Source organism: Caretta caretta, chromosome 23 (assembly GCF_965140235.1).
Source record: "Caretta caretta isolate rCarCar2 chromosome 23, rCarCar1.hap1, whole genome shotgun sequence".
NCBI lineage: Eukaryota > Metazoa > Chordata > Testudines > Cheloniidae > Caretta > Caretta caretta.
The window spans coordinates 15,366,624-15,429,479 of NC_134228.1; the positions used below are offsets into that span (position 1 = coordinate 15,366,624).

General features: G+C 62.4%; 10 protein-coding genes across 26 annotated transcripts in view; 9 read left to right on the plus strand and 1 right to left on the minus strand.

The window, feature by feature from the left end:
• The first annotated feature begins 3,405 nt into the window (after window positions 1–3,405).
• Window positions 3,406–8,176, plus strand: LOC125628227 (protein FAM3A). 4 transcript variants are annotated; one of them, XM_048833116.2, is made up of 11 exons: window positions 3,406–3,500; window positions 3,798–3,864; window positions 4,095–4,205; window positions 4,620–4,643; window positions 4,824–4,907; window positions 5,397–5,520; window positions 5,718–5,776; window positions 5,952–6,002; window positions 6,332–6,416; window positions 6,804–6,930; window positions 7,367–8,176. In XM_048833116.2, exons 2-11 carry the CDS (start codon window positions 3,852–3,854, stop codon window positions 7,463–7,465), a joined length of 777 nt encoding a protein of 258 aa, XP_048689073.1. In that variant the 5' UTR covers window positions 3,406–3,500; window positions 3,798–3,851; the 3' UTR covers window positions 7,466–8,176. The 4 variants fall into 4 exon arrangements, with proteins under 4 accessions (XP_048689073.1, XP_048689074.1, XP_048689075.1 ...); XM_048833117.2 differs by lacking the exon at window positions 4,824–4,907; XM_048833118.2 differs by lacking the exon at window positions 4,095–4,205.
• A 418-nt stretch (window positions 8,177–8,594) lies between these two features.
• Window positions 8,595–14,447, plus strand: LOC125628347 (P3 protein). 4 transcript variants are annotated; one of them, XM_048833325.2, is made up of 2 exons: window positions 8,595–10,161; window positions 12,705–14,447. In XM_048833325.2, exons 1-2 carry the CDS (start codon window positions 9,747–9,749, stop codon window positions 14,117–14,119), a joined length of 1,830 nt encoding a protein of 609 aa, XP_048689282.2. In that variant the 5' UTR covers window positions 8,595–9,746; the 3' UTR covers window positions 14,120–14,447. The 4 variants fall into 4 exon arrangements, with proteins under 4 accessions (XP_048689282.2, XP_048689281.1, XP_048689278.1 ...); XM_048833324.2 differs by having other exon boundaries at window positions 10,146–10,186; XM_048833321.2 differs by lacking the exon at window positions 8,595–10,161 and adding an exon at window positions 11,637–11,744.
• A 1,995-nt stretch (window positions 14,448–16,442) lies between these two features.
• Window positions 16,443–25,324, plus strand: LOC125628048 (ubiquitin-like protein 4A). 2 transcript variants are annotated; one of them, XR_012665826.1, is made up of 5 exons: window positions 16,538–16,600; window positions 17,423–17,528; window positions 18,449–18,654; window positions 19,785–20,073; window positions 25,180–25,324. XR_012665826.1 is itself a non-coding variant. In XM_075122448.1 (4 exons), the coding sequence occupies exons 1-4, from the start codon at window positions 16,553–16,555 to the stop codon at window positions 19,893–19,895; spliced, it is 471 nt and encodes a 156-aa protein (XP_074978549.1). In that variant the 5' UTR covers window positions 16,443–16,552; the 3' UTR covers window positions 19,896–20,083. The 2 variants fall into 2 exon arrangements, 1 of the variants encoding a protein (XP_074978549.1); XM_075122448.1 differs by lacking the exon at window positions 25,180–25,324 and having other exon boundaries at window positions 16,443–16,600; window positions 19,785–20,083.
• On the plus strand, window positions 21,082–22,657 carry LOC142069858 (EKC/KEOPS complex subunit LAGE3-like). The gene is made up of 3 exons (XM_075122449.1): window positions 21,082–21,189; window positions 21,732–21,860; window positions 22,167–22,657. The coding sequence occupies exons 1-3, from the start codon at window positions 21,143–21,145 to the stop codon at window positions 22,279–22,281; spliced, it is 291 nt and encodes a 96-aa protein (XP_074978550.1). The 5' UTR covers window positions 21,082–21,142; the 3' UTR covers window positions 22,282–22,657.
• A 1,157-nt stretch (window positions 25,325–26,481) lies between the features above and the next one.
• LOC142069844 (plexin-A3-like) lies at window positions 26,482–29,107 on the plus strand. The gene is made up of 2 exons (XM_075122394.1): window positions 26,482–26,698; window positions 28,169–29,107. The coding sequence occupies exons 1-2, from the start codon at window positions 26,570–26,572 to the stop codon at window positions 28,262–28,264; spliced, it is 225 nt and encodes a 74-aa protein (XP_074978495.1). The 5' UTR covers window positions 26,482–26,569; the 3' UTR covers window positions 28,265–29,107.
• Window positions 29,108–34,488: 5,381 nt separating this feature from the next.
• On the plus strand, window positions 34,489–39,259 carry LOC142069859 (protein FAM3A-like). Of its 4 annotated transcripts, XM_075122455.1 has the most exons (11): window positions 34,489–34,583; window positions 34,881–34,947; window positions 35,178–35,288; window positions 35,703–35,726; window positions 35,907–35,990; window positions 36,480–36,603; window positions 36,801–36,859; window positions 37,035–37,085; window positions 37,415–37,499; window positions 37,887–38,013; window positions 38,450–39,259. In XM_075122455.1, the coding sequence occupies exons 2-11, from the start codon at window positions 34,935–34,937 to the stop codon at window positions 38,546–38,548; spliced, it is 777 nt and encodes a 258-aa protein (XP_074978556.1). In that variant the 5' UTR covers window positions 34,489–34,583; window positions 34,881–34,934; the 3' UTR covers window positions 38,549–39,259. The 4 variants fall into 4 exon arrangements, with proteins under 4 accessions (XP_074978556.1, XP_074978557.1, XP_074978558.1 ...); XM_075122456.1 differs by lacking the exon at window positions 35,907–35,990; XM_075122457.1 differs by lacking the exon at window positions 35,178–35,288.
• Window positions 39,260–39,677: 418 nt separating this feature from the next.
• On the plus strand, window positions 39,678–45,530 carry LOC142068337 (P3 protein-like). 4 transcript variants are annotated; one of them, XM_075122470.1, is made up of 2 exons: window positions 39,678–41,244; window positions 43,788–45,530. In XM_075122470.1, the coding sequence occupies exons 1-2, from the start codon at window positions 40,830–40,832 to the stop codon at window positions 45,200–45,202; spliced, it is 1,830 nt and encodes a 609-aa protein (XP_074978571.1). In that variant the 5' UTR covers window positions 39,678–40,829; the 3' UTR covers window positions 45,203–45,530. The 4 variants fall into 4 exon arrangements, with proteins under 4 accessions (XP_074978571.1, XP_074978574.1, XP_074978572.1 ...); XM_075122473.1 differs by having other exon boundaries at window positions 41,229–41,269; XM_075122471.1 differs by lacking the exon at window positions 39,678–41,244 and adding an exon at window positions 42,720–42,827.
• Window positions 45,531–47,523: 1,993 nt separating this feature from the next.
• LOC142069879 (ubiquitin-like protein 4A) lies at window positions 47,524–51,166 on the plus strand. The gene is given in 5 exon segments (XM_075122541.1): window positions 47,524–47,607; window positions 47,609–47,683; window positions 48,506–48,611; window positions 49,532–49,737; window positions 50,868–51,166. Coding segments are annotated over 5 exon segments (567 nt in total). The 5' UTR covers window positions 47,524–47,538; the 3' UTR covers window positions 50,979–51,166.
• Window positions 51,167–52,166: 1,000 nt separating this feature from the next.
• On the plus strand, window positions 52,167–53,740 carry LOC125628049 (EKC/KEOPS complex subunit LAGE3). The gene is made up of 3 exons (XM_048832775.2): window positions 52,167–52,272; window positions 52,815–52,943; window positions 53,250–53,740. The coding sequence occupies exons 1-3, from the start codon at window positions 52,226–52,228 to the stop codon at window positions 53,362–53,364; spliced, it is 291 nt and encodes a 96-aa protein (XP_048688732.1). The 5' UTR covers window positions 52,167–52,225; the 3' UTR covers window positions 53,365–53,740.
• Window positions 53,741–58,488: 4,748 nt separating this feature from the next.
• LOC125628046 (dynamin-1-like protein) overlaps window positions 58,489–62,856 on the minus strand; it is a 15,011-nt gene continuing 10,643 nt past the window's right edge. For 3 of the 4 annotated variants that reach the window (XM_048832771.2, XM_048832769.2, XM_048832770.2), the window contains 7 exons: window positions 62,364–62,519; window positions 61,234–61,323; window positions 60,033–60,131; window positions 59,762–59,905; window positions 59,176–59,285; window positions 58,898–59,057; window positions 58,489–58,824 (listed from right to left, as the gene is read on the minus strand). In XM_048832771.2, the coding sequence (XP_048688728.2) occupies window positions 58,768–58,824; window positions 58,898–59,057; window positions 59,176–59,285; window positions 59,762–59,905; window positions 60,033–60,131; window positions 61,234–61,323; window positions 62,364–62,519 (816 nt within the window). In that variant the 3' untranslated portion in view covers window positions 58,489–58,767. Of the gene's footprint in view, window positions 58,825–58,897; window positions 59,058–59,175; window positions 59,481–59,761; window positions 59,906–60,032; window positions 60,132–61,233; window positions 61,324–62,363; window positions 62,520–62,856 lie in introns of those variants that run through there. The other variant, XM_048832772.2, reaches the window with a different exon arrangement.

The following is a 62,856-nucleotide window of genomic DNA, read 5'->3' on the forward strand; positions in this document are numbered from 1 at the left end:
AGGGCTGAGCTGGTAGCTGGGTGGTGCCAAACAACCCCTCCCCCCAGGATAACAGGAATTGGGGGGTTGGGGGAGGTGTCCTCAGCTCAGTGCCAGGATCCTATAAGGAGGAGAGGGACCTACCCCAAAATGGGGGGGGGCATGTGGGGGGGGGTCTGGGCAGGGATTATGGGTTCAAGCTGTGGCTGGCTCAGGGGGCTGGGAATGGGGCACTGGAGCCTTTCTCCCTTAGGGCGCCGGCTTGGCTCTGGCCCCTGGCTACGCTCCTGGTTCCCAGCTCAGCCTGGCATGGTGCCAGCCCTATTCATTAGCCCCTTCACCCAGCCAGACCCCAGCCCCATTAATAACAGTTCCAGCATCGTTAATGTCACCCTGCCTGAGCCATGCCAAGGCCCCAGCTAATAACACAACCTTGGGGCCTGGCGAGAAGCTACTCCTGGGTTCTCTCCCTGGCTCTGGGGGGAAGTAGGTTGCAGTGTATGGGGGGGGGGGGGCTGGGTTCATACATCAGCCCCAAGTGCCTCAGTTTGCCCGGTGAGGGAGGGCTGCAGCCACACCCCTCTCCGCACTCTCATTAAGGCAGGCCCAGCACTGTGATATCACAAAGATGCAGCAGAAATGCTGAGTACTGTTGTGGGTCCTTTTCCAACAATTCTCGGGGGGGTCCCTGCCTCTCCCAGGGCCGGAGGGGTGGTGCGTGTGTGTGTGTGCCAGGAGACATGGGCAGGGTGGTGGGGGGGATGGGGGCAGGGGAGGTTGAGCAGAGGGGTGCGTGGCTGGTGGGGCTGTTGGATTGGGGTCTCGGGGGGAGGCACGTCCATGCCCACCCCCAGGATGTACCGCTCGCCTGCAATGCAAACCTCAGACACGTTCCAGACCCATCCCTTGCTCCTCTCCCCCCCACCCCGCCCCATAAATCTCCCCTGACATGGATGGGGGAGGGGCGATAGTTGTGGCAAGCGCAAACCTGGTTCCTAAAGATTAATTATGATCCACGGGGCTTTTAGCACATTAATCGCTTGATGCACAGTGACTTGCGGCTGGCTAAGCCAATGGGGAGGGGTGGGGAGAAGCTGGGAGCCAGGACTCCTGGGTTCTCTCCCCAGCTCTGGGAGGGGAGCTGGGTCTGGTGGGTTAGAGTGCGGGGGGCGAGGGCTGGGAGCCAGGACTCCTGGGTTCTCTCCCAACTCTGAGAGGGGAGCAGGGTCTGGTGGGTTAGAGCGGGGGCTGGGAGCCAGGACTCCTGGGTTCTCTCCCCAGCTCTGGGAGGGGAACTGGGTCTGGTGGGTTAGAGTGCGGGGGGGCGAGGGCTGGGAGCCAGGACTCCTGGGTTCTCTCCCAACTCTGAGAGGGGAGCGGGGTCTGGTGGGTTAGAGCGGGGGGCTGGGAGACAGGACTCCTGGGTTCTCTCCCCAGCTCTGGGAGGGGAGCTGGGTCTGGTGGGTTAGAGTGCGGGGGGGCGAGGGCTGGGAGCCAGGACTCCTGGGTTCTCTCCCAACTCTGAGAGGGGAGCGGGGTCTGGTGGGTTAGAGCGGGGGGGGGGGGGCTGGGAGCCAGGACTCCTGGGTTCTCTCCCCAGCTCTGGGAGGGGAGCTGGGTCTGGTGGGTTAGAGTGCGGGGGGGCGAGGGCTGGGAGCCAGGACTCCTGGGTTCTCTCCCAACTCTGAGAGGGGAGCGGGGTCTGGTGGGTTAGAGCGGGGGGGGGGGGGCTGGGAGCCAGGACTCCTGGGTTCTCTCCCCAGCTCTGGGAGGGGAGCGGGGGGTGGGCTGTTTATACCAGGACCCAGCAGGCTCCCACCTGGGTTCCCGCACCAGGGGCTGGAAAACCAGCAGAAATGTCAGCGCCCCAGGGCCTCGCCCCAGCGTCTCCGGGCTGATACGACAGCGCCCTCTGCCGGGCACAAAGCGGCTCGGCGGTGGTTGAAGAGGAGCTCAGAGCTGCCAGCGTCTCCCAGCCCCACGTCCATAGAAGAAATACTTTTGCACCCCCAGAGCGGGGCGAGAACCCAGGAGTCCTGGTATGGAGATGGAGGGAGAAGGTTGCAATTTATTTTCCCTTGGAGGGGACAGGCTAAAGTGCCACCTGGAAAGGGGGTGGTGGTTGCTGCTGGTGGCCCATGGGGGAGGGAAGTAGTTTGTTCACCGAGAGCCGGTGGGACTCCCTGCCACTGGACAGCACTGAAGGCTCGGGCTTGACTGGGTCCCATGTGGGTCGGGGCATATCCATAGCCCTTAGAGGAATAGGAGGTGGTAAAAAAGAGCGCACCAACACATCTGGGGCGTGCAGGGTGTGTGCGTGTGTCTGTTAACCCTCAAACTCCAGCACTCAGATGTGGCCAGCTCTGGCAGGGTCTGATTATACGGGGACCCCTCGCCCAGCACTGGCTCGCGGCTCCTCTTAGGTGGGGCGGGGGCTGGTTATACAGTGATCCCTTGCCCAGCGCTGAGCCACGCCCCCCCCCATGGCAGGGCACAGGAGCTGGTTATATGGAGACTCTTTTCCCGGTGCTGAGATGCAGCCACTTCTGGGGTGAGGCATGTGAACAGCTTGCTCCCCACATTTCCAAGGTTCATACATTTTCTGCTGGGGCATCACAGCATTAAGGCAGCCGGGACACGGCTAGATGGGCCCATGGGGCTGTTCCTGGGAATAGGACCCCGGTGTCCTGGGCCCCTCCACGAGGGAGAGATTCCCCCCACTTTTCTCCATCCTCCCACAGGAAGAGCCCCCACTTGCCCTAGAAGACCCCCACTTTGTCACCACTTGTCCGGCCGGCTATAATTACGGACTAATTAACAGACCCCTCCCCCCCCATTTCAGCCTCTCTGTGTGCCCCCACTGGGAACTCCAATCTGCCCCACCTGCCCCAGACCCCGCCCCTCGCAATGAGGGGCAAGCTGGGCTCTGGGGACGAGGCCGGGGAGGGTCCCAGTGGGGCGGGGGGCGAGGGCGGAGCCAGGAGCGGGGGGCGGAGCCGGAGGGTGGATATAGTCGGGGGGCGGAGCCGGAGGCAGGTCCCAGCGGGGCGGGGGCGGAGCCACGGGCGGGGGCGGAGCCGGGGGTCCATAAAGACGGGAGATGGAGCCAGGGGCGGAGCTGGAGGCTGGATATAGGCGGGGGGCGGAGCCGGAGACGAGACCCAGCGGGGCGGGGGCGGAGCTGGAGGCTGGATATAGGCGGGGGGCGGAGCCGGAGGCGAGACCCAGCGGGGGCAGAGCCGGAGGGTGGATATAGGCGGGGGGCGGAGCCAGGGGCGGACCTGGAGGCTGGATATAGGCGGGGGGCGGAGCTGGAGCCGGAGGCGGGTCCTAGCGGGGCGGGGGGCGGAGCCAGAGGCTGGATATAGGCGGGAGGCGGAGCCAGAGGCTGGATATAGGCGGGGGGCGGAGCCGGGGGCGGGTCCTAGCGGGCGGGGCCGGTGGGATCTGGAGGCGGGTTCTGGGGCTCGCTCGGTTCCTCCCTGTTCCGGGCCGGGGTCCGCCGGAGCCGCAGCCGCCAAGTGAGCAGCGCTCGGGGGTCAGGAGGATTGGGGGGCTGGCGGAGGGGGCTGAGGCGGGGTGTGTGATAGTATCGGGGGGGGCGATGGGGGGCACACAGGGTGTATCGGGTTTATGGGGGACTCTGGGGCTGCGGTACCCTGGGGGAGATGGGGGGCTGTTGGGGGAAGCGGGGTGTGAGGGTATTGGGGGGATGGGGTACACTCGGGGGATGGGGGGGCTGTGGGGCAGGTGAGAGGGGAGGGTCACAGGATTTGGGCCGGTTCTGGACTCTGACGGACCCGTCACTTCCCTTCCAGCTCCCGTTCCTCTGGGCTTAGACTCCCCCTCCCAGGGGCCCCTTGGATGGTGCCATGAGATTGGCAGGTGAGAGGCTCGGGGGGGGGGGGCTGGTGTGGGTGCGGGGGACGTACCAGCTGGGGGGGGCTGGGTTGGATGGGGGGGTCGTACCAGCTGGGGGGGTGGTGTGGGTGCAGGGGTCGTACCAGCTGGGTGTGGGCAGTGGGGTGGAGGGTTGGATGCCGGGGCTAGGTTTGCACTGAGGGGGGCCCCTAACCCTATGCCCTGGCTCTGATCCCCTCCTTCCCTCCCCCCAGGCCCCCTGCGCGTGGTGGTGATCGTCCTCACCGCTGGGCTCACCTGGATCCTCGTCAGCCTTCTGCTGGGCACCCAGAGTGGCTTCTCTCGCCTCCAGCAGCTCCTCAGCAGTAAGAGCTGGGCCCCGCACCCCCAGCCATGATAGCCAGGCACCTTGTGGCAGGCAATTCCACAGGGCAACATCATCCATGGCTATAGCGGCAGGAGCAGGGTTGCCCCCTGGAGGGATCTGCCCCTGGGATGGGGCGGGCAGGGGCTGTAGTGTCCCCCCTTCCCCAGCAAGGACGCTCGATTGTCTTGTGGCCGGGAGTTTCACAGGGGATGACCCTGCCCAGTGCTGTGATACAAGGCCCTGAATCCTGACAGGGTTGGGGGGAGGATCTTCCCCTGGGGCAGACTCCTGACCCCCAAGCAGCAGGGGAAAGGATGTTGGGACCAAGTTCTGGACCCGCCACGGGGGGGGGCAGGGTGGGGCGGGAACACTGCGCTGTGGGTCACTGCAGCTGTTCTTTCTCTCCTCACAGGCCCTGACAACCCCTCCACAGCAGGTGAGTGACTGGTGGAGGGGCTGCTACACCAGAGCAGGGGCTTGTCCTGCTCCCCCCTGGATTTGTGCCATGTGGGGGACAGGGGGTCCTGGCTGGAGGCCCAGTCTGGGGAGAGGAGGGGGGCAGGGCTCCAGGGTGCTCTCCCCTCCCCTCACCAGCCCCCTCTCTTCTTGCCCCCAGTGTCAGGCTGGGGCAGCTCGGCTGTGCCCCTTCGGGCCAGCGCCGCCCCCTCAGGCAGGGCGGGAGCCAGAAGCAGACACAACAGTGAGTCTCTGGCCTGTGCGGTCGGGGGCAGCGGTAGCAGAGGGCTGGGTCCCAGGCTGGGAGCAGGGACCCTGCGGTGGGGGGAGGGGGGGCAGCGGGGGGCTGGGTCGCAGGCCGGAAGCAGGGACCCCATGGGGGCCTGTGGTAGCAGGGGGCTGGGTCCCAGATACAGGGGCGGGGACCCCAGTGCATCACCCCAGGTGTCCCTACTGGCTGGGGTGGAGGGTGTCGCAGTCCCATAGGGTGAGGTTGGAGTACCACCTCATTTCACAGGTGACTCCCTTGGTCCCCTATCCCCCAGCTCAGCTCACGTTCCTGCACCAGCATCCCCCTCCCAGGAGCCCCTTCCCCCCCCACACCCCCCATGGCAGGGACATGGCACCCTTGACTGGTGTGGGAGCTGTCGAGCCCAGGAGACCATGGGGGGGGGGGGTGTTTGACATTAGGGTGTCTTGGCGACCTACCCACATCTCACCACCCCCTGCCCAGAGCCGCGACCCAGGAGGTACAAGTGCGGCCTCCCACAGCCCTGCCCCGAGCTGCATCTCGCCTTCCGCCTGGTCAGCGGCGCCGCCAACGTCATCGGGCCCAAGATCTGCCTGGAGGATAAAATGTGAGTCGTGGGGTTCGGGGCTCAGCATTGGGAGGTGAGAGAAGGCAGCATACTAATTAGGGGCAGAACTGTGGGGAGAACCCAGGAGTCCGGGCTCCCAGCCCCTCTCCAACCCACCAGACTGCATGTCCCTCCCAGAGCCAGGGAGAGAACCCAGGCTCCGCTGTGGGGCTGTTCTCACCTCACTTTCATTCCAGGCTAATGAGCAGTGTGAAGAACAATGTAGGGCGGGGCCTGAACATCGCCCTAGTGAATGGTGAGTGGTGGGGCAGGAGGGGGGAACATTGTTGTGGCCTGGGTGTGGAGCTGAGGAAGAGGGGACTGCGGAGGGGGCACGGGGGCTGGGAAAGAGGGGCTGGCCTGGGGAACGGGGGGGGGGAGGGGAGGGGGCTGCAGCAGGGTGAGCTCTGACTCTCTCTCTCTGGTTCCAGGGGTCAATGGGGAGCTCATTGATGCCAGGTTCTTCGACATGTGGGCTGGAGGTGAGGGGGGCCAGCACCTGAGGATGTTGTGGGGGGACTTGGGGCGGAGGGAGAGGATCTGAGGGGGCTCCAGACCCTGGCGCAGGGGATGGTGAGTCTGTGTGAGAGGCAGGAATGTGTGGGTGGGTGGGGGGGAGAGGCTCGGGATCCCTGTGTAGCAGGAGGGCTGAGGATGTTGTGGGGAGGGGGGGGAAGTCCATGGGGGCTCCAGCTGGGAGACCCTGGCACGGGAGGTCTGTGTGACAGGCAGGAACATGGGGGGAGGCTCAGGGGAACCCTGTGGGTCGGGGGGCCCAGGCCTGCGCTCACCCCTGCATCTTTCACCCCAGATGTCAACGAGCTGCTGAAGTTCATTCGACCGCTGCACGAGGGGACCCTGGTGTTCGTGGCCTCATATGACGACCCAGCCACAAAGTGGGTGTGGGACGCAGGCCCAGTGGGGCCTTTCCCCTCTGGGGGGGCGCCAGCTCCCATCTGTCCCCAGGGCGGGGACTGGCTGGCTTGTGGGGGTGGGAATGGGGCCTGGGGCCTCACCCCTCTAAGGGTGCTGGCTACCATCCAGACTCCGGGCCAGTGGTGGGGGCCCTGGCTGGCTCAGAGGGAAGGATATGGGACCTGTCCCCTCTAGGGGTCACCAGCTTCCATCTGGCCCCAGGGCAGGGACTCGCTGGCTCAGGGGAATGGGGCCTGGGGTCTTTCCCATCTGGCGGGTGCCAGCTCCCATCCAGCCCCAAGGTGGGGGCCCTGGCTGGCTCCGTGCGGGGCCCAGATCCTCCCGCTGAGCCAGGGCTCTGCCCCCAGGATGAACGAAGAGACACGGAGGATTTTCAGCGAGCTCGGCAGCAGCGTGGCCAAGGAGCTCGGCTTCCGTGACAGCTGGGTCTTTGTGGGGGCCAAAGGGGTGCAGGACAAAAGCCCCTTCGAGCAGGTGAGCCCCTCCACCCTCCCGTTTCCCCCTCGCCAGGGGCCCAGCCCCACTCCTCTCCCTGTCCCCAGCTGATTGCCTTCCCAAGGGCAGACCTGAGGTCAGCCAGCGGGTGTCCTGTCATGCCCGCAGAGACTCCCATGAGTGGAGGCCTGGGGGGGTGGGGAATGGGTCACAGCTTCAGATGGGGGAAGAGTCTGGGGGACCCTGGGACTGAGGGAGATGGAGAAGCTGAGGGGGCTGGGGGTGGGGTGGGTCACAGCTTCGGTGGGAGAGGTTGGGGGATCCTGGGACTTAGGGGAGTAGAGAAGCTGGGGGTGTGTTGGTCACAGTTTGTGGGGGGCAGGAAGAGGCTGGGGGCCCCTGGGACTGAGGGGGGGGGGGTAGAGAAGCCAGGCGGCCCCTTCTCTGCCTTAACGTGGGTTGTCCCTTCCCCCAGCACACCAAGAACAGCAAGAGCACCAACAAGTATGAGGGCTGGCCGGAGGCACTGGAGATAGAGGGCTGCATCCCGCAAAAAAAGGCTGATGGCCAGTGATCCCCCCACCCCCACCCCTGGAACCCGAGGCGTGGGGACACTGCACCATGACAGGGAGGGGGGCTTGCTCCTTGAGTCTGTGGGCAGGTCTGGCAGGGAGCCCCCTTTCTCCAGCTCCCCCAAGGATGGGCCAGGCTGTTTCTGGTGGGGTGCCTGCCGCACTGATTTTCTCACTGGGCGGCTGGGGATTGCAGGCCCCGTCCCTTCTAAGTGCCTTATTCCCCCAGGCAGGCGTTAAGCCCAGGTGCATTCCTTGCCTTACTGATGGTTGTGGGGGGGCTCGTTCCCTGCTCTCTACCCTGAAATTATCACCACTCCTTGGAGAGCGATGCCCTCAATTCTAGCCTGGCAGGGATGGGGGTCTGCTTGGGCCAGTCCCCTCCCTGGTGTGGTGATTCAGTGGTGTCCCCCTCTGCTGAGAGGGGAAACTGCAGGGGGTTTTCTAGCTCGAGGGCAGAGGGGTCTGTAACCTCCCATGGCCTGGGCCCTCCATGGGGTCTGAATAAATGCAGTGCAGAGAGAGCAGAGGCTGTTGTCCATCCTTGGGGGCTGGTGTGATGGGGGGCAGAGGTGGAGGGGGTTGTGGCCTTTCTTCTGCTAGACTGAAGAGCCTCTCGCCTAATGTTTGTGCCCCATGAGGTCCTGAGAGAGGGAGATCGTCAACCTTTAAATTCTGTGTGAAACTGAATAAACTGGGGTCTGGGCAACCTACTGGCAGAGGAAATTCAATGTTGATAAATACAAAGTAATGCACATTGGGAAACATAATCCCAACTGTCTATATAAAATAATGGGGGCTAAATTAGCTGTTACTACTCAAGAAAGAAATCTTGGAGTCACTGTGGCTAGTTCTCTGAACACATCAACTCAATGTGCAGCAGCAGTCAAAAAAGCAAACAGACTGTTGGGAATCATTAGGAAAGGGATAGATAATAAGACAGAAAATATCATGTTGCCTCTATATTAAAACCATTGGATGCCTACATCTTGAATAAAGAAAAGGAGTACTTGTGGCACCTTAGAGACTAACCAATTTATTTGAGCATAAGCTTTTGTGAGCTACAGCTCACTTCATCACTTCATTCATGAAGTGAGCTGTAGTTCACGAAAGCTTATGCTCAAATAAATTGGTTAGTCTCTAAGGTGCCACAAGTACTCCTTTTCTTTTTGCGAATACAGACTAACACGGCTGTTACTCTGAAACCTGTGTGTATATAATGTCTGCTGCAGTTTCCACGGTATGCATCCGATGAAGTGAGCTGTAGCTCACGAAAGCTCATGCTCAAACAAATTGGTTAGTCTCTAAGGTGCCACAAGTACTCCTTTTCTTTTTGCGAATACAGACTAACACGGCTGTTACTCTGAAACCATACATCTTGAATATTGTGGGCAGATGTGGTCACTCCATCTCAAAAAAGATATATAGGAAAGGTTCAGCAAAGGGCAAAAAAATGATTCGGGGCATGGAACAGCTATCGTATGAGGAGATGTTTCAGAGTAACAGCCTGCCATATGAGGAGAGATTCATAAGACTGGGACTTTTCAGCTTGGAAAAGAGACGACTAAGGGGGGATATGATAGAGGTCTATAAAATCATGATTGGTGTGGAGAAAGTAAATAAGGAAGTGTTATTTACTCCTTCTCATAACACAAGAACTAGGGGTCGCCAAATGAAATGAATAGGCAGCAGGTTTAAAACAAACAAAAGGGAGTATTTCTTCACACAAGGCACAGTCAGCCTGTGGAACTCTTTGCCAGAGGATGTTGTGAAGGCCAAGACTATAACAGCGTTCAATAAAGAACTAGATAAATTCATGGAGAATATGTCCATCAATGGCTATTAGCCAGGATGGCAGCGATGTGTCTCTAGCCTCTGTTTGCCAGAAGCTGGGAGTGGGTGACGGGATGGATCATTTGGGGATTACCTGTTCTGTTCATTCCCTCTGGGGCACCTGGCTTTGGCCACTGTTGGGAGATGGGGGGAGATGGACCTTTGGGCTGACCCAGTATGGCCATTCTTATGTTCTGGTGTCTCTTGCTGGAAGGCAGGTTTTGTAGCCCTTGATCATTCTTGGGGATCTTCCCTGAGCCCTCTGCCTTTGATCACCATCCTCCCCTGCGCCCCAGCTGGCAATCACATGAGCAAGAGTCTTCTCAGAGCATGGAGGGCTTCGTCCTTGTGGGGGCTCCAGGGGGTGGGACCAACGTGTTGAGATGAGTCTAAAACTCTGGCCTGTGAGGTGGCTCCCACTCCACCCCATCCCACTCCACCCACAGTGGGATGTTCTGCCAGTCATTCTCCCCTGCCATGGGTCTGTCTGGGCCTGTGGACTTGCATGGTTGGTCAGCGCTGAGGCTCTGGGACTGGCTTTTTCTGTGTCCGACCAGGGTTGAGCCCCGTGGCTGCCTGATCCTGGCGAGGGCTCCGAGGCAGGAGTCAGACAAATCATGGGCAGCAATCAGGATAAGACCTGGGGCCAGGGCGAGGGAGGCCGCCGCCTGGGAGGCTCTAGGCCAAGCTCCAGGAGTGAAGGGTGGCAACAAAGCCCCCCTGGCTGCTCCTGGGCAGCGACTGGGCCTGGCAGAAAGACAAGCCGCAGGTGCCTGCGGATTGGTGACACGTTCCCCAGCCCCAGGGAGAGGAAAAGAGAAAGAACGAGCAGCAGGGGCGGCGCCAGGCCCTGGGCAGAGGCCGGGTAGGGGAGGCCCCGCCGGGCCCGGGTATGGCCGGGGCCGGGCCCTGGGGGGAGGCCGGGTGGGGGAGGGCCTGCCGGGCCCGGGTTTGGCCGGGGCCGGGCCCTGGGCGGAGGCCGGGTGGGGGAGGGCCCGCCGGGCCCGGGTTTGGCCGGGGCCGGGCCCTGGGGGGAGGCCGGGTGGGGGAGGGCCCGCCAGGCCATGGCCGAGCTGGGGCCGGGCCCTGGGGGGAGGCCCCCGCCCGGCCCGGGTTTGGCCGGGGCCGGGCCCTGGGGGGAGGCCGGGTGGGGGAGGCCCCCGCCGGGCCCGGGTTTGGCCGGGGCCGGGCCCTGGAGGGAGGCCGGGTAGGGGAGGCCCCGCCGGGCCATGGCCGAGCTGGGGCCGGGCCCTGGGGGGAGGCCGGGTGGGGGAGGCCCCGCCGGGCCCGGGTTTGGCCGGGGCCGGGCCCTGGGGGGAGGCCGGGTGGGGGAGGCCCCGCCGGGCCATGGCCGAGCTGGGGCCGGGCGGGGGAGGCCCCCGCCGGGCCCGGGTTTGGCCGGGGCCGGGCCCTGGGGGGAGGCCGGGTGGGGGAGGCCCCGCCGGGCCATGGCCGAGCTGGGGCCGGGCGGGGGAGGCCCCCGCCGGGCCCGGGTTTGGCCGGGGCCGGGCCCTGGGGGGAGGCCGGGTGGGGGAGGCCCCGCCGGGCCATGGCCGAGCTGGGGCCGGGCCCGGGCCCTGGGGGGAGGCCGGGTAGGGGAGGCCCCGCCGGGCCATGCCCGAGCTGGGGCCGGGCCCGGGTTTGGCCGGGGCCGGGCCCTGGGGGGAGGCCGGGTGGGGGAGGCCTCGCCGGGCCATGGCCGGGGCCGGGGCCGGGCCCTGGGGGGAGGCCGGGTGGGGGAGGCCCCGCCGGGCCCGGGTTTGGCCGGGCCCGGGCCCTGGGGGGAGGCCGGGTGGGGGAGGCCCCGCCGGGCCATGGCCGAGCTCGGGTTTGGCCGGGGCCGGGGCCGGGCCCTGGGGGGAGGCCGGGTGGGGGAGGCCCCGCCGGGCCCGGGTTTGGCCGGGGCCGGGCCCTGGGGGGAGTTTGGGGCCCTGGGGTTTGCTAGGCCGCGCCCGCCCCGCCCCTGTGACTGACACACGCTTTTGGGGGGGGCCCTAATCCCACCAATCACAGGATGGGGAAAGGCCAGGCCCCACCACTCAGCAGCCAGGGTACTTACGTCACACCAATCAGAGCCTGGCGGGTGGGGGATGCAGGGGGACAGCTACTCAGAGCACAGGGATCGTAGTTCCACCAATTAGAAGACAGGGCTGCAGAGGCTCACCAATCAGCGGTCCGAATGTCCCTAGCTCCACCAATCAGAATAAAAGAGGTCGCAGACTTCTAACCAATCAGAGGACACCGACTCCTCAGTCCCGCCCTGTCTTTTCAACGTACTTCCGGTCCCCAGGCCCATCCCCCTGCGGTCCGCAGCCGCTTCCGTGGTGGGTGGGACCATTGTGAGATCGTGTCCCGCGGGGCGGGGCCAGGACTGTGACGCAACAGAGGGGCGGTGCCGAAGGGATCCGGACGCTGCCGAGTCAAGTGGGACCCGCGGGGCGGTGCCAGGTGCGGGGGGGCAGCAGGAGGGGGATGGGAGAGGGGCCGGGGGGATGGGGGGCAACAGGGGGCCGGGGGGATGGGAGGGGGGCCGGGGGGATGGGGAGCAGCAGGGAGCCGGGGGGATGGGAGAGGGGATGGGGGGCAGCAGGAGGGGGGATGGGAGAGGGGCCGGGGGGCAGCAGGGACTGGGGGCAGCAGGGGCAGATGGAGAGGGGATGGGGCAGCGGGGGGGGATGGGGATAAGGAGATAGGGGCGTACAAGGGTTACAAGGGCTAGCACCTGGAACGAGGAGTTTTTGGGGGACAAGAGTCGGGGGGGTTGTGTCCCCTCGCTGGCAGGGCTAGGGGTGGTCGCAGTGGTGGGGCTGTAGGGCCAGGGGTCCAGCTAGGATTTGGGGTGGGGGTGTTGCAGGGGGTAGCAGGAGGGGTTGGGGGGCAGCGGGCAGGGGCTTGCCTGGAACTTGGGTGGAGGTGGGGGAAAGCCTGGGGCTGGGTCCTGAAGGAGTTTGACTTTCTCCCCTGACCCTGTGACCCCTCTGATCCTACAGGATGGGGCAGCATTTGGGGCTGCCCTGCCCCCTGTGTGCCTTGTTGATGGAGGGTGCAAGGTGTGGGCGATATTGAGGACACGTGTGTAAAGGGGGACTACCTATGGGAAGAGGGATGCATATGGGGTGTCTTGGGGGGGTGACTGTGATCAGCTTCCCTACCTGCCTCTTACTAACTTTGTAGCACAGCTGAAGAGAGAGGGAATGGCCGGCCCTGCCCCACAACCCCTGCCCCATAACCCCCACCCCATGCACTCCCCCCACAGCCCGACTCTGGGCTGCCCCTTCCCCCAGTCCAGATCGGCCAGTTCCCTGCTCCAGGGTGGGCGGCCAGGAGCCAGCAGCCTCAGCCAAGACCCCACCCCCACCCCCATCTATCCCCCCTCAGGCTCCTCCTCTCCCCATTCCCTCCCCCCAGGTTGGCAGGGACACCTGGCGACGGAGCAAAGAAGCCTCGGACGCGTCCTGGCTGAAGGACGTCCCCATGTGCCAGAGTCGCTGGAGACCAGGCGCCCGTGGGCTGTGAGACCCCCTGGTATGGCACAGGCCCTGCTGGTCCTGCTGCTGCTGGGCTGCTGGGCCCCGCCAGCCAGGGGGCAGCCGGCCAGCACATACCTGAGCATGGGCGACGGCAGCACCCTGGAGTTCGACTTCCCCGAGAGGAGCCGGGGCATCATGGTGGTGTCCAGCCGCTACCCGGGCGCCAACGGGACGGCAGGCGGTACCCGGCTCAGCGCAGCCTCACTGGCGCCTGCTGTGCTGACGGTGGAAAACATCAGCACCCTGTGCTGTGGGGCGAGGGGCTTCCTGGTGGCCATCCGCTCGGGCCTGGCTGGCCTGGCACCGCTCCGGCTGCGCCTGCTGGACCGGCAGCAGCTGGTAGAGGAGCGAGGCGAGTTCCGGGTGCGAGTGCTGCCAGGCGAGGAGCCGGAGCACCCGGGGTTGGGCCACTTCTCGGAGAACCCGCTGCTCTACGCTCTTCTGCCCCTCATCTTCGTCAACAAGTGCGCCTTTGGCTGCAAGGTGGAGCTGGAGGCACTGCGGGATCTTGCGCGCCAGCCCCACCCCGTCCTCCTGGGCATCCTGGGCCAGTTTGTGGCCATGCCCCTCTACGGCTACCTCATGTCGCTGGCCTTCGCCCTGCCCAAGGCGCTGGCGCTAGGGCTGGTCGTCACCTGCTCCTCGCCAGGTGGGGGCGGCGGGTACCTCTACAGCCTCCTGCTGGGCGGGGACGTCACCCTGGCCATCTCCATGACGCTGCTGTCCACGGTGGCAGCCGCCGGGCTGATGCCGCTCTCCTCAGCGCTCTACGGGCGGCTGCTGAGTGCCCACCAGAGTCTGCACGTGCCCTTCGCCAAGATCCTGGCCACGCTGCTCTTCATCGCGGTGCCCATCTCGGCCGGCCTGCTGGTGAAGTGCAAGCTGCCTAGGGTTGCCCGCCTGCTGCTGCTGCTCATCAAGCCCTTCAGCTTCGCCCTCATCCTAGGCGGGCTCTTCATGGCCTACCACATGGGGGCGTTCATCCTGGCTGACGTGCGACCCCCTGTGGTGCTGGCTGGACTGAGCGTGCCCCTCTTCGGCCTCCTGCTGGGCTACCTCCTGGCCACCTGCCTGCGACTGCCGGGCCCACACCGCCGGACGGTCAGCATTGAGGTGGGGGTGCAGAACAGTCTGCTGGCCCTGGCGGTCTTGCAGCTCTCCTTCCGCCGCCGACAGGCCGACTACGCCTCCCAGGCCCCCTTCGTGGTGGCACTGAGCAGCACGGCTGAGATGCTGGTGCTGGTGCTGGGCCATCTCCTCTACAAGAAGCTGCGGCCGCCAGCCAGCCCCTGAGCACCCCCCTGCCCCGAGAGGGACTGGGCCCCCTGCTGGAGGCAGCTGCAAAGGGGGCTGTGCTTCCCCAGCCGCTGAGTGCCTCCTGCTGGGGGCAGAGATGGGAGGATTCAGGGACCTCTGTACAAGGAACTCTGGGCCCAGGGCCCTTCCCCGCGGGGGCAGTTAGAAACCAAAGTCTTTCACATGGGGCCCTAAATACCCAGCATTATTTTTATATGATGTATTTTCTATGCTGCTGGCGGTGGCCCCCCAGGATGTGGGGCCTAGGCTGTTTACAGGAGGAGGGAGCACCCAGGTGAGGGTTTGAATAAAGGAGAGAGAGCAACACCGTTTGTGGATGGAGCTGTTACTGGGGGTGTGGGAGATAGCAAAGGAGGGGGCTGTAGGCAGCTGGGCTCCCTTTGCTCAGCCAGGACAGGCACAACCCTGATGTCACCCTGAGAGCAAACATGGGTGCTGGCCCTACTGCAGGCTGCTCTGTGCCTGACCCCTGGCATGGAGAGTGGGGAAGCTAGGAACCCATGCCAGGCTGTCTGCCCTGCCCCTCTCTGCTGTGCAACTTCCAAGCTTAATGCCTCTCCCAACCACACCCTCATGGCAACAGCGAAGAAACGGGAAACTCGGCCTCCTCACCACTTCCTTATTCCCGCTGTGATGCGGCGAGCTCAGGGCCGGGCTAGCAGGGGGCTGCGGGTCGGGGGTGAGGGGCACCGGCGGGGCAGGGGGCTGCGGGTCGGGAGTGAGGGGCACCGGTGGGCTGGGGAGGCAGGGGGGTGTGGGCCGGGAGTGAGGGGCACCCGTGGGCTGGGGGGCAGGGGCCGTGGGTCAGGAGTGAGGGGCACCGGTGGGCTGGGGGGGCAGGGGCTGCGGCTCGGGAGGGGAACCGGCAGGGCTGGGGGGCGCAGGGGCCTGCGGGTCACGAGTGAGGGGCACCGGCAGGCTGGGGGGGGCAGGGGGCTGCGGGTCGGGAGTGGGGGGCACCGGCAGGGCTGGGGGGGGCAGGGGGCTGCGGGTCGGGAGTGAGGGGCACCGGCAGGGCTGGGGGGGGGCAGGGGGCTGCGGGTCGGGAGTGGGGGGCACCGGCAGGGCTGGGGGGGGGCCGTGGGTCGGGAGTGAGGGGCACCGGCAGGGCTGGGGGGGGCAGGGGGCTGCGGGTTGGGTGTGGGGGGCACCGGCAGGGCTGGGGGGGGAGGGGGCTGCGGGTCGGGAGTGGGGGGCACCGGCAGGGCTGGGGGTGGGGGGCAGGGGCTGCGGGTCGGGAGTGGGGGGCACCGGCAGGGCTGGGGGGCAGGGGCCGTGGGTCGGGAGTGGGGGGCACCGGCAGGGCTGGGGGGCGGGGGCCGTGGGTCGGGAGTGGGGGGCACCGGCAGGGCTGGGGGGGGAGGGGGCTGCGGGTCGGGAGTGGGGGGCACCGGCAGGGCTGGGGGTGGGGGGCAGGGGCCGTGGGTCGGGAGTGGGGGGCACCGGCAGGGCTGGGGGGCAGGGGCCGTGGGTCGGGAGTGGGGGGCACCGGCAGGGCTGGGGGGCAGGGGCCGTGGGTCGGGAGTGGGGGGCACCGGCAGGGCTGGGGGGGGAGGGGGCTGCGGGTCGGGAGTGGGGGGCACCGGCAGGGCTGGGGGTGGGGGGCACCGGCAGGGCTGGGGGGCAGGGGCCGTGGGTCGGGAGTGGGGGGCACCGGCAGGGCTGGGGGGCGGGGGCCGTGGGTCGGGAGTGGGGGGCACCGGCAGGGCTGGGGGGGGAGGGGGCTGCGGGTCGGGAGTGGGGGGCACCGGCAGGGCTGGGGGTGGGGGGCAGGGGCCGTGGGTCGGGAGTGGGGGGCACCGGCAGGGCTGGGGGTGGGGGGCAGGGGCCGTGGGTCGGGAGTTCCTGTGGGGGGCACTGGGAGGTCCGGTGCCTTTGTCTGCCCCCCGCGCCCCCCCACTGCGCTGCTCTCGCGCCAAGGTCAATGGAGCCCGAGAGCTGCTCTTGCCCTCCTTGCGTCTCTATGGTACTGGAGGCTGTCCAGACTGGCCTTTGGTCCCCCGGGCCTGTGCAGAACAGAGTGTGCCGCTCTGTCCGTTCCGTTGGATCTTTATGGTATAATCCTGCCACTCTAGTCCTGACGCCCTCTGGTTATCTATGGTATGGAACCAGCCGCTCTGGCCCTGACTCCCACCGCATCTCTATGATATGACATCGCCCAGTCTCCCCGCCCCCTTTAGTCTCTATGGTTACGGTCACTCTGGACACCACTCCGCTCAGACTCTATGGCATAACGCCGGCCGCTCTATCTGCGGACTCGCGGTACTCTATGGCCCCCTTCCGTCTAGTCTAGCGGACCTTCTTACAACTCTATGCTTCCCGGAGGCGGCCGCTCTATCCCGGTGTCCTCCCGGATGTCTATGGGGCCGTTAAAGGGGCCGCTCCGGGCTGCGCGGCCGCGATCCCGCGATGCTGCTCACGGTGAAGGCGCTGCAGGGCCGGGGCTGCAGCCTGCAGGTGCCCGGGGGGGACCGGAGGGGCTGGCTCGGGGGAGGGGCTGTGCCCGGGGGGGGGGTGGAGGGGCTGACGGGGGGAGGGGCTGTGCCCGGGGGGGGTCGGAGTGGCTGGCTGGGGGGCGGGCTGTGCCCGGGAGGGGGGCTGTGCCTGGGGGGGACCGGAGGGGCTGGCTCGGGGGAGGGGCTGTGCCCGGGGGGGGGTGGAGGGGCTGGCTGGCTGTGCCTCGGGGGGACCGGAGGGGCTGGCTCGGGGGAGGGGCTGTGCCCGGGGGGGGTCGGAGTGGCTGGCTGGGGGGCGGGCTGTGCCCAGGAGGGGGGCTGTGCCTGGGGGGGACCGGAGGGGCTGGCTCGGGGGACGGGCTGTGCCCGGGGGGGGGTGGAGGGGCTGGCTGGCTGGCTGGCTGGCTGGGGGGGGGGCCTGTGCCCGGGGGGGGTCGGAGTGGCTGGCTGGGGGGCGGGCTGTGCCCGGCAGGGGGGCTGTGCCTGGGGGGGACCGGAGGGGCTGGCTCGGGGGAGGAGCTGGCTGGGGGGTGTTTATGGGGGGGCCCTCTGCCTGCATCTCTACCCTAGGGGGGGAAGCAGGTGGGAGAGGTGTGGGAGGGGCTGTCGAGTGATGTTGGGTGGGGAGATAGGGAAGATCCAGGGAGGGGTGGGGGGGCACCAGTGGGGGGTGTGAGGCAGGTGCCGGGAGCCCCGGGGGTGTGAGGTGGGGAGGGTTTGTGGGGGAGGTTCCTGGGGGATGGATGGGGGGGCACCGGTGGGGTTTGTCAGTCCTGGGGGGGGGTGTAGCTCCCCACTGCAGCCCCCCCCCCATTTTCCCCAGGTCTCCCCGGACGAGCGCGTCAGCACCCTGAAGCGTCTGGTCTCGGAGAAGTTGAACGTCCCAGTCTCTCAGCAGCGGCTGCTTTTCAAGGGCAAGGCCCTGGCAGGTGGGTGCCTGTTCCCGGGGCACAGGAGTCTGCAGACAGGCAGCCCCCAGAGGGGCACGACTGCTCCTCATACGCCTCGTTACCCTGAAACGTCATGACAACGCATATCATTACTAACACCAGCCATTTCATCGCCCACCCGCTTCATCTAATCTCATTCAGTGCGGATGCCTCTGGGGTGGGGCAGGGGGTGTTTATATGGGGACCCCTCACCTGGGGCTAAGATGCAGGGAGTTGGTTACAGAGAGACCCCTCGCCCAGTACTGAGACAGGACCCCTCTGGCGTGGGGTAGGGGGTGTTTATATGGGGACTCCTCACCTGGTGCCAAGATTGGTTAGTCTCTAAGGTGCCACAAGTACTCCTTTTCTTTTTGCGAATACAGACTAACACGGCTGTTCCTCTGAAAAGTATCAGAGTGGTAGCCGTGTTAGTCTGTATCCACAAAAACAACGAGGAGACCAGTGGCACCTTAAAGACCAACAGATTTATTTAGGCATAAGCTTCAATGGGTAAAAAACCCCACTTTTTTACCCATGAAAGCTTATGCTCAAATAAATCTGTTAGTCTTTAGGGTGCCACCGGACTCCTCGTTGTGTTTGAAGATGCAGGGAGTTGATTACATGGAGACTCCCGTACTGAGACGTGGCCCCTCTGGGGTAGGGCAGGGGGTGTTTATACAGGGACCCCTTGCCCAGTGCTGAGACATGCCTGCCCTCCTCCCGTGGCAGGGCGCAGGGACTGTTTATTCAGGGACCCTTCACCAGTGCTGAGATGGGGTAGGGTAAGAGTTGTAATGGTCCAGAACTTCCATTTTTCAGTGGTGTGTGTGGGGATGCCTTTATCTTGGGGTCTCGCGGTCCCAGGGGTCCCTGTGAGCTGGGGAGGGCAGGAGCTCATGGCCCCTCTGCCACTCCCACAGATGAGCACCGGCTCTCGGACTATTCCATCGGCCCCGAGTCCAAGCTGAATCTGGTGATCAAGCCGCTGGAGAAGGCTTCCCCCGAGGAGCCGGGGCTCAGGGGACCCCCGCCACCATTCCCGACCATCTGGCACCCGCTGGGCCAGGTCCTGACTCGGCATTTCAGCACAGCTGATGCGGAGAAGGTGCTGGAGCAGCTGCAGAAGGTAATGCCCTGGTGCGGAGGGAGCTGCAGGCTGTGTTATGCAGACAAAACTACACAGGATCGTTTTAGGGGACAAGACAAGATGTCACGTTTATTATAACACAATTTGATTTATGACCAATAACTAATATCTAATACCTATGTGTACACACACACACACACACTGGCGGCTCACCGGTCAGGAAAGCCGGGCACAAGGAAGGGCTGGGTCTCTGTTGGGCGTGCACTGATGCCCTTCCATGTTGGCAACAGAATGTTACCCTCCAAAATCTTCCATCTCACTCATCCTTTTCGTAGGCTTTAGTCTGAATCCAGAGTCTATAGGTCTTGCTGTGTTACGCTGCCTCTGGGTTCAGTGTGATTGATCACCCGTCAACTGCAGACATGACTTTCAGACTAGGACCTGGCTTTGATGTTTCTTCAATTGTACTTCTGTTCTTTTGAGGGTGGACTCCTCTTACTTTATCAGGGCTGTTGTCTGCATCTTCAGCCTTTAGGTGTTTACACTTTATTTCATCAGGATGGGCTGGGGCTGGAGGTTGATTCCATCATCCATCCATACTTCATTCATACATCTAAACTAATCTAATAAGATTACATCAGGGTTTTGCAAAATGAAGTTTGCAGCAGGCTTTTACAAAATGGAGTGAGCATTTTAAAATGGAGTTTGAGTTACAATATGGACAAGTATAATGAATGGCAAACAGTGAACAGAAGTTACAATGTTGAAATAGTGCAAGTTTCAGTGATTTAAGCAGCAATTGGATTGAAAGTGAAACTGAATTAGCCAGTTATTGGCGTAACCGGTTTTATGAATGAATGTTGTTTCATTCATAAAACTTTGCTTATGAAGTTATATTAATAAAGTGAACAATTAAAAGCAATTTCATTGATCAGTTGTACAGCTGGGGGGATTCCTGGTTGGGTCATTGCATCCTTGAAACCCGCCTGGCATGAGGATACTGGTTATCCCGGGACCCATCACTGAGATGTGCCCCCTATGGCCTGGGGCAGGGGCTGGTTATCCGGGGACCCAGCAATGAGGGTGGGGCAGAGGGCTACAGGGATTCCAACGCCCCCCCTTCCCTTACACCCTGGGGGTCGCCTTGCTAAGCCACCCTCTCCCTCCAGGATTATGAGCGGAGCCTTCGCCTGCTGAGCCTGGATGACATTGAGCGGCTGGCCACGCGGCTGCTGCACCCAGAGGTGGCTGATGCGGTGGAGATGGGATTCCTGGACTAGCATCCAGACAGCCGTGGGCCTGGGGGAAAGACTTCGGCCTGGCCCTCCCTGCACCTGGAACAAGGCGCCTGCAGGCAGGGCCCAGTAGGGGGCTTGGGGTCCCTCTGCCCCCTCCTCACGCCTCTGAACTGCTGCTAAGGAGCCTGTCTGTGTCTCCCATTCCCCATTAAAGGTGATGGTAGGTGTGAGACCTGCCCAGTTCTGCCTGATGTGTTAACTGGGGTGGGGCAGGGGGCTGGTTATACAGAGACCCGCCTCTAGGGTGGGACAGGGGGCTGGTTATCTGGGGACACCTTGCTTGGGGCTATCTCTGGGGTGGGGGTAGGGGGCCGGTTATCCAGGCATCCCTCGTCTGGTGATGAGACATGGCCCCTCTGGGGCTGGGCAGGGACCGGTTACTCAGGGACCTCTTGCCCAGCATTGGGACATGGCTTCTCTGGTGTGGGGTATGGGGCTGGTTATGCAGGGGCCCCTTGCCTACTGACACTCCTATCTCCGTCCCCATGGGGCAGCTGTGTCCTCCAGGTCTTTGCCCACCATAGCACCCCCCGCTGAGTGTGAGAAGGAAGAAGCTGATTTTCAGCAGGGCTGATGGTGGAGGGTGAATTTGCCCTGCAGACCTTGGGGGCTGGGCTGGGGGGGGGGGGGAACATGGAGAATAGGGCTGGCATTTGGGAGGGGACTCTGACTGGGGAAGGGGGTGCTGCTGAAGGCCCCTGTGAGGGGGTTGTGACTTCCTCGGGGGAGGGGTCTGGATCCCCCATTGGGGGGTCACCTGTGTCTCAGTTGACCGGAGGTCCTGATTTTATAGGGACAGTCCCAAAATTCGGGGCTTTTTCTTACACACACCCCCTGTCCCGATTTTCCACATTTGCTGTGTGGTCACCCTGCCTGTGTCCCAGAGGAGGTTCCGGTGCAGGGGCCCTCGCACAGAAGGGAAGGTCTCTGCCCCCTGCCAGGCGTGGGAGGCTGGGGGGCTCCTAGGAAGGGGGGCTCTGGGGTACTTCCCTGCAGCGGTGGGGTGAGGGCAGTGGATGCCTGGGGCCCCTCATGGGAGGGAGGTGATGCTGGGGGGGCTCTTGGGCATGGGGGAGGGGGTGCAAGGGGGTCTCAGCTGGGGGTCGCTCCTCCTGCTGGGGAGGGCGGGGGATCCCTGCAGACGGGCCTCAGGGACGGCAAGTTCTGGGGGCGGGGCCTGGCCGCAAACTCCGCCCCCTCGCGGTACGTGGGGCGGAGCCGTGGCCGGGATGGAAGAAGCTGGAGCAGATCGGGCTAGGCTGGGCTGCCTGGGCTTGTATCCGGGGAGCTGTGGGCCTCAGAAGGGACTGGGGGGTGCAGAAGGGGCTCTGGGGGGAATCTGGGGGGTGCAGAAGGGGCTCTGGGGGCTGTGGGAGTATTTGGGGGCTCAGAAGGGACTGTGGGGAGGTCTGGGGGCTGTGAGGGGATCTGGGAGGCTCAGAAGGGGCTGTGGGGGGTCTGGGGGGTGCAGACGGGCTGTGGGGGGGTCTGGGAGGCTCAGAAGGGGCTGTGGGGGGTCTGGGGGGTGCAGACGGGCTGTGGGGGGATCTGGGAGGCTCAGAAGGGGCTGTGGGGGGTCTGGGGGTGCAGAAGGCGCTCTGGGGGCTGTGAGGGGGTCCGAGGGGTGCAGAAGGGGCTGTGGGCGGATCTGGGGGGCTCAGAAGGGACTGTGGGGAGATCTAGGGGGTGCAGAAGGGGCTGTGGTGGAAAAAGGGGTCCATGGGGGTCTCCCCCATGCCCCATGGGACTGTCCATGTCTCTCTCCTGCCCCACCCAAGTTTTTTCCACTCCCTTTTTCCTTAACTTCGCTCCCCCCAGCACCTTGAGTGTCCCATTTCCATCCCCCTTGGAGGCCCAAATTGCTCATGGCTCCCTGGCCCCTGACCCTGAGCCCCGCAAGGGGGGGATCAGCAAAGAACTGACGGTGACCGAGAACTTCCTGCACGTGTGAGTGATCCCCCCCATGGAGACCAACCCCCACCACGGGCTGCAGGTCGGGAGTGAGGGGCACCGGCAGGGCTGGGGGGAGCCCAGGGCCGGGCTAGCAGGGGCTGTGGGTCCAGAGTGAGGGGCACCGGCAGAGCTGTGGGGAGCCCAGGGCCAGGCTAGCAGGGGCTGCGGGTCGGGAGTGAGGGGCACCGGCAGGGCTGGGGGGAGCCCAGGGCTGGGCTAGCAGGGGCTACGGGTCATGAGGGGCACTGGCTAAGCCGGGCTTAGGGGTGGCTCCCACCTCACCCCATCTCCTCCTACCAGGTGCTGGAAAGCAGATGAGGCCCGGGTCCTGCGTGTTTCCATCAGCTCCTTCCTGGACCATCTCTCCCTGGTGATACAGACCATGGAGATGTTTGGGCCCCCGGTACCCCGATAGCACCTGCCTTCTGGCACTCTGGGGAGCCAGGGGAGGGGCAAGAGTCTGGGAAGATGTCCTCTCAGCCCCCACTGCCTTGAAGATGCTGGAGCTGGTGCTGCTGGGGGTGCAGGCCAGGCATCAGCTGGACTGTCCTGGTTGGGGGGGAGCAGAGTTGGGGGGTGACAGAGACAGTCCCTGCATTTGGCCAGCACCTTGGACTGGTTTCAGCTCTGAGGCTAGAAGATCCTGTGGGGAGGGGGATTTGGGGGTACACTGATGGGGGGGTGTTGCTGTGGCGGGGCTGTGGGGCTCTGTGCAGGGGGCTCTGTGCAGGGGGCTCTGTATAGACCCCACCCATGTCATGCTGGACTCTGCAATAAATGCTGCAGTGGAACCCGCTGTGTCTGTCTGAATATGAGTGGGAAAAAGACCCTCCCCTCCCTGTGCTGGGATCCATCCCCGGGCTGGATCTAGACTGTTCTCAGTGATAGCAGATGACAGGACAAGGACAAGGAGTAACGGTCTCAAGTTGCAGTGGGGGAGGTTTAGGTTGGATATTAGGAAAAACTTTTTCACTAGGAGGGTGGTGAAACACTGGAATGCGTTACCTAGGGAGGTGGTGGAATCCCCTTCCTTAGAAGTTTTTAAGGTCAGGCTTGACAAAGTCCTGGCTGGGATGATTTAGTTGGGATTGGTCCTGCTCTGGGCGGGGGTTGGACTAGATGGCCTCCAGAGGTCCCTTCCAATGTTATTCTATGATCAGCCCCTTGGCGCTAGCCCCCACTGGAACCCCTCCCAGCACAGCTCCCTGGGATCCTCCCCCAGCCCCCCCTGCCAGGAACCTCTGCAGGATACCCCTCAGGGATTGACTTTCTCCTGGGATCCCCCATATACAGCCTCCCTCCCAGGAACTCTCCCCTCCGTTTGATTAATGAGCCCTGCTGCCCCTTACGCAGCCCTCCCAGGGATCCTCCTCCCCCCCAACATTGGAGGTGGGACGCTCCCAAAGACCCACAAACAGTGTCTCCCAGAATCCACCTCTACAGCCTACACTCCCCCCCACCCCCAGTGCCCCATTCTGGCAGGTGAAGGGTTAACAGCAGCCCAGCAGCCCAATTAGCCCATTCTGGAGAGGGGTGGAAGGCAGCTAATTAAGAATTAGCAGCAGCTGGGGAGGTGCAGGCTTGGTGGTTTGGTTCCTATACAGGAAGAGGACTAGAGTGCACTGGCTGGAAGGCAGAGACAGAGGGTTGTGGTGGGGGTGGGGGCTGGACCCCCCCCCGGGGGGGAGGTGTTCTTATGCTGCTGGAAAGCCCCCTTCCATCAGTGCGGTCTCTGTCCATACTGTGGGGTCACTCCGGTGTGGTCTGTCCCATAGACATACCCCTGCAGCCAGGGCTGTAGGGTGGCCCCCTGAGGGAGGGACAAGGAATTGGGGTGACCTAGAAACTCCCTGAGACTAAGTACTAGGAGCCCAGAGAAGGGCGGGGTCTCTGTAACGACAGCCCAAGGGAAATGGGAAAGCCCTGAGGGGCAGGAGATAGTCTGGGGAAACCCAGGGGCCCTGGGCTAGTGACCGTCTTGTTAGGTAGCTGGAAGGAAACATGCAGCCAGTGTGGGGAACCTCGGCAGAAGGCCTAGAAACAGGGGGAGGTAAATAATGCAGGGGCAGGTCCCTGCTGCAGAGTGAGTGGGATCGCAGGGTAACCTGGCCCAAGTGAGGACGGGGCGGTTTTCGTGCCGCTGAATGTCGACGGATCCAGCCAAGAGCCTTGGCTATGCTCACAGGCGCGGGGGTTGGAGGGTGAGGGGGTTTGTGGGAAGCAGACATGGGGGTGGATAAGCAGGTGCATGTGAGCCTGCAATAAATGTCTGACCCAGAGGGGAGCAACCCACTGGGGGCTGTGGTGGGGGCTCTGTCCCTGCCCACTGGCCAGCCAAGCCACTTTTCCCAGACGGCTCCCAGCTGGGGCCTCCCCAACATACGGGCCCCAAGTACAACATTTAGCCTGATTATACCCCCCCAAATTATCCCTAGCTGAGGTGAGCTGGTACCTCACTCGGGCCAGGCCTACACTACAGCGCTAGATCGGGAGAACTATGTCACTCAGGGGTGTGAAAAATGAGTGACCCCTGAGCGACGTTGTTACACCAACCTCACCCTCTCCTGCCCGTGTAGACCCTATAGACAATAGCGTAGGACCAAGAACCAGTCCCTGAAGGATCCCACTAGAAACACACCCACTTGAAGGTGAGTCCATTTGTCACACTGTGCACCCTGTCAGTGTGCAAACCGAACCAGGGAAGGAATGAGCCATCCAGCAGCCCAAATTCAGTGATGAAACCTGGTCATGTCCATCTGAGGCATACGGTGCATACGCTAAGGAATTTGCCCTGTAAAGCCATTGGAACCAATCAGTCTGGTTTTAGGGTAATTTTTTTTAATCATTCTATTTTTTTTAATCCAAATGTTGTGTGGTACCAAGTCAAAGACCTTACCGAAGTCTAAGTACATGACAGCAACATGATTACTTTAACAATCAACCTTGTAATCTCATTTTAAAAAATCAAGCTAGTGTGACTGGACCTACATTCCAGAAGCCCACGTTGACTGGCATTAATTATATTATCCTCCTTTAGTTCTTTATATAATCATGTCCCACGTCCGTTACTCCATTATTTTGCCAGGGGTTGATGTCAGGCTGACAGACCTATCATTACCGAGGTTACCATTTACCTTTTTAAAATATTGGAACATTAGCTTTCTTTCACAGTGCTGCAACTTCTTCAGACAACTCTTTCAAAACTCTTGGATGCAATTTATCCATACCACCTGATTTAAAAATGTCTAACTTTAGTAGTTGCTGTGTAACATCCCCATGAGGTACAATTGGAACTGAAAGAGTTTCATCATAGGTTATGACTGCATCAGTGCCGGAGTCCTAAAGAAATAACGCACAATTTCAACAAGAAGACCTTACCCTTGACCCAGTGGAGCCAACGTCTGCTGCAACACGACCAGGAGCTGCTGCTGCTACTGACCTTGACAGGGGTGAGGGCCCTTGGAGTGTCCGGGGGAGCTCACAGTACCAGGGGCTCGTGGTCCCACTTTTACTGGTAACACCCGAACAGTGGGTGGGGTGCTGGGGCCTGAAGAGGGGAGTGGATGGGGAAGCAGTGAGGAGGTATGAAAGAGAACATGAAAGGGCACAGAAGATTGTAGCCTCCTTTGCCACCTGGATCCATCCCAGGTCTGGGGGTGTGGGCAGTGGGATGGGCCTGTGGGGCACAGGGAGCAATGTGAGGCTAGTGATAGGGGTGGTGCAGTGGGGAAGCTGGGAAAAGTCCCTTGTGAACCCCAGTTTGCAGGGATCCAGGGGGAACCAGCTGAACCCCCATTTGCTGCAGCAGGGGGTATGGGGCTGGGTCCCATTCCAGATCCTTGGATCATGGTAACAGGAACATCTCTCTGCGGTTCCTGCCCAGGATTTATGGTTTTTGCTGTTCAACTCCCTCTAGGGGTGGGCGGGTAGTTGTTCTGCTTTGCTCCTTCACCTACACCTGCCCCCTAAGATGGATCCACTGCAAGACACCCGGGTTTATCAGAGACGAGGTGGGTCTCTTGCCGAGGTCATCTACCGTCACACAGAGAGGGACATACACCTGCCTTATGGTGCTGCATCACCATGGTCAGAAGTACCAGAATGGCCTCCTGGCTCATTTTGACATGAGGTGACCCCTGGACTGCATCATCTGCTTTTCTTTTCCCAAATACAGAACCTTCTCTGCATTAGTACTGAGAGTTCTATCATTTCTATCTAGTAATGGAGCAATACCATTGTTAAGATTTTCTTTGTTCCTAATATGAGTTTTAAAAAATCATCTTCATGTTGTCCTTAACTGTGCTGGGCATAGATTTTTTTCCTTATGCCCTTTTGCTTCCCTTATCAATTTTCTACATTTCCTAGGTTCTGGTTTATATTAATCTTTCCTGTTCTTCCACTCATTTTTTTTAAACTCTTTCCTCTCAGATCAGACCCACAACCTCCACCTCTAGCTGAGGGAGGTCCAGTTCATCCAGCCAATGAGGTAATGGGGCTGTGGGGGGAGGGGCGCTGGGATACGGGGGGACCGATGAGGTAATGGGGGTGTGGGAGGAGGAACAGTGGGGGAAAGGGCGCTTGGACGCAGGGGTGGGGGGCAGACATGGTAACAGGGCTGTGGGGGGGGGAAGGAGCAGTGTGGGGGAGGTGACCCTGCCCCCCCTCACCCCCTGCCCCCCAGGTACTACCGGGACATCGCCAGGATGGCTCCCATCAGCGACCAGGACATGGATGCCTACCTGGGGGAGCAGTCGCGGCTCCACGCCGGGGAGTTCAACACACTGGGGGCACTGGGGGAGCTCTACCAGTACGTGGGGCGTTACCGGCAGGAGGTGAGAGCGCCTGCCGCCCCCTGCCCCCCCACAGCCTCCCTGCTCCCCACCCCCCCCATCCCCCTCGGCAACCCCACCCAGCGTTGAGGGAGCTCGACCAGTCCGTGGGGTGCTGCCGGCAGGAGGTGAGAGCCCCTGCCCCCCCACAGCCCCCCCACAGCGCTGGGGGAGCTTGACCAGTCTGTGGGGTGCTACCGGCAGGAGGCGAGAGCCCCCGCTGCCCCCCCACAGCCCTCCCACAGCGCTGGGGGAGCTCGACCGGTCCCTGGGGTGCTACCGGCAGGAGGCGAGAGCCCCCGCTGCCCCCCCACAGCCCCCCCACAGCGCTGGGGGAGCTTGACCAGTCCGTGGGGTGCTACCGGCAGGAGGCGAGAGCCCCCGCTGCCCCCCCACAGCCCCCCCACAGCGCTGGGGGAGCTCGACTGGTCCCTGGGGTGCTACCGGCAGGAGGCGAGAGCCCCTGCCCCCCCGCAGCGCTGGGGGAGCTCGACCAGTCCCTGGGGTGCTGCCGGCAGGAGGCGAGAGCCCCCGCTGCCCCCCCACAGCCCCCCCACAGCGCTGGGGGAGCTCGACCGGTCCCTGGGGTGCTACCGGCAGGAGGCGAGAGCCCCTGCCCCCCCCGCAGCGCTGGGGGAACTCGACCAGTCCCTGGGGTGCTGCCGGCAGGAGGCGAGAGCCCCCGCTGCCCCCCCACAGCCCCCCCACAGCACTGGGGGAGCTCGACCGGTCGCTGGGGTGCTACCGGCAGGAGGCGAGAGCCCCCGCTGCCCCCCCACAGCCCCCCCACAGCGCTGGGGGAGCTTGACCAGTCCGTGGGGTGCTACCGGCAGGAGGCGAGAGCCCCCGCTGCCCCCCCACAGCCCCCCCCACAGCGCTGGGGGAGCTCGACCGGTCCCTGGGGTGCTACCGGCAGGAGGCGAGAGCCCCTGCCCCCCCCGCAGCGCTGGGGGAGCTCGACCAGTCCCTGGGGTGCTGCCGGCAGGAGGCGAGAGCCCCCGCTGCCCCCCCACAGCCCCCCCACAGCGCTGGGGGAGCTCGACCGGTCCCTGGGGTGCTACCGGCAGGAGGCGAGAGCCCCCGCTGCCCCCCCACAGCCCTCCCACAGCGCTGGGGGAGCTCGACCGGTCCCGGGGGAGCTCGACCGGCAGGAGGCGAGAGCCCCTGCCCCCCCGCAGCGCTGGGGGAGCTCGACCAGTCCCTGGGGTGCTGCCGGCAGGAGGCGAGAGCCCCCGCTGCCCCCCCACAGCGCTGGGGGAGCTCGACCAGTCCCTGGGGTGCTGCCGGCAGGAGGCGAGAGCCCCTGCCCCCCCACAGCCCCCCCACAGCGCTGGGGGAGCTCGACCAGTCCCTGGGGTGCTGCCGGCAGGAGGCAAGAGCCCCTGCCCCCCCCACAGCGCTGGGGGAGCTCGACCATTCCCTGGGGTGCTAGCAGCACCCCCGGGCGCCCCTGACCCTGCCCCTCGCCCACAGGTGCTGACGGCGCTGGACCGGGACGGGAGCTGCCGGAAGCAGCAGCTGCGCCAGCGGCTGGAGCAGGTCATTGCCTTGGTCTCCACCAGCAGCTGAGAGGGGCTGGCCCCACGGACAGCCCCCATGGTCAGCCGGTGCGACCTTCGACCTCCTCTGGGGAGACGTGACCTTCGACCCCTGGCTCAGGGGCAGGCTGACTTTTGGGGGCAGTGGTTCTGGGTGGGACGATGCCCAATGCCACCAGGACCGGGCCTCGTAGCAATAACCCAGAGGGGCTGCTGGTGGTGATGGGGGGGGTGCAACGGGGGGCAGTGCTGGGGGGGTGGATCTGGCTGAGCTACAGCGTTGACCCCCCCTTCCATCCCAATACTCGACCCCCCACCCCCAAAACTGTACAGCCCCCAATACTGTATGACCCCCTCCCCCAGCCCCCCAATAATCCCTCCCAGCCCCCCAATGCATCCCCAGGCCAGCAGCTGAAAGGAGCCCCCCCTCACCCCTGTACAGCCCCCCCCCCAATAGCTGTTGGAATTTGCCTCTTGTTTTGGTGACAGTGACAATGGGAATTGGAGATTTAACCCATGTTCCAGGGACCCCCCCAGCCCTTCTCCCCCCCACCACCCCCTTGTCTCAGAGACTCCCTCCCCAGCGCCCCCTTTCCCGGCAGCGTGGTGCCTTAATTACTGAATAATTTATTGAGTCTCGGGGGGTTCGGTGTAAATTTAGTCCCGGGTGTAAGAAATTTCAGTGTAACCCCCCCCCGATATCTGTGTAAATAGTCGTGCTGCCTGTGGGCTCGGGGAGTGGGGGCCTGGCTCCCCCTCGAGATTTGGGGGAGGCAGGACAGACCCTTTCCCCTGCTCCCACGCGGCCGTTTTCTCTGTTCATTTTATAATTAACTTTTCTTTTGCTAATTAAAGTGCTGAAAAAAAAACCAAACCCCCTCTCCCCCCCCCCCCCCCGGAACTGGATCATTGTGTTGGGGGGGCTTATCTACCATACGGGGGGTGCTGCACAGACATCCCCCCTGACGGAGATTGGGGTGTCCCCGTCAGTGACCCCCCCCAACAGAGCAGGGCTAGAGGGGAGAGTTCTAACACCGAACGCCAGCATGAGGGCTGCTGTCCAAATCTGACTGAAGCGTGATGCTCGACCAGCCGGTGGAACTGCCTGCCACTGGACAACAGGAAAAGAACAGAACAGGCCCAGGACCCAGGAGGCGCGGGCTTCCCCGATAATACTGCTGAGGGCAGGAAGAGGGGCAGTTTCTCTCCCAGGAGGAGCTGCTTGCTGGTGCCGTTGCTGGAGCTGGGATGGGTCAGGGCGGAAATTTCACTCTGCCTCAGATGGGGCGGGAGGGATTCGGGGCCCGTGCCCGGCCCCACTCTGGCATCTGCCTTAGGAGGCAGGAGGGGTGGGAGGTGAAAGATGCCGTGGAGGCAGCTGGATGAATAAGTGATGGGCCTTCAGTTCTGGGTGGGGAGGGGGAATTAAAGGAAGATTTAAACGAAGCCAGGCCCCCATTCCCTTCACTCCCAACTGGGCTCCCCCCAGCGCTGCCGGTGCCCCTCGCTCCCGACCCGCAGCCCCTGCTAGCCCGGCCCTGGGCTCCCCCCAGCCCCGCTGGTGCCCCTCACTCCCGACCTGCAGCCCCTGCTAGCCCGGCCCTGGGCTCCCCCCAGCCCCGCTGGTGCCCCTCACTCCCAACCCGCAGCCCCTGCCAGCCCTGCCTTGGGCTCCCCCTGGAGCTTGCACCATCTGTGCCTGTTGATTATTAATTATTCATCTGCTCTCTGGCCAGGCAGCTGATGGGAGGTTAATGGACAGAGGCGGGGGGGAGGGGGAGCTCCCCTGGGACCCCCCCACACACACCTGTCAGCTGTAGTTGGAGCTGCCTAACCAGGCTCCTGCTAAGCAGGGAAAGCCCAGTTTACAGTTTGGCTGGGAGACGGGGCTGGGCAGCACAGCACCCCCTGGTGCCCGGCCCTGCCTGTGAGGGGAGAGCATCCCCTGCCCAGCCCCCAACCCCACTCCCTGCCCCACGGCGCCTCCCCAGCACCCAGCCCTTCCTGCCAAGGGAGAATGTCCCCTGCCCAGCGTCCTACCCCGCTCCCTGCCCCAGGGTGCCCCGCCAGCCCTGCCTGCCAAGGGAGAACTTCCTCTGCCCAGCCCCCTGCCCCACTCCCTGCCTCCCCAGCACCCCCCAGCTCTGGCTGTCAGGTCAGGCAGGAGGATAATCACATCAAAGGGCCTGGTTTCGGCAGCTCCAGCAGGGTTACTGGCAGCTGATGCTGCACCCCAGCAGCAAGGTGGCGTTTTGGGGGTGACACGAGGGGGTATCAGCTGCTGGAGCCAAAACCTTGAGGTTAATTCTACAGAGCAACATGCGTGCCCAGTCCCAGGGGTAAGGGGGGGAGAAACAGAGCAGTGGGGGGCTGCAGGATCAGTTGGGGGGCTGGGAAGAGCTGGGAGGCCAGGGACTGTGGGGCAGGAGCGGAGATGGGGGCAGGGCTGGGATGGGGGCTGTGGCTCAGGCTGCAGGGACGGGGAAGAGCTGGGGGGCAGAGGGTTAGCACTGGCTGCATGTCTGGTGCGGGGACACGGCTGCTCCTGACACAGGCCTTGACTGGCCTCGCCAGCCCGGGCTGTGGGTGCTGCCCCAGCCTGGCCCTTTGCACACCCAGGCCCACTGGGGAGACCCCGTACAGATGGTGGGACCCATATAATGGGGGGGATTGCACCCAGTGGGGGAGTCCCAGCTCTGGTCCCCTGCTTCCTGAAAGCCTCACCAGAGCCCTCCCTCAGCTAATGGCCTCGTAAAGGCATTTTTAACATTCCAATCTCAAAAAAAACCCTGTGGGAACAAGTGGCGGAACCATAAATCTGGTACCAGGGGGGTAGGGTGGGGCCAGGCAGGGCTGAGCTGGTAGCTGGGTGGTGCCAAACAACCCCTCCCCCCAGGATAACAGGAATTGGGGGGTTGGGGGAGGTGTCCTCAGCTCAGTGCCAGGATCCTATAAGGAGGAGAGGGACCTACCCCAAAATGGGGGGGGGCATGTGGGGGGGGGTCTGGGCAGGGATTATGGGTTCAAGCTGTGGCTGGCTCAGGGGGCTGGGAATGGGGCACTGGAGCCTTTCTCCCTTAGGGCGCCGGCTTGGCTCTGGCCCCTGGCTACGCTCCTGGTTCCCAGCTCAGCCTGGCATGGTGCCAGCCCTATTCATTAGCCCCTTCACCCAGCCAGACCCCAGCCCCATTAATAACAGTTCCAGCATCGTTAATGTCACCCTGCCTGAGCCATGCCAAGGCCCCAGCTAATAACACAACCTTGGGGCCTGGCGAGAAGCTACTCCTGGGTTCTCTCCCTGGCTCTGGGGGGAAGTAGGTTGCAGTGTATGGGGGGGGGGGGGGCTGGGTTCATACATCAGCCCCAAGTGCCTCAGTTTGCCCGGTGAGGGAGGGCTGCAGCCACACCCCTCTCCGCACTCTCATTAAGGCAGGCCCAGCACTGTGATATCACAAAGATGCAGCAGAAATGCTGAGTACTGTTGTGGGTCCTTTTCCAACAATTCTCGGGGGGGTCCCTGCCTCTCCCAGGGCCGGAGGGGTGGTGCGTGTGTGTGTGTGCCAGGAGACATGGGCAGGGTGGTGGGGGGGATGGGGGCAGGGGAGGTTGAGCAGAGGGGTGCGTGGCTGGTGGGGCTGTTGGATTGGGGTCTCGGGGGGAGGCACGTCCATGCCCACCCCCAGGATGTACCGCTCGCCTGCAATGCAAACCTCAGACACGTTCCAGACCCATCCCTTGCTCCTCTCCCCCCCACCCCGCCCCATAAATCTCCCCTGACATGGATGGGGGAGGGGCGATAGTTGTGGCAAGCGCAAACCTGGTTCCTAAAGATTAATTATGATCCACGGGGCTTTTAGCACATTAATCGCTTGATGCACAGTGACTTGCGGCTGGCTAAGCCAATGGGGAGGGGTGGGGAGAAGCTGGGAGCCAGGACTCCTGGGTTCTCTCCCCAGCTCTGGGAGGGGAGCTGGGTCTGGTGGGTTAGAGTGCGGGGGGCGAGGGCTGGGAGCCAGGACTCCTGGGTTCTCTCCCAACTCTGAGAGGGGAGCAGGGTCTGGTGGGTTAGAGCGGGGGCTGGGAGCCAGGACTCCTGGGTTCTCTCCCCAGCTCTGGGAGGGGAACTGGGTCTGGTGGGTTAGAGTGCGGGGGGGCGAGGGCTGGGAGCCAGGACTCCTGGGTTCTCTCCCAACTCTGAGAGGGGAGCGGGGTCTGGTGGGTTAGAGCGGGGGGCTGGGAGACAGGACTCCTGGGTTCTCTCCCCAGCTCTGGGAGGGGAGCTGGGTCTGGTGGGTTAGAGTGCGGGGGGGCGAGGGCTGGGAGCCAGGACTCCTGGGTTCTCTCCCAACTCTGAGAGGGGAGCGGGGTCTGGTGGGTTAGAGCGGGGGGGGGGGGGCTGGGAGCCAGGACTCCTGGGTTCTCTCCCCAGCTCTGGGAGGGGAGCTGGGTCTGGTGGGTTAGAGTGCGGGGGGGCGAGGGCTGGGAGCCAGGACTCCTGGGTTCTCTCCCAACTCTGAGAGGGGAGCGGGGTCTGGTGGGTTAGAGCGGGGGGGGGGGGGCTGGGAGCCAGGACTCCTGGGTTCTCTCCCCAGCTCTGGGAGGGGAGCGGGGGGTGGGCTGTTTATACCAGGACCCAGCAGGCTCCCACCTGGGTTCCCGCACCAGGGGCTGGAAAACCAGCAGAAATGTCAGCGCCCCAGGGCCTCGCCCCAGCGTCTCCGGGCTGATACGACAGCGCCCTCTGCCGGGCACAAAGCGGCTCGGCGGTGGTTGAAGAGGAGCTCAGAGCTGCCAGCGTCTCCCAGCCCCACGTCCATAGAAGAAATACTTTTGCACCCCCAGAGCGGGGCGAGAACCCAGGAGTCCTGGTATGGAGATGGAGGGAGAAGGTTGCAATTTATTTTCCCTTGGAGGGGACAGGCTAAAGTGCCACCTGGAAAGGGGGTGGTGGTTGCTGCTGGTGGCCCATGGGGGAGGGAAGTAGTTTGTTCACCGAGAGCCGGTGGGACTCCCTGCCACTGGACAGCACTGAAGGCTCGGGCTTGACTGGGTCCCATGTGGGTCGGGGCATATCCATAGCCCTTAGAGGAATAGGAGGTGGTAAAAAAGAGCGCACCAACACATCTGGGGCGTGCAGGGTGTGTGCGTGTGTCTGTTAACCCTCAAACTCCAGCACTCAGATGTGGCCAGCTCTGGCAGGGTCTGATTATACGGGGACCCCTCGCCCAGCACTGGCTCGCGGCTCCTCTTAGGTGGGGCGGGGGCTGGTTATACAGTGATCCCTTGCCCAGCGCTGAGCCACGCCCCCCCCCATGGCAGGGCACAGGAGCTGGTTATATGGAGACTCTTTTCCCGGTGCTGAGATGCAGCCACTTCTGGGGTGAGGCATGTGAACAGCTTGCTCCCCACATTTCCAAGGTTCATACATTTTCTGCTGGGGCATCACAGCATTAAGGCAGCCGGGACACGGCTAGATGGGCCCATGGGGCTGTTCCTGGGAATAGGACCCCGGTGTCCTGGGCCCCTCCACGAGGGAGAGATTCCCCCCACTTTTCTCCATCCTCCCACAGGAAGAGCCCCCACTTGCCCTAGAAGACCCCCACTTTGTCACCACTTGTCCGGCCGGCTATAATTACGGACTAATTAACAGACCCCTCCCCCCCCATTTCAGCCTCTCTGTGTGCCCCCACTGGGAACTCCAATCTGCCCCACCTGCCCCAGACCCCGCCCCTCGCAATGAGGGGCAAGCTGGGCTCTGGGGACGAGGCCGGGGAGGGTCCCAGTGGGGCGGGGGGCGAGGGCGGAGCCAGGAGCGGGGGGCGGAGCCGGAGGGTGGATATAGTCGGGGGGCGGAGCCGGAGGCAGGTCCCAGCGGGGCGGGGGCGGAGCCACGGGCGGGGGCGGAGCCGGGGGTCCATAAAGACGGGAGATGGAGCCAGGGGCGGAGCTGGAGGCTGGATATAGGCGGGGGGCGGAGCCGGAGACGAGACCCAGCGGGGCGGGGGCGGAGCTGGAGGCTGGATATAGGCGGGGGGCGGAGCCGGAGGCGAGACCCAGCGGGGGCAGAGCCGGAGGGTGGATATAGGCGGGGGGCGGAGCCAGGGGCGGACCTGGAGGCTGGATATAGGCGGGGGGCGGAGCTGGAGCCGGAGGCGGGTCCTAGCGGGGCGGGGGGCGGAGCCAGAGGCTGGATATAGGCGGGAGGCGGAGCCAGAGGCTGGATATAGGCGGGGGGCGGAGCCGGGGGCGGGTCCTAGCGGGCGGGGCCGGTGGGATCTGGAGGCGGGTTCTGGGGCTCGCTCGGTTCCTCCCTGTTCCGGGCCGGGGTCCGCCGGAGCCGCAGCCGCCAAGTGAGCAGCGCTCGGGGGTCAGGAGGATTGGGGGGCTGGCGGAGGGGGCTGAGGCGGGGTGTGTGATAGTATCGGGGGGGGCGATGGGGGGCACACAGGGTGTATCGGGTTTATGGGGGACTCTGGGGCTGCGGTACCCTGGGGGAGATGGGGGGCTGTTGGGGGAAGCGGGGTGTGAGGGTATTGGGGGGATGGGGTACACTCGGGGGATGGGGGGGCTGTGGGGCAGGTGAGAGGGGAGGGTCACAGGATTTGGGCCGGTTCTGGACTCTGACGGACCCGTCACTTCCCTTCCAGCTCCCGTTCCTCTGGGCTTAGACTCCCCCTCCCAGGGGCCCCTTGGATGGTGCCATGAGATTGGCAGGTGAGAGGCTCGGGGGGGGGGGGCTGGTGTGGGTGCGGGGGACGTACCAGCTGGGGGGGGCTGGGTTGGATGGGGGGGTCGTACCAGCTGGGGGGGTGGTGTGGGTGCAGGGGTCGTACCAGCTGGGTGTGGGCAGTGGGGTGGAGGGTTGGATGCCGGGGCTAGGTTTGCACTGAGGGGGGCCCCTAACCCTATGCCCTGGCTCTGATCCCCTCCTTCCCTCCCCCCAGGCCCCCTGCGCGTGGTGGTGATCGTCCTCACCGCTGGGCTCACCTGGATCCTCGTCAGCCTTCTGCTGGGCACCCAGAGTGGCTTCTCTCGCCTCCAGCAGCTCCTCAGCAGTAAGAGCTGGGCCCCGCACCCCCAGCCATGATAGCCAGGCACCTTGTGGCAGGCAATTCCACAGGGCAACATCATCCATGGCTATAGCGGCAGGAGCAGGGTTGCCCCCTGGAGGGATCTGCCCCTGGGATGGGGCGGGCAGGGGCTGTAGTGTCCCCCCTTCCCCAGCAAGGACGCTCGATTGTCTTGTGGCCGGGAGTTTCACAGGGGATGACCCTGCCCAGTGCTGTGATACAAGGCCCTGAATCCTGACAGGGTTGGGGGGAGGATCTTCCCCTGGGGCAGACTCCTGACCCCCAAGCAGCAGGGGAAAGGATGTTGGGACCAAGTTCTGGACCCGCCACGGGGGGGGGCAGGGTGGGGCGGGAACACTGCGCTGTGGGTCACTGCAGCTGTTCTTTCTCTCCTCACAGGCCCTGACAACCCCTCCACAGCAGGTGAGTGACTGGTGGAGGGGCTGCTACACCAGAGCAGGGGCTTGTCCTGCTCCCCCCTGGATTTGTGCCATGTGGGGGACAGGGGGTCCTGGCTGGAGGCCCAGTCTGGGGAGAGGAGGGGGGCAGGGCTCCAGGGTGCTCTCCCCTCCCCTCACCAGCCCCCTCTCTTCTTGCCCCCAGTGTCAGGCTGGGGCAGCTCGGCTGTGCCCCTTCGGGCCAGCGCCGCCCCCTCAGGCAGGGCGGGAGCCAGAAGCAGACACAACAGTGAGTCTCTGGCCTGTGCGGTCGGGGGCAGCGGTAGCAGAGGGCTGGGTCCCAGGCTGGGAGCAGGGACCCTGCGGTGGGGGGAGGGGGGGCAGCGGGGGGCTGGGTCGCAGGCCGGAAGCAGGGACCCCATGGGGGCCTGTGGTAGCAGGGGGCTGGGTCCCAGATACAGGGGCGGGGACCCCAGTGCATCACCCCAGGTGTCCCTACTGGCTGGGGTGGAGGGTGTCGCAGTCCCATAGGGTGAGGTTGGAGTACCACCTCATTTCACAGGTGACTCCCTTGGTCCCCTATCCCCCAGCTCAGCTCACGTTCCTGCACCAGCATCCCCCTCCCAGGAGCCCCTTCCCCCCCCACACCCCCCATGGCAGGGACATGGCACCCTTGACTGGTGTGGGAGCTGTCGAGCCCAGGAGACCATGGGGGGGGGGGGTGTTTGACATTAGGGTGTCTTGGCGACCTACCCACATCTCACCACCCCCTGCCCAGAGCCGCGACCCAGGAGGTACAAGTGCGGCCTCCCACAGCCCTGCCCCGAGCTGCATCTCGCCTTCCGCCTGGTCAGCGGCGCCGCCAACGTCATCGGGCCCAAGATCTGCCTGGAGGATAAAATGTGAGTCGTGGGGTTCGGGGCTCAGCATTGGGAGGTGAGAGAAGGCAGCATACTAATTAGGGGCAGAACTGTGGGGAGAACCCAGGAGTCCGGGCTCCCAGCCCCTCTCCAACCCACCAGACTGCATGTCCCTCCCAGAGCCAGGGAGAGAACCCAGGCTCCGCTGTGGGGCTGTTCTCACCTCACTTTCATTCCAGGCTAATGAGCAGTGTGAAGAACAATGTAGGGCGGGGCCTGAACATCGCCCTAGTGAATGGTGAGTGGTGGGGCAGGAGGGGGGAACATTGTTGTGGCCTGGGTGTGGAGCTGAGGAAGAGGGGACTGCGGAGGGGGCACGGGGGCTGGGAAAGAGGGGCTGGCCTGGGGAACGGGGGGGGGGAGGGGAGGGGGCTGCAGCAGGGTGAGCTCTGACTCTCTCTCTCTGGTTCCAGGGGTCAATGGGGAGCTCATTGATGCCAGGTTCTTCGACATGTGGGCTGGAGGTGAGGGGGGCCAGCACCTGAGGATGTTGTGGGGGGACTTGGGGCGGAGGGAGAGGATCTGAGGGGGCTCCAGACCCTGGCGCAGGGGATGGTGAGTCTGTGTGAGAGGCAGGAATGTGTGGGTGGGTGGGGGGGAGAGGCTCGGGATCCCTGTGTAGCAGGAGGGCTGAGGATGTTGTGGGGAGGGGGGGGAAGTCCATGGGGGCTCCAGCTGGGAGACCCTGGCACGGGAGGTCTGTGTGACAGGCAGGAACATGGGGGGAGGCTCAGGGGAACCCTGTGGGTCGGGGGGCCCAGGCCTGCGCTCACCCCTGCATCTTTCACCCCAGATGTCAACGAGCTGCTGAAGTTCATTCGACCGCTGCACGAGGGGACCCTGGTGTTCGTGGCCTCATATGACGACCCAGCCACAAAGTGGGTGTGGGACGCAGGCCCAGTGGGGCCTTTCCCCTCTGGGGGGGCGCCAGCTCCCATCTGTCCCCAGGGCGGGGACTGGCTGGCTTGTGGGGGTGGGAATGGGGCCTGGGGCCTCACCCCTCTAAGGGTGCTGGCTACCATCCAGACTCCGGGCCAGTGGTGGGGGCCCTGGCTGGCTCAGAGGGAAGGATATGGGACCTGTCCCCTCTAGGGGTCACCAGCTTCCATCTGGCCCCAGGGCAGGGACTCGCTGGCTCAGGGGAATGGGGCCTGGGGTCTTTCCCATCTGGCGGGTGCCAGCTCCCATCCAGCCCCAAGGTGGGGGCCCTGGCTGGCTCCGTGCGGGGCCCAGATCCTCCCGCTGAGCCAGGGCTCTGCCCCCAGGATGAACGAAGAGACACGGAGGATTTTCAGCGAGCTCGGCAGCAGCGTGGCCAAGGAGCTCGGCTTCCGTGACAGCTGGGTCTTTGTGGGGGCCAAAGGGGTGCAGGACAAAAGCCCCTTCGAGCAGGTGAGCCCCTCCACCCTCCCGTTTCCCCCTCGCCAGGGGCCCAGCCCCACTCCTCTCCCTGTCCCCAGCTGATTGCCTTCCCAAGGGCAGACCTGAGGTCAGCCAGCGGGTGTCCTGTCATGCCCGCAGAGACTCCCATGAGTGGAGGCCTGGGGGGGTGGGGAATGGGTCACAGCTTCAGATGGGGGAAGAGTCTGGGGGACCCTGGGACTGAGGGAGATGGAGAAGCTGAGGGGGCTGGGGGTGGGGTGGGTCACAGCTTCGGTGGGAGAGGTTGGGGGATCCTGGGACTTAGGGGAGTAGAGAAGCTGGGGGTGTGTTGGTCACAGTTTGTGGGGGGCAGGAAGAGGCTGGGGGCCCCTGGGACTGAGGGGGGGGGGGTAGAGAAGCCAGGCGGCCCCTTCTCTGCCTTAACGTGGGTTGTCCCTTCCCCCAGCACACCAAGAACAGCAAGAGCACCAACAAGTATGAGGGCTGGCCGGAGGCACTGGAGATAGAGGGCTGCATCCCGCAAAAAAAGGCTGATGGCCAGTGATCCCCCCACCCCCACCCCTGGAACCCGAGGCGTGGGGACACTGCACCATGACAGGGAGGGGGGCTTGCTCCTTGAGTCTGTGGGCAGGTCTGGCAGGGAGCCCCCTTTCTCCAGCTCCCCCAAGGATGGGCCAGGCTGTTTCTGGTGGGGTGCCTGCCGCACTGATTTTCTCACTGGGCGGCTGGGGATTGCAGGCCCCGTCCCTTCTAAGTGCCTTATTCCCCCAGGCAGGCGTTAAGCCCAGGTGCATTCCTTGCCTTACTGATGGTTGTGGGGGGGCTCGTTCCCTGCTCTCTACCCTGAAATTATCACCACTCCTTGGAGAGCGATGCCCTCAATTCTAGCCTGGCAGGGATGGGGGTCTGCTTGGGCCAGTCCCCTCCCTGGTGTGGTGATTCAGTGGTGTCCCCCTCTGCTGAGAGGGGAAACTGCAGGGGGTTTTCTAGCTCGAGGGCAGAGGGGTCTGTAACCTCCCATGGCCTGGGCCCTCCATGGGGTCTGAATAAATGCAGTGCAGAGAGAGCAGAGGCTGTTGTCCATCCTTGGGGGCTGGTGTGATGGGGGGCAGAGGTGGAGGGGGTTGTGGCCTTTCTTCTGCTAGACTGAAGAGCCTCTCGCCTAATGTTTGTGCCCCATGAGGTCCTGAGAGAGGGAGATCGTCAACCTTTAAATTCTGTGTGAAACTGAATAAACTGGGGTCTGGGCAACCTACTGGCAGAGGAAATTCAATGTTGATAAATACAAAGTAATGCACATTGGGAAACATAATCCCAACTGTCTATATAAAATAATGGGGGCTAAATTAGCTGTTACTACTCAAGAAAGAAATCTTGGAGTCACTGTGGCTAGTTCTCTGAACACATCAACTCAATGTGCAGCAGCAGTCAAAAAAGCAAACAGACTGTTGGGAATCATTAGGAAAGGGATAGATAATAAGACAGAAAATATCATGTTGCCTCTATATTAAAACCATTGGATGCCTACATCTTGAATAAAGAAAAGGAGTACTTGTGGCACCTTAGAGACTAACCAATTTATTTGAGCATAAGCTTTTGTGAGCTACAGCTCACTTCATCACTTCATTCATGAAGTGAGCTGTAGTTCACGAAAGCTTATGCTCAAATAAATTGGTTAGTCTCTAAGGTGCCACAAGTACTCCTTTTCTTTTTGCGAATACAGACTAACACGGCTGTTACTCTGAAACCTGTGTGTATATAATGTCTGCTGCAGTTTCCACGGTATGCATCCGATGAAGTGAGCTGTAGCTCACGAAAGCTCATGCTCAAACAAATTGGTTAGTCTCTAAGGTGCCACAAGTACTCCTTTTCTTTTTGCGAATACAGACTAACACGGCTGTTACTCTGAAACCATACATCTTGAATATTGTGGGCAGATGTGGTCACTCCATCTCAAAAAAGATATATAGGAAAGGTTCAGCAAAGGGCAAAAAAATGATTCGGGGCATGGAACAGCTATCGTATGAGGAGATGTTTCAGAGTAACAGCCTGCCATATGAGGAGAGATTCATAAGACTGGGACTTTTCAGCTTGGAAAAGAGACGACTAAGGGGGGATATGATAGAGGTCTATAAAATCATGATTGGTGTGGAGAAAGTAAATAAGGAAGTGTTATTTACTCCTTCTCATAACACAAGAACTAGGGGTCGCCAAATGAAATGAATAGGCAGCAGGTTTAAAACAAACAAAAGGGAGTATTTCTTCACACAAGGCACAGTCAGCCTGTGGAACTCTTTGCCAGAGGATGTTGTGAAGGCCAAGACTATAACAGCGTTCAATAAAGAACTAGATAAATTCATGGAGAATATGTCCATCAATGGCTATTAGCCAGGATGGCAGCGATGTGTCTCTAGCCTCTGTTTGCCAGAAGCTGGGAGTGGGTGACGGGATGGATCATTTGGGGATTACCTGTTCTGTTCATTCCCTCTGGGGCACCTGGCTTTGGCCACTGTTGGGAGATGGGGGGAGATGGACCTTTGGGCTGACCCAGTATGGCCATTCTTATGTTCTGGTGTCTCTTGCTGGAAGGCAGGTTTTGTAGCCCTTGATCATTCTTGGGGATCTTCCCTGAGCCCTCTGCCTTTGATCACCATCCTCCCCTGCGCCCCAGCTGGCAATCACATGAGCAAGAGTCTTCTCAGAGCATGGAGGGCTTCGTCCTTGTGGGGGCTCCAGGGGGTGGGACCAACGTGTTGAGATGAGTCTAAAACTCTGGCCTGTGAGGTGGCTCCCACTCCACCCCATCCCACTCCACCCACAGTGGGATGTTCTGCCAGTCATTCTCCCCTGCCATGGGTCTGTCTGGGCCTGTGGACTTGCATGGTTGGTCAGCGCTGAGGCTCTGGGACTGGCTTTTTCTGTGTCCGACCAGGGTTGAGCCCCGTGGCTGCCTGATCCTGGCGAGGGCTCCGAGGCAGGAGTCAGACAAATCATGGGCAGCAATCAGGATAAGACCTGGGGCCAGGGCGAGGGAGGCCGCCGCCTGGGAGGCTCTAGGCCAAGCTCCAGGAGTGAAGGGTGGCAACAAAGCCCCCCTGGCTGCTCCTGGGCAGCGACTGGGCCTGGCAGAAAGACAAGCCGCAGGTGCCTGCGGATTGGTGACACGTTCCCCAGCCCCAGGGAGAGGAAAAGAGAAAGAACGAGCAGCAGGGGCGGCGCCAGGCCCTGGGCAGAGGCCGGGTAGGGGAGGCCCCGCCGGGCCCGGGTATGGCCGGGGCCGGGCCCTGGGGGGAGGCCGGGTGGGGGAGGGCCTGCCGGGCCCGGGTTTGGCCGGGGCCGGGCCCTGGGCGGAGGCCGGGTGGGGGAGGGCCCGCCGGGCCCGGGTTTGGCCGGGGCCGGGCCCTGGGGGGAGGCCGGGTGGGGGAGGGCCCGCCAGGCCATGGCCGAGCTGGGGCCGGGCCCTGGGGGGAGGCCCCCGCCCGGCCCGGGTTTGGCCGGGGCCGGGCCCTGGGGGGAGGCCGGGTGGGGGAGGCCCCCGCCGGGCCCGGGTTTGGCCGGGGCCGGGCCCTGGAGGGAGGCCGGGTAGGGGAGGCCCCGCCGGGCCATGGCCGAGCTGGGGCCGGGCCCTGGGGGGAGGCCGGGTGGGGGAGGCCCCGCCGGGCCCGGGTTTGGCCGGGGCCGGGCCCTGGGGGGAGGCCGGGTGGGGGAGGCCCCGCCGGGCCATGGCCGAGCTGGGGCCGGGCGGGGGAGGCCCCCGCCGGGCCCGGGTTTGGCCGGGGCCGGGCCCTGGGGGGAGGCCGGGTGGGGGAGGCCCCGCCGGGCCATGGCCGAGCTGGGGCCGGGCGGGGGAGGCCCCCGCCGGGCCCGGGTTTGGCCGGGGCCGGGCCCTGGGGGGAGGCCGGGTGGGGGAGGCCCCGCCGGGCCATGGCCGAGCTGGGGCCGGGCCCGGGCCCTGGGGGGAGGCCGGGTAGGGGAGGCCCCGCCGGGCCATGCCCGAGCTGGGGCCGGGCCCGGGTTTGGCCGGGGCCGGGCCCTGGGGGGAGGCCGGGTGGGGGAGGCCTCGCCGGGCCATGGCCGGGGCCGGGGCCGGGCCCTGGGGGGAGGCCGGGTGGGGGAGGCCCCGCCGGGCCCGGGTTTGGCCGGGCCCGGGCCCTGGGGGGAGGCCGGGTGGGGGAGGCCCCGCCGGGCCATGGCCGAGCTCGGGTTTGGCCGGGGCCGGGGCCGGGCCCTGGGGGGAGGCCGGGTGGGGGAGGCCCCGCCGGGCCCGGGTTTGGCCGGGGCCGGGCCCTGGGGGGAGTTTGGGGCCCTGGGGTTTGCTAGGCCGCGCCCGCCCCGCCCCTGTGACTGACACACGCTTTTGGGGGGGGCCCTAATCCCACCAATCACAGGATGGGGAAAGGCCAGGCCCCACCACTCAGCAGCCAGGGTACTTACGTCACACCAATCAGAGCCTGGCGGGTGGGGGATGCAGGGGGACAGCTACTCAGAGCACAGGGATCGTAGTTCCACCAATTAGAAGACAGGGCTGCAGAGGCTCACCAATCAGCGGTCCGAATGTCCCTAGCTCCACCAATCAGAATAAAAGAGGTCGCAGACTTCTAACCAATCAGAGGACACCGACTCCTCAGTCCCGCCCTGTCTTTTCAACGTACTTCCGGTCCCCAGGCCCATCCCCCTGCGGTCCGCAGCCGCTTCCGTGGTGGGTGGGACCATTGTGAGATCGTGTCCCGCGGGGCGGGGCCAGGACTGTGACGCAACAGAGGGGCGGTGCCGAAGGGATCCGGACGCTGCCGAGTCAAGTGGGACCCGCGGGGCGGTGCCAGGTGCGGGGGGGCAGCAGGAGGGGGATGGGAGAGGGGCCGGGGGGATGGGGGGCAACAGGGGGCCGGGGGGATGGGAGGGGGGCCGGGGGGATGGGGAGCAGCAGGGAGCCGGGGGGATGGGAGAGGGGATGGGGGGCAGCAGGAGGGGGGATGGGAGAGGGGCCGGGGGGCAGCAGGGACTGGGGGCAGCAGGGGCAGATGGAGAGGGGATGGGGCAGCGGGGGGGGATGGGGATAAGGAGATAGGGGCGTACAAGGGTTACAAGGGCTAGCACCTGGAACGAGGAGTTTTTGGGGGACAAGAGTCGGGGGGGTTGTGTCCCCTCGCTGGCAGGGCTAGGGGTGGTCGCAGTGGTGGGGCTGTAGGGCCAGGGGTCCAGCTAGGATTTGGGGTGGGGGTGTTGCAGGGGGTAGCAGGAGGGGTTGGGGGGCAGCGGGCAGGGGCTTGCCTGGAACTTGGGTGGAGGTGGGGGAAAGCCTGGGGCTGGGTCCTGAAGGAGTTTGACTTTCTCCCCTGACCCTGTGACCCCTCTGATCCTACAGGATGGGGCAGCATTTGGGGCTGCCCTGCCCCCTGTGTGCCTTGTTGATGGAGGGTGCAAGGTGTGGGCGATATTGAGGACACGTGTGTAAAGGGGGACTACCTATGGGAAGAGGGATGCATATGGGGTGTCTTGGGGGGGTGACTGTGATCAGCTTCCCTACCTGCCTCTTACTAACTTTGTAGCACAGCTGAAGAGAGAGGGAATGGCCGGCCCTGCCCCACAACCCCTGCCCCATAACCCCCACCCCATGCACTCCCCCCACAGCCCGACTCTGGGCTGCCCCTTCCCCCAGTCCAGATCGGCCAGTTCCCTGCTCCAGGGTGGGCGGCCAGGAGCCAGCAGCCTCAGCCAAGACCCCACCCCCACCCCCATCTATCCCCCCTCAGGCTCCTCCTCTCCCCATTCCCTCCCCCCAGGTTGGCAGGGACACCTGGCGACGGAGCAAAGAAGCCTCGGACGCGTCCTGGCTGAAGGACGTCCCCATGTGCCAGAGTCGCTGGAGACCAGGCGCCCGTGGGCTGTGAGACCCCCTGGTATGGCACAGGCCCTGCTGGTCCTGCTGCTGCTGGGCTGCTGGGCCCCGCCAGCCAGGGGGCAGCCGGCCAGCACATACCTGAGCATGGGCGACGGCAGCACCCTGGAGTTCGACTTCCCCGAGAGGAGCCGGGGCATCATGGTGGTGTCCAGCCGCTACCCGGGCGCCAACGGGACGGCAGGCGGTACCCGGCTCAGCGCAGCCTCACTGGCGCCTGCTGTGCTGACGGTGGAAAACATCAGCACCCTGTGCTGTGGGGCGAGGGGCTTCCTGGTGGCCATCCGCTCGGGCCTGGCTGGCCTGGCACCGCTCCGGCTGCGCCTGCTGGACCGGCAGCAGCTGGTAGAGGAGCGAGGCGAGTTCCGGGTGCGAGTGCTGCCAGGCGAGGAGCCGGAGCACCCGGGGTTGGGCCACTTCTCGGAGAACCCGCTGCTCTACGCTCTTCTGCCCCTCATCTTCGTCAACAAGTGCGCCTTTGGCTGCAAGGTGGAGCTGGAGGCACTGCGGGATCTTGCGCGCCAGCCCCACCCCGTCCTCCTGGGCATCCTGGGCCAGTTTGTGGCCATGCCCCTCTACGGCTACCTCATGTCGCTGGCCTTCGCCCTGCCCAAGGCGCTGGCGCTAGGGCTGGTCGTCACCTGCTCCTCGCCAGGTGGGGGCGGCGGGTACCTCTACAGCCTCCTGCTGGGCGGGGACGTCACCCTGGCCATCTCCATGACGCTGCTGTCCACGGTGGCAGCCGCCGGGCTGATGCCGCTCTCCTCAGCGCTCTACGGGCGGCTGCTGAGTGCCCACCAGAGTCTGCACGTGCCCTTCGCCAAGATCCTGGCCACGCTGCTCTTCATCGCGGTGCCCATCTCGGCCGGCCTGCTGGTGAAGTGCAAGCTGCCTAGGGTTGCCCGCCTGCTGCTGCTGCTCATCAAGCCCTTCAGCTTCGCCCTCATCCTAGGCGGGCTCTTCATGGCCTACCACATGGGGGCGTTCATCCTGGCTGACGTGCGACCCCCTGTGGTGCTGGCTGGACTGAGCGTGCCCCTCTTCGGCCTCCTGCTGGGCTACCTCCTGGCCACCTGCCTGCGACTGCCGGGCCCACACCGCCGGACGGTCAGCATTGAGGTGGGGGTGCAGAACAGTCTGCTGGCCCTGGCGGTCTTGCAGCTCTCCTTCCGCCGCCGACAGGCCGACTACGCCTCCCAGGCCCCCTTCGTGGTGGCACTGAGCAGCACGGCTGAGATGCTGGTGCTGGTGCTGGGCCATCTCCTCTACAAGAAGCTGCGGCCGCCAGCCAGCCCCTGAGCACCCCCCTGCCCCGAGAGGGACTGGGCCCCCTGCTGGAGGCAGCTGCAAAGGGGGCTGTGCTTCCCCAGCCGCTGAGTGCCTCCTGCTGGGGGCAGAGATGGGAGGATTCAGGGACCTCTGTACAAGGAACTCTGGGCCCAGGGCCCTTCCCCGCGGGGGCAGTTAGAAACCAAAGTCTTTCACATGGGGCCCTAAATACCCAGCATTATTTTTATATGATGTATTTTCTATGCTGCTGGCGGTGGCCCCCCAGGATGTGGGGCCTAGGCTGTTTACAGGAGGAGGGAGCACCCAGGTGAGGGTTTGAATAAAGGAGAGAGAGCAACACCGTTTGTGGATGGAGCTGTTACTGGGGGTGTGGGAGATAGCAAAGGAGGGGGCTGTAGGCAGCTGGGCTCCCTTTGCTCAGCCAGGACAGGCACAACCCTGATGTCACCCTGAGAGCAAACATGGGTGCTGGCCCTACTGCAGGCTGCTCTGTGCCTGACCCCTGGCATGGAGAGTGGGGAAGCTAGGAACCCATGCCAGGCTGTCTGCCCTGCCCCTCTCTGCTGTGCAACTTCCAAGCTTAATGCCTCTCCCAACCACACCCTCATGGCAACAGCGAAGAAACGGGAAACTCGGCCTCCTCACCACTTCCTTATTCCCGCTGTGATGCGGCGAGCTCAGGGCCGGGCTAGCAGGGGGCTGCGGGTCGGGGGTGAGGGGCACCGGCGGGGCAGGGGGCTGCGGGTCGGGAGTGAGGGGCACCGGTGGGCTGGGGAGGCAGGGGGGTGTGGGCCGGGAGTGAGGGGCACCCGTGGGCTGGGGGGCAGGGGCCGTGGGTCAGGAGTGAGGGGCACCGGTGGGCTGGGGGGGCAGGGGCTGCGGCTCGGGAGGGGAACCGGCAGGGCTGGGGGGCGCAGGGGCCTGCGGGTCACGAGTGAGGGGCACCGGCAGGCTGGGGGGGGCAGGGGGCTGCGGGTCGGGAGTGGGGGGCACCGGCAGGGCTGGGGGGGGCAGGGGGCTGCGGGTCGGGAGTGAGGGGCACCGGCAGGGCTGGGGGGGGGCAGGGGGCTGCGGGTCGGGAGTGGGGGGCACCGGCAGGGCTGGGGGGGGGCCGTGGGTCGGGAGTGAGGGGCACCGGCAGGGCTGGGGGGGGCAGGGGGCTGCGGGTTGGGTGTGGGGGGCACCGGCAGGGCTGGGGGGGGAGGGGGCTGCGGGTCGGGAGTGGGGGGCACCGGCAGGGCTGGGGGTGGGGGGCAGGGGCTGCGGGTCGGGAGTGGGGGGCACCGGCAGGGCTGGGGGGCAGGGGCCGTGGGTCGGGAGTGGGGGGCACCGGCAGGGCTGGGGGGCGGGGGCCGTGGGTCGGGAGTGGGGGGCACCGGCAGGGCTGGGGGGGGAGGGGGCTGCGGGTCGGGAGTGGGGGGCACCGGCAGGGCTGGGGGTGGGGGGCAGGGGCCGTGGGTCGGGAGTGGGGGGCACCGGCAGGGCTGGGGGGCAGGGGCCGTGGGTCGGGAGTGGGGGGCACCGGCAGGGCTGGGGGGCAGGGGCCGTGGGTCGGGAGTGGGGGGCACCGGCAGGGCTGGGGGGGGAGGGGGCTGCGGGTCGGGAGTGGGGGGCACCGGCAGGGCTGGGGGTGGGGGGCACCGGCAGGGCTGGGGGGCAGGGGCCGTGGGTCGGGAGTGGGGGGCACCGGCAGGGCTGGGGGGCGGGGGCCGTGGGTCGGGAGTGGGGGGCACCGGCAGGGCTGGGGGGGGAGGGGGCTGCGGGTCGGGAGTGGGGGGCACCGGCAGGGCTGGGGGTGGGGGGCAGGGGCCGTGGGTCGGGAGTGGGGGGCACCGGCAGGGCTGGGGGTGGGGGGCAGGGGCCGTGGGTCGGGAGTTCCTGTGGGGGGCACTGGGAGGTCCGGTGCCTTTGTCTGCCCCCCGCGCCCCCCCACTGCGCTGCTCTCGCGCCAAGGTCAATGGAGCCCGAGAGCTGCTCTTGCCCTCCTTGCGTCTCTATGGTACTGGAGGCTGTCCAGACTGGCCTTTGGTCCCCCGGGCCTGTGCAGAACAGAGTGTGCCGCTCTGTCCGTTCCGTTGGATCTTTATGGTATAATCCTGCCACTCTAGTCCTGACGCCCTCTGGTTATCTATGGTATGGAACCAGCCGCTCTGGCCCTGACTCCCACCGCATCTCTATGATATGACATCGCCCAGTCTCCCCGCCCCCTTTAGTCTCTATGGTTACGGTCACTCTGGACACCACTCCGCTCAGACTCTATGGCATAACGCCGGCCGCTCTATCTGCGGACTCGCGGTACTCTATGGCCCCCTTCCGTCTAGTCTAGCGGACCTTCTTACAACTCTATGCTTCCCGGAGGCGGCCGCTCTATCCCGGTGTCCTCCCGGATGTCTATGGGGCCGTTAAAGGGGCCGCTCCGGGCTGCGCGGCCGCGATCCCGCGATGCTGCTCACGGTGAAGGCGCTGCAGGGCCGGGGCTGCAGCCTGCAGGTGCCCGGGGGGGACCGGAGGGGCTGGCTCGGGGGAGGGGCTGTGCCCGGGGGGGGGGTGGAGGGGCTGACGGGGGGAGGGGCTGTGCCCGGGGGGGGTCGGAGTGGCTGGCTGGGGGGCGGGCTGTGCCCGGGAGGGGGGCTGTGCCTGGGGGGGACCGGAGGGGCTGGCTCGGGGGAGGGGCTGTGCCCGGGGGGGGGTGGAGGGGCTGGCTGGCTGTGCCTCGGGGGGACCGGAGGGGCTGGCTCGGGGGAGGGGCTGTGCCCGGGGGGGGTCGGAGTGGCTGGCTGGGGGGCGGGCTGTGCCCAGGAGGGGGGCTGTGCCTGGGGGGGACCGGAGGGGCTGGCTCGGGGGACGGGCTGTGCCCGGGGGGGGGTGGAGGGGCTGGCTGGCTGGCTGGCTGGCTGGGGGGGGGGCCTGTGCCCGGGGGGGGTCGGAGTGGCTGGCTGGGGGGCGGGCTGTGCCCGGCAGGGGGGCTGTGCCTGGGGGGGACCGGAGGGGCTGGCTCGGGGGAGGAGCTGGCTGGGGGGTGTTTATGGGGGGGCCCTCTGCCTGCATCTCTACCCTAGGGGGGGAAGCAGGTGGGAGAGGTGTGGGAGGGGCTGTCGAGTGATGTTGGGTGGGGAGATAGGGAAGATCCAGGGAGGGGTGGGGGGGCACCAGTGGGGGGTGTGAGGCAGGTGCCGGGAGCCCCGGGGGTGTGAGGTGGGGAGGGTTTGTGGGGGAGGTTCCTGGGGGATGGATGGGGGGGCACCGGTGGGGTTTGTCAGTCCTGGGGGGGGGTGTAGCTCCCCACTGCAGCCCCCCCCCCATTTTCCCCAGGTCTCCCCGGACGAGCGCGTCAGCACCCTGAAGCGTCTGGTCTCGGAGAAGTTGAACGTCCCAGTCTCTCAGCAGCGGCTGCTTTTCAAGGGCAAGGCCCTGGCAGGTGGGTGCCTGTTCCCGGGGCACAGGAGTCTGCAGACAGGCAGCCCCCAGAGGGGCACGACTGCTCCTCATACGCCTCGTTACCCTGAAACGTCATGACAACGCATATCATTACTAACACCAGCCATTTCATCGCCCACCCGCTTCATCTAATCTCATTCAGTGCGGATGCCTCTGGGGTGGGGCAGGGGGTGTTTATATGGGGACCCCTCACCTGGGGCTAAGATGCAGGGAGTTGGTTACAGAGAGACCCCTCGCCCAGTACTGAGACAGGACCCCTCTGGCGTGGGGTAGGGGGTGTTTATATGGGGACTCCTCACCTGGTGCCAAGATTGGTTAGTCTCTAAGGTGCCACAAGTACTCCTTTTCTTTTTGCGAATACAGACTAACACGGCTGTTCCTCTGAAAAGTATCAGAGTGGTAGCCGTGTTAGTCTGTATCCACAAAAACAACGAGGAGACCAGTGGCACCTTAAAGACCAACAGATTTATTTAGGCATAAGCTTCAATGGGTAAAAAACCCCACTTTTTTACCCATGAAAGCTTATGCTCAAATAAATCTGTTAGTCTTTAGGGTGCCACCGGACTCCTCGTTGTGTTTGAAGATGCAGGGAGTTGATTACATGGAGACTCCCGTACTGAGACGTGGCCCCTCTGGGGTAGGGCAGGGGGTGTTTATACAGGGACCCCTTGCCCAGTGCTGAGACATGCCTGCCCTCCTCCCGTGGCAGGGCGCAGGGACTGTTTATTCAGGGACCCTTCACCAGTGCTGAGATGGGGTAGGGTAAGAGTTGTAATGGTCCAGAACTTCCATTTTTCAGTGGTGTGTGTGGGGATGCCTTTATCTTGGGGTCTCGCGGTCCCAGGGGTCCCTGTGAGCTGGGGAGGGCAGGAGCTCATGGCCCCTCTGCCACTCCCACAGATGAGCACCGGCTCTCGGACTATTCCATCGGCCCCGAGTCCAAGCTGAATCTGGTGATCAAGCCGCTGGAGAAGGCTTCCCCCGAGGAGCCGGGGCTCAGGGGACCCCCGCCACCATTCCCGACCATCTGGCACCCGCTGGGCCAGGTCCTGACTCGGCATTTCAGCACAGCTGATGCGGAGAAGGTGCTGGAGCAGCTGCAGAAGGTAATGCCCTGGTGCGGAGGGAGCTGCAGGCTGTGTTATGCAGACAAAACTACACAGGATCGTTTTAGGGGACAAGACAAGATGTCACGTTTATTATAACACAATTTGATTTATGACCAATAACTAATATCTAATACCTATGTGTACACACACACACACACACTGGCGGCTCACCGGTCAGGAAAGCCGGGCACAAGGAAGGGCTGGGTCTCTGTTGGGCGTGCACTGATGCCCTTCCATGTTGGCAACAGAATGTTACCCTCCAAAATCTTCCATCTCACTCATCCTTTTCGTAGGCTTTAGTCTGAATCCAGAGTCTATAGGTCTTGCTGTGTTACGCTGCCTCTGGGTTCAGTGTGATTGATCACCCGTCAACTGCAGACATGACTTTCAGACTAGGACCTGGCTTTGATGTTTCTTCAATTGTACTTCTGTTCTTTTGAGGGTGGACTCCTCTTACTTTATCAGGGCTGTTGTCTGCATCTTCAGCCTTTAGGTGTTTACACTTTATTTCATCAGGATGGGCTGGGGCTGGAGGTTGATTCCATCATCCATCCATACTTCATTCATACATCTAAACTAATCTAATAAGATTACATCAGGGTTTTGCAAAATGAAGTTTGCAGCAGGCTTTTACAAAATGGAGTGAGCATTTTAAAATGGAGTTTGAGTTACAATATGGACAAGTATAATGAATGGCAAACAGTGAACAGAAGTTACAATGTTGAAATAGTGCAAGTTTCAGTGATTTAAGCAGCAATTGGATTGAAAGTGAAACTGAATTAGCCAGTTATTGGCGTAACCGGTTTTATGAATGAATGTTGTTTCATTCATAAAACTTTGCTTATGAAGTTATATTAATAAAGTGAACAATTAAAAGCAATTTCATTGATCAGTTGTACAGCTGGGGGGATTCCTGGTTGGGTCATTGCATCCTTGAAACCCGCCTGGCATGAGGATACTGGTTATCCCGGGACCCATCACTGAGATGTGCCCCCTATGGCCTGGGGCAGGGGCTGGTTATCCGGGGACCCAGCAATGAGGGTGGGGCAGAGGGCTACAGGGATTCCAACGCCCCCCCTTCCCTTACACCCTGGGGGTCGCCTTGCTAAGCCACCCTCTCCCTCCAGGATTATGAGCGGAGCCTTCGCCTGCTGAGCCTGGATGACATTGAGCGGCTGGCCACGCGGCTGCTGCACCCAGAGGTGGCTGATGCGGTGGAGATGGGATTCCTGGACTAGCATCCAGACAGCCGTGGGCCTGGGGGAAAGACTTCGGCCTGGCCCTCCCTGCACCTGGAACAAGGCGCCTGCAGGCAGGGCCCAGTAGGGGGCTTGGGGTCCCTCTGCCCCCTCCTCACGCCTCTGAACTGCTGCTAAGGAGCCTGTCTGTGTCTCCCATTCCCCATTAAAGGTGATGGTAGGTGTGAGACCTGCCCAGTTCTGCCTGATGTGTTAACTGGGGTGGGGCAGGGGGCTGGTTATACAGAGACCCGCCTCTAGGGTGGGACAGGGGGCTGGTTATCTGGGGACACCTTGCTTGGGGCTATCTCTGGGGTGGGGGTAGGGGGCCGGTTATCCAGGCATCCCTCGTCTGGTGATGAGACATGGCCCCTCTGGGGCTGGGCAGGGACCGGTTACTCAGGGACCTCTTGCCCAGCATTGGGACATGGCTTCTCTGGTGTGGGGTATGGGGCTGGTTATGCAGGGGCCCCTTGCCTACTGACACTCCTATCTCCGTCCCCATGGGGCAGCTGTGTCCTCCAGGTCTTTGCCCACCATAGCACCCCCCGCTGAGTGTGAGAAGGAAGAAGCTGATTTTCAGCAGGGCTGATGGTGGAGGGTGAATTTGCCCTGCAGACCTTGGGGGCTGGGCTGGGGGGGGGGGGGAACATGGAGAATAGGGCTGGCATTTGGGAGGGGACTCTGACTGGGGAAGGGGGTGCTGCTGAAGGCCCCTGTGAGGGGGTTGTGACTTCCTCGGGGGAGGGGTCTGGATCCCCCATTGGGGGGTCACCTGTGTCTCAGTTGACCGGAGGTCCTGATTTTATAGGGACAGTCCCAAAATTCGGGGCTTTTTCTTACACACACCCCCTGTCCCGATTTTCCACATTTGCTGTGTGGTCACCCTGCCTGTGTCCCAGAGGAGGTTCCGGTGCAGGGGCCCTCGCACAGAAGGGAAGGTCTCTGCCCCCTGCCAGGCGTGGGAGGCTGGGGGGCTCCTAGGAAGGGGGGCTCTGGGGTACTTCCCTGCAGCGGTGGGGTGAGGGCAGTGGATGCCTGGGGCCCCTCATGGGAGGGAGGTGATGCTGGGGGGGCTCTTGGGCATGGGGGAGGGGGTGCAAGGGGGTCTCAGCTGGGGGTCGCTCCTCCTGCTGGGGAGGGCGGGGGATCCCTGCAGACGGGCCTCAGGGACGGCAAGTTCTGGGGGCGGGGCCTGGCCGCAAACTCCGCCCCCTCGCGGTACGTGGGGCGGAGCCGTGGCCGGGATGGAAGAAGCTGGAGCAGATCGGGCTAGGCTGGGCTGCCTGGGCTTGTATCCGGGGAGCTGTGGGCCTCAGAAGGGACTGGGGGGTGCAGAAGGGGCTCTGGGGGGAATCTGGGGGGTGCAGAAGGGGCTCTGGGGGCTGTGGGAGTATTTGGGGGCTCAGAAGGGACTGTGGGGAGGTCTGGGGGCTGTGAGGGGATCTGGGAGGCTCAGAAGGGGCTGTGGGGGGTCTGGGGGGTGCAGACGGGCTGTGGGGGGGTCTGGGAGGCTCAGAAGGGGCTGTGGGGGGTCTGGGGGGTGCAGACGGGCTGTGGGGGGATCTGGGAGGCTCAGAAGGGGCTGTGGGGGGTCTGGGGGTGCAGAAGGCGCTCTGGGGGCTGTGAGGGGGTCCGAGGGGTGCAGAAGGGGCTGTGGGCGGATCTGGGGGGCTCAGAAGGGACTGTGGGGAGATCTAGGGGGTGCAGAAGGGGCTGTGGTGGAAAAAGGGGTCCATGGGGGTCTCCCCCATGCCCCATGGGACTGTCCATGTCTCTCTCCTGCCCCACCCAAGTTTTTTCCACTCCCTTTTTCCTTAACTTCGCTCCCCCCAGCACCTTGAGTGTCCCATTTCCATCCCCCTTGGAGGCCCAAATTGCTCATGGCTCCCTGGCCCCTGACCCTGAGCCCCGCAAGGGGGGGATCAGCAAAGAACTGACGGTGACCGAGAACTTCCTGCACGTGTGAGTGATCCCCCCCATGGAGACCAACCCCCACCACGGGCTGCAGGTCGGGAGTGAGGGGCACCGGCAGGGCTGGGGGGAGCCCAGGGCCGGGCTAGCAGGGGCTGTGGGTCCAGAGTGAGGGGCACCGGCAGAGCTGTGGGGAGCCCAGGGCCAGGCTAGCAGGGGCTGCGGGTCGGGAGTGAGGGGCACCGGCAGGGCTGGGGGGAGCCCAGGGCTGGGCTAGCAGGGGCTACGGGTCATGAGGGGCACTGGCTAAGCCGGGCTTAGGGGTGGCTCCCACCTCACCCCATCTCCTCCTACCAGGTGCTGGAAAGCAGATGAGGCCCGGGTCCTGCGTGTTTCCATCAGCTCCTTCCTGGACCATCTCTCCCTGGTGATACAGACCATGGAGATGTTTGGGCCCCCGGTACCCCGATAGCACCTGCCTTCTGGCACTCTGGGGAGCCAGGGGAGGGGCAAGAGTCTGGGAAGATGTCCTCTCAGCCCCCACTGCCTTGAAGATGCTGGAGCTGGTGCTGCTGGGGGTGCAGGCCAGGCATCAGCTGGACTGTCCTGGTTGGGGGGGAGCAGAGTTGGGGGGTGACAGAGACAGTCCCTGCATTTGGCCAGCACCTTGGACTGGTTTCAGCTCTGAGGCTAGAAGATCCTGTGGGGAGGGGGATTTGGGGGTACACTGATGGGGGGGTGTTGCTGTGGCGGGGCTGTGGGGCTCTGTGCAGGGGGCTCTGTGCAGGGGGCTCTGTATAGACCCCACCCATGTCATGCTGGACTCTGCAATAAATGCTGCAGTGGAACCCGCTGTGTCTGTCTGAATATGAGTGGGAAAAAGACCCTCCCCTCCCTGTGCTGGGATCCATCCCCGGGCTGGATCTAGACTGTTCTCAGTGATAGCAGATGACAGGACAAGGACAAGGAGTAACGGTCTCAAGTTGCAGTGGGGGAGGTTTAGGTTGGATATTAGGAAAAACTTTTTCACTAGGAGGGTGGTGAAACACTGGAATGCGTTACCTAGGGAGGTGGTGGAATCCCCTTCCTTAGAAGTTTTTAAGGTCAGGCTTGACAAAGTCCTGGCTGGGATGATTTAGTTGGGATTGGTCCTGCTCTGGGCGGGGGTTGGACTAGATGGCCTCCAGAGGTCCCTTCCAATGTTATTCTATGATCAGCCCCTTGGCGCTAGCCCCCACTGGAACCCCTCCCAGCACAGCTCCCTGGGATCCTCCCCCAGCCCCCCCTGCCAGGAACCTCTGCAGGATACCCCTCAGGGATTGACTTTCTCCTGGGATCCCCCATATACAGCCTCCCTCCCAGGAACTCTCCCCTCCGTTTGATTAATGAGCCCTGCTGCCCCTTACGCAGCCCTCCCAGGGATCCTCCTCCCCCCCAACATTGGAGGTGGGACGCTCCCAAAGACCCACAAACAGTGTCTCCCAGAATCCACCTCTACAGCCTACACTCCCCCCCACCCCCAGTGCCCCATTCTGGCAGGTGAAGGGTTAACAGCAGCCCAGCAGCCCAATTAGCCCATTCTGGAGAGGGGTGGAAGGCAGCTAATTAAGAATTAGCAGCAGCTGGGGAGGTGCAGGCTTGGTGGTTTGGTTCCTATACAGGAAGAGGACTAGAGTGCACTGGCTGGAAGGCAGAGACAGAGGGTTGTGGTGGGGGTGGGGGCTGGACCCCCCCCCGGGGGGGAGGTGTTCTTATGCTGCTGGAAAGCCCCCTTCCATCAGTGCGGTCTCTGTCCATACTGTGGGGTCACTCCGGTGTGGTCTGTCCCATAGACATACCCCTGCAGCCAGGGCTGTAGGGTGGCCCCCTGAGGGAGGGACAAGGAATTGGGGTGACCTAGAAACTCCCTGAGACTAAGTACTAGGAGCCCAGAGAAGGGCGGGGTCTCTGTAACGACAGCCCAAGGGAAATGGGAAAGCCCTGAGGGGCAGGAGATAGTCTGGGGAAACCCAGGGGCCCTGGGCTAGTGACCGTCTTGTTAGGTAGCTGGAAGGAAACATGCAGCCAGTGTGGGGAACCTCGGCAGAAGGCCTAGAAACAGGGGGAGGTAAATAATGCAGGGGCAGGTCCCTGCTGCAGAGTGAGTGGGATCGCAGGGTAACCTGGCCCAAGTGAGGACGGGGCGGTTTTCGTGCCGCTGAATGTCGACGGATCCAGCCAAGAGCCTTGGCTATGCTCACAGGCGCGGGGGTTGGAGGGTGAGGGGGTTTGTGGGAAGCAGACATGGGGGTGGATAAGCAGGTGCATGTGAGCCTGCAATAAATGTCTGACCCAGAGGGGAGCAACCCACTGGGGGCTGTGGTGGGGGCTCTGTCCCTGCCCACTGGCCAGCCAAGCCACTTTTCCCAGACGGCTCCCAGCTGGGGCCTCCCCAACATACGGGCCCCAAGTACAACATTTAGCCTGATTATACCCCCCCAAATTATCCCTAGCTGAGGTGAGCTGGTACCTCACTCGGGCCAGGCCTACACTACAGCGCTAGATCGGGAGAACTATGTCACTCAGGGGTGTGAAAAATGAGTGACCCCTGAGCGACGTTGTTACACCAACCTCACCCTCTCCTGCCCGTGTAGACCCTATAGACAATAGCGTAGGACCAAGAACCAGTCCCTGAAGGATCCCACTAGAAACACACCCACTTGAAGGTGAGTCCATTTGTCACACTGTGCACCCTGTCAGTGTGCAAACCGAACCAGGGAAGGAATGAGCCATCCAGCAGCCCAAATTCAGTGATGAAACCTGGTCATGTCCATCTGAGGCATACGGTGCATACGCTAAGGAATTTGCCCTGTAAAGCCATTGGAACCAATCAGTCTGGTTTTAGGGTAATTTTTTTTAATCATTCTATTTTTTTTAATCCAAATGTTGTGTGGTACCAAGTCAAAGACCTTACCGAAGTCTAAGTACATGACAGCAACATGATTACTTTAACAATCAACCTTGTAATCTCATTTTAAAAAATCAAGCTAGTGTGACTGGACCTACATTCCAGAAGCCCACGTTGACTGGCATTAATTATATTATCCTCCTTTAGTTCTTTATATAATCATGTCCCACGTCCGTTACTCCATTATTTTGCCAGGGGTTGATGTCAGGCTGACAGACCTATCATTACCGAGGTTACCATTTACCTTTTTAAAATATTGGAACATTAGCTTTCTTTCACAGTGCTGCAACTTCTTCAGACAACTCTTTCAAAACTCTTGGATGCAATTTATCCATACCACCTGATTTAAAAATGTCTAACTTTAGTAGTTGCTGTGTAACATCCCCATGAGGTACAATTGGAACTGAAAGAGTTTCATCATAGGTTATGACTGCATCAGTGCCGGAGTCCTAAAGAAATAACGCACAATTTCAACAAGAAGACCTTACCCTTGACCCAGTGGAGCCAACGTCTGCTGCAACACGACCAGGAGCTGCTGCTGCTACTGACCTTGACAGGGGTGAGGGCCCTTGGAGTGTCCGGGGGAGCTCACAGTACCAGGGGCTCGTGGTCCCACTTTTACTGGTAACACCCGAACAGTGGGTGGGGTGCTGGGGCCTGAAGAGGGGAGTGGATGGGGAAGCAGTGAGGAGGTATGAAAGAGAACATGAAAGGGCACAGAAGATTGTAGCCTCCTTTGCCACCTGGATCCATCCCAGGTCTGGGGGTGTGGGCAGTGGGATGGGCCTGTGGGGCACAGGGAGCAATGTGAGGCTAGTGATAGGGGTGGTGCAGTGGGGAAGCTGGGAAAAGTCCCTTGTGAACCCCAGTTTGCAGGGATCCAGGGGGAACCAGCTGAACCCCCATTTGCTGCAGCAGGGGGTATGGGGCTGGGTCCCATTCCAGATCCTTGGATCATGGTAACAGGAACATCTCTCTGCGGTTCCTGCCCAGGATTTATGGTTTTTGCTGTTCAACTCCCTCTAGGGGTGGGCGGGTAGTTGTTCTGCTTTGCTCCTTCACCTACACCTGCCCCCTAAGATGGATCCACTGCAAGACACCCGGGTTTATCAGAGACGAGGTGGGTCTCTTGCCGAGGTCATCTACCGTCACACAGAGAGGGACATACACCTGCCTTATGGTGCTGCATCACCATGGTCAGAAGTACCAGAATGGCCTCCTGGCTCATTTTGACATGAGGTGACCCCTGGACTGCATCATCTGCTTTTCTTTTCCCAAATACAGAACCTTCTCTGCATTAGTACTGAGAGTTCTATCATTTCTATCTAGTAATGGAGCAATACCATTGTTAAGATTTTCTTTGTTCCTAATATGAGTTTTAAAAAATCATCTTCATGTTGTCCTTAACTGTGCTGGGCATAGATTTTTTTCCTTATGCCCTTTTGCTTCCCTTATCAATTTTCTACATTTCCTAGGTTCTGGTTTATATTAATCTTTCCTGTTCTTCCACTCATTTTTTTTAAACTCTTTCCTCTCAGATCAGACCCACAACCTCCACCTCTAGCTGAGGGAGGTCCAGTTCTTGAGGCACCAGGGACCACGCTGCAACCCAGATCCTCTTGCCTAGTTATGATCCTTGCATTTCAGCCAGAGCTGACCCCTGAAAGGTGTTGCAATGCTGTGCTGCCGTGACTGGAACATTGCTCTGTGCTGGGAAAATTTTCCATCCTTTATTCTGACATACAAAAGTGTAGCTACCAAAATCTCTCCCCGCCCACCCCATGCATCATCCAACACACCTTGATCTTCTGGGGCACACCCCAGAGTTGCTCTCAGGTAGCCTGCCCATCTCCCCTTGGGCTAGGAGCCTGATCTCCCCCCACACCCCAGGCATACTCTTCTCCCAGGGACTAGAACCCCTGTGTGAAGCCCCTGAGAGAAGAAGGGATCTATCTACTGGGGAGAGCAGGGGCTGTTGACTCAGTGCAATGCCTCATTTACATATTAACTGTGGATAATTTGGGGACAGTGGGGTATGATTTTGGCTAATTTTTGTAGTTAGGGCCCCCTGGCCGAGACCTGGACCCTGACTAGGCACGCGAGTCATGCTGACGAAGACGACTGGTTGCTAAAGTCAGGGCAGGTACCCCAGCCAGAACGAAAGTTTAAGGGGGGAAAAAATTGTGTGTGTCCAGGTTGTTGCGGGGTGCATTTCCCTAGGTGTCAGGGCTGGCATGTAAGGCCATTAACGCCATCACTTTCTTTTTCCAAGGGCTGGGCCAAGAAAAACAGCGCCGCTGAACTGGTTCCTGGCTGAGAAGTAGAGCCTGGATGCAGCAAAACACAAGATCTCTTCCCTGCTGAGAAGCAGCCTCTGCAGCTGGAGCAGAGCAGCAGCCCAGGTCTCCAGGAAGAGCTGCCAGTGGTGGAGGAAGTACCAGTCGTGGGTGAGATCTACGCTCCGCAACTACCACCTGTGCGCCAAGGGACAGAACAAAATGGCAGCGTGGCCTGCTAACTGTGGCCTGTGACGGGGAGCCAGGCTGGTGCCCACACTGCATTAGCCACTTAGTGCACCCATCACTTCCCTTCCTCCTTGAAATTCTTTAGGCTGTAGGTGTCACCCCAGGTAACAGTCCAAGCCAGGTCTTTGCACAAACAGGTTTTATTCCATAACACCAACCCACCCTTGGAGTGGCTCAGATACACAGGCAGCAAAGAACAGGGGGAGGATGTGTGCGGAGTCTCTGCCACTGTCCCTGTCTCTCTACCCCCTCGCCCCCCGAAGCTTCTCAGGACACACACCCACAGGTCAAGCAGGGGTGTATGTGACACCGAGTAAATCAGGCTCTGGGCAGGTAGAGGTGTCTCCCTGGAGTCACGCTGGGAGAGCAGGGCCCAGGGCTTGTTTGTAGGCACAGCCTCCCCTCACCACAGTTGCGTCTCCCGGATTTCAGAAATGGTCTGGCTGGCTCGCTGCAAGGCCTGACGGGAGACAGAAGACATTAGGATAGGCAGGGGGCAGAGAGACCGCCCCCAAACACAGTTCTCCCCTCACCTGGAGCAGCCCAGCAGCCTCCTTGCGCTGCTGTGCCATGTCCTCGGACTCTGTGAGCAGCATGTCCAGCAGCTGCTGCTTGTATAGCTGCCCAACCAGCTGGCTCTGCAGATGGTCCTTGACATAGTTCACCAGGAAATGCATGACCGTCTTGGGGACGCTGTGGGGTAGGGGCAAAGGTCACAAGGGCACCCATCTAGAGCCCTTCCAACTCCCCGTGGCCCTTAGGGGTCTAGGAGAGGGGCTGCAGCCTCGCCCCCGTTCCCCCCATGTCTTACCTGTCCTGTATGCTTTTGCGCACAATGAGGAAATAGGATTTGATGAGTCTGCGGATCACCTCGCAATCCCGCTGCTCCCGCTGGCTCAGCTTCCGTGTGGCCGGCATGGGCTGTGGGGAGAGAGACAGGGCACGGGACTTCAAGGGAAATGGGGGTCCCGCCCCGCAGGGCCTTCCCCCAGGGATAACAGTAGTAAGGTTATAAAACCAGGCAATCTCCAGTAGCACAATGCTGGGATCACACACAAAGGTCAGAAAATTCTCCAACAAAGAGATGGGTTGAAGCTGAAGCTAGAAACATTGAGACTGGAAATAAGGCAAAAATCGTTAAGAGTGAAAGAACAGATTGTGGTGGCCAGTTTTTCCCTAAGAATGACTTTGGGGCAGTTCTCTGGCCTGTGGGTGTTTGGGGGGTGGGGGGAAGGGGTGTCAGACTAGATGATCAAAATTGTCCCCGCTGGCCTTGGCAGCGAAGCAGCTCTGAAAAGGCGTAAAGGGAGCCGGAGCAGCAAGATTGGCCCAGACACAGGTCTCCTGCTGTCACTACCCCACCATCACCTGCCTGTGTGGGGAGGGGGGGAACTCACCGTGTCCAGCAGATTGACAGCATGGGAGCGACTGGGGCTGGAATACATGGGGGGCTGGGGGTTCCCCTTGGGCTTCTCCTCCATGCCAGCATCCTCCACTTTGTCACTCTTCCAGCGCCGGATCCCCTCCGCAGGGGGGTCACTCTGGGGAGAGCAGAGACCAGCTGGCCATCAGCATGTCATGTGGGGAGGTGGGGGGCGACACTGCTGCCCACTGGGGCGGAAGAGGCTCAGCAGTAGGACATGGGGCAGGGGAGCAGAGAGACATTACCTTGCTGCTGCTGACAGAGGCAGACACCAGCGCTGTGTCAATGAAGTCCGGGTGCTTGGTGTTGATATAGGCGAGCTCGATTGCAACCAGATTATGAACCTGCAGGGGAGAGGGATGGGATGGAGCCCGGTGAGGGAGCCCAGGAATTTGGGCTCCCTGCACTGGGGCCCAGAATAGTGGATTAAAAACAAAAAACCCTATGAGCTTCAAAAACAACACAAAAAAGTATTTAATTTAAACTCAGTAAATGCGATTTTTATTGTGAAGCTGTTTAAAATAATACTGAGAGTATTGTGAGCTTAGCCCTTAACACAGGTCGCCAGAATGGTAACAGATTTTAATCAAAAGCAGTACACGTTTGCTGCTGACATCTTAAAGAATATCAAACCGCGGAAGGCACTGGCTCAGCCCTGGGAACCAGAGTTTGTGGAAGGTTAAAGCAGGTTTCGATAGCAGAGAGAATACTTCCTTCATTTCAGTTTGTTCAAAGTTCAAAACCCAACCAGGAGTTGGACAACCTGGAATCCTTGTAAAATCTCAGACTAGAAGACGGAAACAACTAGTAGATCTCGTGCTCTTACACTTAGCTTTCATTCAAAGGACATGGTGAAAGGCCTATGTTGAATATATCAGTTAGTTTTAAATGCAAAACATGTTTTGATTTACATTTGTTCTTATGGACCAGCACATTTAAGGTAATTTAATTTTCTTACTTGTAATTTGTGTCCAACTCTATTTGGATGGAAACTAGAATTCCATTAAAAATGCCCAGAAACAGTATTTCATGGTTTTTATTAATTATCTAGTAAATAAAAATGCATCATTCACGATTTTCTAACATCATAAAATTAAACTCTGAATAAATGTGTAGGTCCAACTACAGAGTGGTTTAAATAAATCTGTACAGATCTGGCACACCCGCCTGCACCGCAGACGGACGCTTCTTGTAAAGACCATAGTCAGTTGTAAAGTAACATGGTTTAATGGTTATCAGCCAGTGAGAATCCACCTTTTAAGTTATCTTCCTAAAAAGTACAAATGCAAAATATGATTAAAGTTGGTTTTTTAAAGTGCATTTTCCCACTTGCTGATTTAAATCAATCCACCCTGGGACGCAGACTTCAACCCGCACACCCATATCAGCCCATACCCTGCTGTCATCCCAGATGTCCCATAGCAGCCCCCTCCCCTGGGGTGTTACCATCTCGTTCGTGATGGGCAGCCTCTGCCGCAGGACGCCTGTCACCACCTCCACAATCGCCTCATGCAGTTTGGGGAAGCGCAGCAGCTCCTGGGGTGGAGGAAGGGAAAAGAGGAAAGACCTTGGAAACGTTGAAACTTGAACAGATGGCTACTGAGATGTGCCAGACACCATGGGCCCACGACTTAGCCAGAGACTGCTCCAGCTGGGTCTGATCACTGCAGGCCAGAGGTCTGCTTGGGCCCACGTTTAAAGCCTCATCTGGCCCTAAACCCAACACTTCCCCCTGGAAAGTGGCAGTGCTTTTCACAGCCGACACTCATAGTTGGGTCCTGGTGGATTTGGGTCCCGTTGCAGGGCTCTGTGGCAGGTAAAAGTACCACCTTGTCCAACCTCCCCAGCCAGGGGAGAACAGATAGTTTAATACCCCTCCCCGCAAAAAATAAGCAGTTACATCACCTGATTGCATGCTGTGTTATTTAACTGTCAGAGCCCATGGGGGTCAGGGAATCCAACCCCAGTTGTGCAGCATCCAGGTTACAGGGCAGGGGTCGGGTCACAGGACCTCACTGGTCCAGGTGCACCCCTAAACCATCACACACATCCCAGGGGGATTGCACAGACTGGGTCAGAGCAGGCTTGAGAGGCCCAGGAGACAGAGAAGGGGCTTTGGTATCAAGAGTGAGTGTAACCCAGAAACAGACACAAGACCGTAACCAGGGGGCAAAGCAAGCAGGCAGGGTGTGAGGCCCTGGGGGGGCTTAGGGAGAAGATGCGGGACACCAGGGGCACAGCAGGTCTGGCGACAGGGGATGGTTTCACGCTGTGTTTTCACTGTAATGCTTTTATCTGAGATGAACGCACTGCGCGCCAGGGAAGCTAGCTGGGCTCTGTTAGTCCCGGCAGAGCTTGGAGAAAACACGGGACAACGCACAGGCACTGGCCTAAGGTCAGACACCCCCATGGGGGGCACCTGAGTGTTACTGGTGGAAGGTGGAGCAGGGCTGGATGATGGGGGGCGGTGGAGATCCCCGAGGTGGGGGTGGGGGGTCCCAGGCACCTGCGTGTTGTAGGTGGAATGGGGCTGGATGATGGGGGGTGGGAGTCCCTGGGGTGGGAGTCCCAGGTACCTGCGTGTTGTAGGTGGAGCAGTGCTGAATGATGCGCTGCAGCTCCTCGTGCACCAGCTCCACGCAGCGCAGACTTGGGTCCTCCAGACGCTTGATCTGACGTTTCACCAGCAGCTCGAAAGAGACCTCAGGCACGAAGAGGGCGGGACGGGGGCCCTGGGGAGGGAGGCAGGGACCTCATCAGAGCAGTGCCTTCTCCAGTGGGGATAGAGAGACACCCACCTCCCCCCCGCAAGTCACCACCCAGCCTCATCCCATTCTCCACTCCCCTGGGGCACAGAAAGCCAGGAGGGGGCTAGTCAGGACACAAGGGCATGGCGGTCCCAGGCAGCCGCAGTGAGATGGGACTGAGGATGTTGTGGGGTGGGTACCCCCAGCCCCAGGGGCACATCCCACTCCAGGGCACTGGGAGAGGGGGCATATACACACACTCACCCCGCACTCCATTACGGTCTCTTACCCCTGTCATGGCTCGGTACCATCCCCAACATGG

Excerpts from the sequence above, each read along its gene's own strand:
- LOC125628227 (XM_048833116.2), top strand. Across the intron at positions 4,206-4,619 it reads CCTCCAGCAGCTCCTCAGCA|GCCCTGACAACCCCTCCACA; the intron begins GTAAGAGCTGGG and ends CTCTCCTCACAG. Across the intron at positions 4,908-5,396 it reads AGCCAGAAGCAGACACAACA|AGCCGCGACCCAGGAGGTAC; the intron begins GTGAGTCTCTGG and ends CCCCCTGCCCAG.
- LOC125628347 (XM_048833325.2), top strand. The coding sequence starts at position 9,747 with ATGTTCTGCCAGTCATTCTCCCCTGCCATGGGTCTGTCTGGGCCTGTG. Across the intron at positions 10,162-12,704 it reads AGGCCCTGGGCAGAGGCCGG|GTTGGCAGGGACACCTGGCG; the intron begins GTAGGGGAGGCC and ends CCCTCCCCCCAG.
- LOC125628048 (XM_075122448.1), top strand. The coding sequence starts at position 16,553 with ATGCTGCTCACGGTGAAGGCGCTGCAGGGCCGGGGCTGCAGCCTGCAG. Across the intron at positions 16,601-17,422 it reads GCCGGGGCTGCAGCCTGCAG|GTCTCCCCGGACGAGCGCGT; the intron begins GTGCCCGGGGGG and ends CATTTTCCCCAG. Across the intron at positions 17,529-18,448 it reads CAAGGGCAAGGCCCTGGCAG|ATGAGCACCGGCTCTCGGAC; the intron begins GTGGGTGCCTGT and ends CCACTCCCACAG.
- LOC142069858 (XM_075122449.1), top strand. The coding sequence starts at position 21,143 with ATGGAAGAAGCTGGAGCAGATCGGGCTAGGCTGGGCTGCCTGGGCTT. Across the intron at positions 21,190-21,731 it reads AGGCTGGGCTGCCTGGGCTT|CACCTTGAGTGTCCCATTTC; the intron begins GTATCCGGGGAG and ends CGCTCCCCCCAG. Across the intron at positions 21,861-22,166 it reads ACCGAGAACTTCCTGCACGT|GTGCTGGAAAGCAGATGAGG; the intron begins GTGAGTGATCCC and ends TCCTCCTACCAG.
- LOC142069844 (XM_075122394.1), top strand. The coding sequence starts at position 26,570 with ATGGCTCCCATCAGCGACCAGGACATGGATGCCTACCTGGGGGAGCAG. Across the intron at positions 26,699-28,168 it reads TGGGGCGTTACCGGCAGGAG|GTGCTGACGGCGCTGGACCG; the intron begins GTGAGAGCGCCT and ends CCTCGCCCACAG.
- LOC142069859 (XM_075122455.1), top strand. Across the intron at positions 35,991-36,479 it reads AGCCAGAAGCAGACACAACA|AGCCGCGACCCAGGAGGTAC; the intron begins GTGAGTCTCTGG and ends CCCCCTGCCCAG. Across the intron at positions 37,086-37,414 it reads CTTCGACATGTGGGCTGGAG|ATGTCAACGAGCTGCTGAAG; the intron begins GTGAGGGGGGCC and ends CTTTCACCCCAG.
- LOC142068337 (XM_075122470.1), top strand. The coding sequence starts at position 40,830 with ATGTTCTGCCAGTCATTCTCCCCTGCCATGGGTCTGTCTGGGCCTGTG. Across the intron at positions 41,245-43,787 it reads AGGCCCTGGGCAGAGGCCGG|GTTGGCAGGGACACCTGGCG; the intron begins GTAGGGGAGGCC and ends CCCTCCCCCCAG.
- LOC125628049 (XM_048832775.2), top strand. The coding sequence starts at position 52,226 with ATGGAAGAAGCTGGAGCAGATCGGGCTAGGCTGGGCTGCCTGGGCTT. Across the intron at positions 52,273-52,814 it reads AGGCTGGGCTGCCTGGGCTT|CACCTTGAGTGTCCCATTTC; the intron begins GTATCCGGGGAG and ends CGCTCCCCCCAG. Across the intron at positions 52,944-53,249 it reads ACCGAGAACTTCCTGCACGT|GTGCTGGAAAGCAGATGAGG; the intron begins GTGAGTGATCCC and ends TCCTCCTACCAG.